This window comes from Lathyrus oleraceus, chromosome 5, assembly GCF_024323335.1.
Source record: "Lathyrus oleraceus cultivar Zhongwan6 chromosome 5, CAAS_Psat_ZW6_1.0, whole genome shotgun sequence".
Lineage (NCBI taxonomy): Eukaryota > Viridiplantae > Streptophyta > Magnoliopsida > Fabales > Fabaceae > Lathyrus > Lathyrus oleraceus.
In genome coordinates, this window is record NC_066583.1 from 289,357,360 (window position 1) to 289,429,448 (window position 72,089).

A 72,089-nucleotide genomic window follows, 5' to 3' on the forward strand; every position below is an offset into this window, starting at 1 on the left:
GGATGAATTAGGTTAAAATAAGTTTAGATTCGTGATGTACGTTGGAAGAGGATTTCAATGATATAAGGTTTGTTAATTTTGGTGATGATTTGTTCATGAGCGTATGAATGATGATGAACAATGTATGAACCCTAATTTTCGCGTCCAGAAAGTGTCTTTGATCCATGTTTTCGCGCTTTGCATGTAATTCCATGTTTCTGGCCATGCAATTGGACCACGTGTCCTGGCCATTAGTGAGCGCGCTTAATTTCAAACGCATACTCCCTTCGAATCCTGGCGTGGACATTCCAAATTGCCTTGTTCCATTTTATTTCATGTTATGCTACCATGTTCATGCATGCCTTTTCATCATTTTTTTTATTTTTTCTTCCATTCAAAATTTCATATCTCATTGATTATTAATCCAAATCACATGAGGTTTTTTGCATGATGATCCTTTTGATGTCTACTATTTAATGATGATTTTTCCAGAATTTGTGCACGGTTGAATTTTTATTTTGGCTAGGGTTTATGTTTGCATGTCATATATTGCACCTTGCTTGCCATTTTGATTGTGAAATAATGATGGTTGATCCAATGAAGCTGAAACTTTACATGCTTAATCTAGACACTTTGATTGATCTTTTGGATTTGAGTTTGTATTTTTAGCATGCTTGGTTGATGAGATATGCTTTGTTGAATATAGGTGTGACAATTTGTGTCACACCATTTCTTGCCTGACTTGAGGAATTTATTTGCCATGCCAATTCTATGCCAATTAACCTGATTTTTTTGCATGATGCTACTTCTAGATGTTAGGTTTGCTTGTGATTTGTTATGGAATTTTTTGATACATTTCCAATTTGTTTGAGATTTTCTTTGCTGTTTGACCATTTGTGGACTTTTTGATAGTCATGATCTTAGATGATTTGTGAAATTCTTGATATGTATCACATGAACTTGAAATTTTGTGGATTGATTCTAGACACTTTAAAGTTTGCCATGGCTTTGGTTTGATTCATTTATCATGTGTGGACTCTGTTTTATGCTTGTGTGAAGTTGATGTATGTAATTGTGCTTCCTTTGAGCTTGTTTTGCCTTGCCTTGACTTATGGAATTTATTTGACATGCTTCCAATTGTCCAAATGACTTAAATTTTAGTATGATGATCATGTAATGGATGCTGTTTAGCCATGATTCTTCTTGAGATTTATTGAGTTATTTTTGAGTTAGTTTGAAGTGATTCATTCTGTTTGGTCCAATAAGCTTTGAACTTGCATGTTTTGCACTATTTGTTTTGTGAAATGAAATTGGTGTGTGATATGAATGTGAGACCACTTGGACATTGTTCTAATTTGATTGAACTTGATTTGTGCCAATTTTCATGTTCTGTTTTGAATTATTTCTCCCTCTTTGACCCTAGGCCTTGTCCTAGGGGTTTGCTTATGTTTGAGTTGTGTTTTCAGGACAAAGAAGCATATGGCATTGAGGGAATTGATTCACTTGCTTGAGTTGACTAATTGGTCAATGTTGAACTAATCTTGAGTTTGTTTTGTAGGTGGCTTCTAAGTCATTTGAGTTGAGCTTGAGCTTTGCCTTGATGCATAGCTTGCTTGTCTGTTTGCTTGTGTACAGTTAACTGTTGACTTTTAGTTTGTCTGTTTGACTGTTTGAGTTGTGTACTGACTGAGCTAGATTGTTTTCAGGTGCATTAGTTGCTATAGTTCATTGTGAACTTGCTTTTGCTGTTGCTTGGTTGCTTAACCAATTGAGGTATAACCCACTAACTCCATGTAGTCTGGAAGACCTGGCCTGTTACTTGGCCAGGCACCTGTCTGAAGTCCTCCTTAAGAGGCAATGCTTGTGTTTGTTTATCTTTGTCCCCAAGCAGGAAAAGACCTTTGATAAGGCAATTGGCAGATACAAGAGATGTGCAGTCCATCTCCTGCTATTCAGTCGAGTCGTCCCTTGGCTCACATTACATGTTGATGCCTTGAGGATATTAACCCAAGATCTCTGTTGAGTCAGTCATAAGTGTAGAAGGGTTCCCACTTTCTGAACCCACACTTCCTTTGTCTAAAAGCTCTCCCAGGCCAGGGATAAGAGCTGTGAGGCACACCCCTCACTTCCTATTTCATCTGCTTCACCCTAACTTTCAATGTTAGGGTTAAGAGCTAACATCACCTGATACAGTTGGCTTGCTTTTGCAGCCTAACCCTTGTGTGAGCCCACTTTGTCTGTATATAGTGTGTGCTATTTGTGATTGTTTGCTTTGTTTGCTTGTGCAGTTTAGGTTTAGCTTGCTGCCTGTGCAAGTTAGATCTAGGCTCGAGTCGTAGTCTCCCTAGTTGTGTCTCCCTTTGTATCTGGTTAGGCTAGTCCTTTTTCCCGTTCAGGGGAACTACGTTGCCCTGATCCTCATACCAGATGAGGTACGTAGGCAGGAGATCGTGCGAGATCTCTCCGGGCACCCTTTTTCTTTTTGTGTGTGTTTGCTTGACAGTTACTAGGCTCGAGTGCCAGACTCCTTAGTAACTTGTTTGTGTGTTATCCTTCTTGTGTGTTAGGATATGGATGTAAGACCAGCGATTGGCAGTCCGTATTCTATTGGTGTTTGTCTGTGTGGAGTCCGACGTAAGCCCAACCATTGGCAGTCGGTTTCCTGCGTGTGTTTTGTTTGGTGTGCGTGAGCCGAACTACGGCAGCTCTGATTCTCATACCAGATGAAGTACGTAGGCAGGAGATCGTGCGAGATCTCTCCTGGCACCCTTTTTCTTTTTGTGTGTGTTTGCTTGACTGTTACTAGGCTCGAGTGCCAGACTCCTTAGTAACTTGTTTGTGTGTTAGGATATGGATGTAAGACCAGCGATTGGCAGTCCGTATTCTATTGGTGTTTGTCTGTGTGGAGTCCGACGTAAGCCCAGCCATTGGCAGTCGGTTTCCTGCGTGTGTTTTGTTTGGCGTGCGTGAGCCGAACTACGGCAGCTCTGATTCTCATACCAGATGAGGTACGTAGGCAGGAGATCGTGCGAGATCTCTCCGGGCACCCTTTTTCTTTTTGTGTGTGTTTGCTTGACAGTTACTAGGCTCGAGTGCTAGACTCCTTAGTAACTTGTTTGTGTGTTATCCTTCTTGTGTGTTAGGATATGGATGTAAGACCAGCGATTGGCAGTCCGTATTCTATTGGTGTTTGTCTGTGTGGAGTCTGACGTAAGCCTAGCCATTGGCAGTCGGTTTCCTGCGTGTGTTTTGTTTGGCGTGCGTGAGCCGAACTACGGCAGCTCTGATTCTCATTCCAGATGAGGTACGTAGGCAGGAGACCGTGCGAGGTCTCTCCGGGCACCCTTTTTTCCTTTTTGTGTGTGTTTGCTTGATAGTTGCTAGGCTCGAGTGCTTGACTCCTTAGTAACTTGTTTGTTTGTTAACCCTCTTGTGTGTTAGGATATGGATGTAAGACCAGCGATTGGCAGTCCGTATCCTATTGGTGTTTGTTGTGTGGAGTCCGACGTAAGTCCAGCGATTGGCAGTTGGTTTCCTGTGTGTGTTTGTTGGTTCGGAATCTGATGTAAGTCCAGCGATTGGGGTTCGGTTTCCATGTTTGCCGTTTTGTGTGGAGTCTGACGTAAGCCCAGCGATTGGCAGTCGGTTTCCTGCGTGTGTTTTGTTTGGCGTGCGTGAGCCGAACTACGGCAGCTCTGATTCTCATTCCAGATGAGATACGTAGGCATAGGATGCGATATCCTAGCGAGCCCTTTCCCCTCTTCTTCCACCTGTGTGTGTGTGTGCATTTGTTTGTGAGCAGTTTTAGCAACCTTTTTCTTTCCTTCTGAGCGTGGATCCCGTCGAGTACGACGGATGCGTAGGGGTGCTAATACCTTTCCTTCGCATAACCGACTCCCGATCCCATCTCTCTCTGGTTGCGAGACCATGTCTTTTCCAGGTTTACTTCGAGCGTTTCCTTTCCCTCTCTTGGGATAAATAACGCACGGTGGCGGCTCTGTGTTGTTTTGTTTTAGCCCGCCGGTTGTTTTTCGCGGATGCGACAATACTGAACAAAAGAATTTTGTGATTTACAACATACTGTATGGATCGATGCATGGGATTATGTGTTGATGCATACTTACACAAAATGGATTTTATGAGTTCTTTTAAGAGATGTATCAATGTAGGTCTTTATGTACAGTCACGCAACAATAGAATGGAATAAAAACACAATAAAAACACAAACGTATCATGTAAGGTAATGCACAACCAACATTTGGATGATGATCACACAATTTGGTATCATTCAAAATTTATTCAAAGTAAAGAATTTTCTCACAAACTCCCCCTTTTTGATGATGGCAAATTTTTGGCAAGATGTGTGATACTCCCCCTGAGTTTGTGCATATCTGCATTTCTCCCCCTTTGTCAACATCAAAAAGAGGAAGAAACAGGTTTATCAAGGCAACATAAAAAAGAGTTTGTAGTAGGACATGGCAAAAAAAATTGATAAAAAAGCTAGCAATCACAAAGAAGGAAGCTTCAAGGTAAAGAATCACTCACAAAGAATGACAAATAAGGGCAATAACAGTAGAAGTAAACAGAAAGTGAAAAGCATTTGAGGATTCAAACGAGTTTAAGAATTACATAAGCTGAACCATATATTGTGCAACAAAATAGGACTTGAGCAATATGAGATGAAATGCAGAGAAATGAAATGATGATGGGTTAATGGGGATTGTGGCTACCACAGGACTCCTCATCATCTCTATCACGATCTCTGTAGCTTGGCGGAGGCGGAGGAGGAGGCATTGTGTCTGGAATTTGGCCCATGAAGGAGTAGTGCCTAAATCGGTCTTGAACTTCAATACTTCTAAATTTGTCCATAATACCAGGATTTTCACGGCAGTCGTCCATAAAGCCAGACATTTCATTGTAGAAAACTTGGTGCCACTTAACCAAGTCTTGGTGCCAAGAGTGTTGATTCTGATACATCCGTGTATGCTCATCATGCCAGTCACGATGCTCCTTATGCCACTCATTTTGTTGGACATGCCAATACCGTGCCTCTTCATGACGTTCCTTGTTAGCAAGTTCCATTTGTTGAAGCATATGAGTGATGTTCGCAGTAGGTATTGAAGATGAAGTACCACCGGAGAACGGAGGAGCAGTAGGTTCAGGCACATAGTTGGTTGGAGACCACCTTCGTGGCACCCAATCACCCCAACCAGCATTGGCCTCAACTAGAGGCACATCTGCTTCAGGCGCATCCTGCATTTCTTCATCAGGCTGATCTTCAACAACATGGATTCGTTCCGAAGGCACATCAAAGTTGTAGATTCTTGTTTTGGATTTTCTTTCAAAGAAGTAGAAGCATTTACGGTCCTTGTCCCACCGATATCCCATGTGCGATAAAGTGGAAGAGTCAAACTCTTGAGCAGCAGATGGAGATAGGAGAGGAACTAGAGGGATTGCAACATTCCAAAACTTAAGAATTTTCATTATTTGAGAGGCATAACCTAGAGCAACATTCTTGGAGCTGTTGCGCGCGAAAAGTAGACGTTTTACAAAGTAATTTGCCCAATTCAAGAGAACCTTATTTTGCAGAATGTAGAGAAGGTGTATGCTTGCTTTGTCCAACCGAGAATGTCCACTGTTTGTTGGACGCAGAATGTGTGAGGTAATCCAATGAAGAATACGCGGAGTTTTCTTAATCATACCAGACGTGACGTGTTCATCCTCACTCAGCGGTCTGTCTATCTTTAAGATAGATGTAGTAAAGTTCTTCATGTCAAATTCAGTATCAAAATGCAGGTCATGCCAGGACTTGAAATTTAGCGACGGAGGCGGAATTTGAAACACCGTTTCCCAATCAGAAGCTTCAAAAGTATATGTTCTGACACCGATAGAACACCTAAACATATAGCCTCTACCAGTTTGTAAACCAGCATAAAAGGCCCGGATGAAATCCTCATGGTAGTCATCCTTTATAGACAAGAATGACCCGAGTCTTTGTGCATCTAGGAGTTCAACCACATCATGGAGATGCAGATGAATAGCAACATTTTTATCAAAGACATGGGGTTTCATAACTAACCTTGTCTTGAAGGAATCCTCAAATTCAGTAGCAATTGCTGGATGAAGCAAGTCTAAGGCATTTGGAGGAATGTCCGGTGGCTGCTGAGAAGTACCAACTAGTTCCTTTCCTTTTCCTTTTCCCTCTGCTCTGGCTGGAATGGTGCGTGGAGGCATGGTGATGAGAGATTTAGGGTTTTAGAGTGAGTGATGATGAGGAAGATTAGGGTTAGCCGCTGGTTTTGGAATTTATGAGTACTGATGATATGAAGTATTGAGATAGGAAGTGATAAGGGTGGCTGATGTGTCGATGCATGAGAGAGAAAAAATATGCATTTAATTCAAATAGCATCAGTATGTGTCGATGCATGTGGCCATGGGTCGATGCATATCAGGCATTTTTGTTTTTAACAGGTCTATGTATCGATACATGCGACGGATGGATCGATGCATCCTGAACTAGTTTTGAAAAATTTGAAATGCAGAAGATATGAATCGATGCATACATGTTTGGATCGATACATACTGATGCCAAAGCAGATTTTAATGAATTTTTTTGCAGTATGGATATGCATTATGAAGTATGTCATGATGGTTATGCCCAAGAATAATTCATAAATCAGATTGTTAATGTGCAAACAGTATAGGCAGACAATATATGCATCCAAATTTACCTCAATGGGAGTAAGAACTTTTGTTCTAACATACACAACCACTTAGTAGTAAAAGAATTGTATAAGGGAGTGATGTTACCTTTGTTGACGTAATCTTGTGATGGATAAATGACATCTAAAACGAATCTCATCAACCAAGGTGAGGCATAATATAATTAAGAACCAACATGCTTAAGACATCAAATGAGACAGATCTAGGATCCCTAATTCACGACGAATGTTGAAGAACGGTTCCGTTGCCAAAGGTTTAGTGAATATATCAGCAAGCTGATTTTTAGAGTCAACATGCTCAAATACAACATCTTCTTTTTCAACATGGTCGCGAAGAAAGTGATGTCTAATCTCTATGTGTTTAGTGCGTGAGTGTAAAACAAGGTTTTTAGTAAGGTTTATGGCACTAGTGTTGTCACATTTTATAGGAATACGTTTGAGTTGAATGTTAAAGTCTTGTAGTTGCTGCTTTAGCCATAAAATCTGAGCGCAACAACTACCGGCTGCAACGTATTCTGCCTCTGCAGTTGACAAAGCCACAGAAACCTTCTTTTTTCTATGCTAACTTACCAAGGAATTTGAAAACAGGTGACATGTACCACTTGTGCTTTTCCTATCTGATTTGCAGCCAGTAAAATCAGAATCGGAGTACCCTACTAAGCTATAATCACTTCCTTTGGAATACCAAAGCCCATATTTAGGTGTTCCGTGAAGATATCTAAATATGTGCTTAACAACTTTTAGGTGTGATTCCTTAGGATTTGATTGATAGCGTGCACACATACAAACACTAAACATGATGTCAGGTCTAGAAGCAGAAAGATACAAGAGAGATCCAATCATACCTCTGAACTTTTTGACATCTACACACTTACCATGCTCATCCTTATCTAGATTTCCGTTGGTAGGCATAGGTGTGTCAATCGATTTTGAGTCATTCATTCCAAAGCGCTTGAGTAGTTCTTTGCAGTATTTTGTTTGACATACTGCTGTACCCTCATCAAGTTGCTTAATTTGCAGTCCTAGGAAGTAATTCAGCTCCCCCATGAGACTCATCTCAAATTCACCCTGCATAACCTCAGAGAATTCTTCGACCAAGTGTATGTTAGTTGAACCAAAGATTATATCGTCTACATAGACTTGGACTAGAAGTATGTGTTTTCCCTTGTGTTTAATAAAGAGAGTATTATCCACCTTACCTCTTGAATATCCATGATCAATTAGAAATTTGCTAAGCCTTTCATACCAAACCCGAGGGGCTTGTTTAAGACCATACAAGGCTCGTTTTAATTTGTAGACATAATCTGGATTTTCAGCATTTTCAAAACCAGGAGGTTGTGAGACATATACCTCTTCATTTATGACACCATTAAGAAAAACACTCTTTACGTCCATTTGGTAAAGCTTAAAATCATTAGAACACGCATAGGCAAGCAAGAGACGTATAGCTTCAAGGCGAGCAACTGGAGCATAAGTTTCCTCATAGTCTATGCCCTCCTCTTGGTTATACCCTTGTGCTACTAAACGTGCCTTGTTCCTAGTTATCACTCCGTTTTCATCAAGCTTATTTCTAAAAACCCATTTAGTACCTATGATATGATGATCTCGCGGACGAGGGACAAGTTCCCAAACGTCATTTCTTTTAAATTGATTAAGCTCTTCTTGCATGGCCATTAGCCAAAATTCATCAATCAAGGCCTCTTTGGCATTTTTAGGCTCTACTTGTGAAACAAAAGCGAAGTGAGAACAAAAATTACTTATCTTAGAACGAGTCATTACTCCCTTTGAAATGTCTCCCAAGATGTGTTCAATAGGATGGTCTTTTGAGGATTTCCAAGCTGTTGGAAGATCATTCACTTCAGCTGTCTTTTCTTCCTCATTTTCTTCATGACTAGTATCTTCCTCCTTCTCATGGGCAGCTGTTTTGGACTGATCAGTTTCCTCAACAGCTTCCTTGAGTATGTCTTCTGTAGATACACCTGCGTCATCAAAAGAAATACCTTTTCCGACATTTTTCGGATAAGACTCATCAAAAGAAACATGAACAGATTCTTCAACAGTAAGTAAACGCTTATTATACACTCTATATGCTTTACTTGACAGTGAGTAACCAAGAAAGATACCTTCATCTGCTTTTGCATCAAACTTCCCAATATTTTCCTTACCGTTATTCAAAACAAAACACTTACAACCGAATACGTGAAGATGTGACAGGTTTGGCTTTCTTCCTTTTAAAAGTTGATAAGGAGTTTTATTTAAAGTAGGGCGAATTAAGATTCTGTTTAAAACATAACAAGCTGTGCTAACAGCATCAACCCAAAAGTATTTTGGTAATCCACCCTCATTTAGCATTGTTCTTGCCAACTCCTCTAAAACACGATTTTTACGCTCCACAACGCCATTTTGTTGTGGAGTTCGAGGAGCTGAAAAGTTATGCTCAATACGATACTTGTCACAGTACTTCTCAAAGTGATAGTTTTGAAATTCACCACCATGATCGCTACGAATTGTAACTATTTTGGAATTCATTTTGTTTTGGGACAGATTTGCAAAATTCTTAAAAGCAGAAAAAGTTTTATCTTTGCTATGAAGGAATATAGTCCAAGTAAATCTAGAGTAGTCATCAACTATTACAAAGCCATAGTAATTTCCACCTAGGCTCTTTGTCCTAGAAGGTCCAAAGAGATCCATATGGAGAAGCTCAAGGGGTCGTGAAGTTGAAATTATATTTTTAGACTTAAAAGAGACCCTCGTTTGCTTTCCCATTTGGCACGCGTCACATAGGTGGTCTTTTGAAAATTTCATTTTTGGAAGACCGACTACTAGATCCTTAGATACAACCTTGTTAAGCAAATCGAAATTAACATGCGCTAGACGTCTATGCCAAAGCCAAGAATCATCATTCAAGGTGACTAGACATTTAGTACTTGTTAAAGATACATCAAAAAGGTCAAGCATATAAATATTGTTTACTCTTATTCCCTTAAACACAACGTTCTATTCAGCATGTTCAATTATGCAGCAAGTTTTTGTGAAAGAAACTTTATAGCCCATGTCACACAATTGACTTATGCTTAACAAATTATGTTTAAGTCCCTCTACTAGGTGGACATTAGAAATAGTAGTGGTGGAGGGATTACCTACACTACCTTTGCCGAGTATAGCTCCTTTGTTATTGTCTCCATAAGTAACATATCCCTTCTTCTTTGCTTTGAAGTCTATGAAAAGCGATATGTCACCGGTCATGTGCCTTGAGCAACCGCTGTCAAGAAACCATCTTCTATCTACGGAAGCAAGACACTCATCCTACAATATCAAAAGAGAGAAGTTGGTACCCAATTTTCATTGGGTCCAAGTGGGTAAGTGCTAACATGGTTGCCTTTTGGCTTCCATTGATAAATACCTTTAGGAACAAGAAATCTCCTAAACTTGCATTTCTCAATGGTATGGCCAGCATGACAACAATAATGACATAAACCATGATGATGTGTTTGTTGTTTCTTGTTCATTAAATCCTTTAGAATAAAAGAGTATTTTGCATATGGTGGATTTAATGACTTCTTAAACAACCTAGAGTCAACGACATAAGTAACTTTAGGTTGTAAGGCTTTTTCCAATTTGACCTTGAGAGTGTTTACCTCTTTTTGCCAAATGTGACAAGCTTCACAGTACCTAACTTTACTACATCTGTCAATGTCAATAACTTTTGAATTTTCTGCAATACTAGCTTTTAACCTTTCTAAATCTGTTTCAGCTTTGTATACTTTACCTTCCAAAAATGAAAAAATCTATTTATCGGAAGATAGTCTTTTAAAAGCATCTACAGCTTCGTTATGCAGTTTTTCAAAAGCTATTTTCAATTCGGAAAAAGACATAGAAGAGAAATTATTATAATAGGCTTGTTTTACCTTTTTGTCATTGATTTTCTTCTTGTGGTAGGACAGATTTTTTGTGTGAGCCATAAGACACAGATTTGCGGCTTCATCACCATCACTTGAGCTTTGTGTACTTGATGAATCACTATCACTTTCCCATGCAATGTACGCTCTTCTTTGTTTGCTGTACCCTTTTGGTGAAGCTTTTCTTTGATCCTTATACTTCATAGGGCAGTCCGTTTTATAATGTCCAGATTTACCACAACTAAAACAAGATCCCCTTCCTCTACTCTTCTTGTTCTCTTCCTGTTTCGAATCTGTAGATTGTCTTCGAAACTTCATGAGGTTTTTGTCGGAATGCTTGACTCCATTCTTTCGAATGAATCTATTATATCTCCTTACAAACAGTCCCATTTCCTCATCATCCGAATCTTTGTCACTACTTGAAGCATTATCGCTTTGCTCTTTTCGTGAGGACTTAGAGCTAGAGGCCACAAGAGCTATTGGCTTCTTCTCTCCCTCTTTGTCTCTCTTCTTCTCCTTTTCTTTCTTACTCTTGTTCTCAAACTTTTCAAGGCTTTCTAATGCTTGCTGATGTTCTTCCAGCTTTCCAAACAGAGTTGTGATTGTAAGTCTCGTTAGATCGTTGGCTTCCTTAATTGCTGTTACTTTAGGTTGCCACTCCCTGCTAAGACACCTCAGAATTTTATTAGTAGCAATTTCATTGGAAACAGGTTTTCCAAGAGCATTCAACCTATTTGTGAGATGAGTGAATCTCTTTTGCATGTCGAAGATAGATTCTCCTTGTTTCATGCGAAAGAGCTCAAACTCTTGATTGAGTGTGTTAATGCGGGACTGTTTTACTTCAGTAGTACCCTCATGGGCAACTTCTAAAGCATCCCACATTTCTTTAGCTGTCGTGCAATGGGATACCCGATAATACTCATCAACACCAAGTGCTGAAATTAGCATGTTTCGAGCTCTCCAATCACACGACCACTTTTTCTCATCTTTCTCATTCCAATCATCTTCTGGTTTAGGAACTATGGCGCCAGCCGCATTTGTCATAGTAATTTGAAAAGGACCATTTTCGATGGCAGCCCATACTAGCCTATCCACAGAATTTATGTGAACTCGCATGCAGTCTTTTTCCAGTAGGCATAATTTTCACCGTTGAAAATAGGCGCTCTATTATACGCCCCCTTTGGTTCAGAATCCATACTGTTACAGGCAGCCACAGAGCACCAGCGAACCGGCGCTCTGATACCACTTGTTAGACGGTGTGGCTAGTGATCGAGAGGGGGGGGGGGGGTGAATAGATCACCTTTTTAAAATTGAACGGATTTAGAATTTTATCAGAGTTTTTAAACTTGGCGGAAAATTTCAGTCCCGAATCGACTTCCGTCTATTCTGAACCGCTACTAGAAAACCGAACACGCGAGTTTAATGCTGGATTTGGATAAGAATGACAGAAATTATTAACACCAGAATCTTAGCTAGTTGAATGCACTTATCATTAAAGTCTATTTCCAAGGAATAAAACCTGGCTAACAATTTTGTCAAACAGTTGGTGTGTATGTGCTTAATGATGAACAATGGTGGACTTTAGTTTGAAAGTTTTCTTGCCACTATTGTATCGCAAAGGGTTCAGCTACAACACACAAACTGATATTGCAAAACTAATGAAAACGTAAAGAAAAGTAAGGAAAGAATACGATACGCAGAGATTTGGTAAGGAAGTTCCCCACGTCGTCCTCGCGTGTGGGTACGTCTCCCTCTCAATTTCAAATGAAATTGAGAACTTTGATTATCAATTATGCCGAATTCGTAGATACAAGGTTACGATACACAGACAGAATTCTAAATTCCAAGAACTTCTTCTTGTATGAAACCTCCACTTGATCTGAGCACGATCAAGAATTTCCTGCACGAAATTGCAAACAATTCACCGGTTCCACGACCTGTTTGCGAAATCCCCCGATCTCTAAACGCAACGCTGCGGCTGAATCTGTTCTGCAAACGTGACTAACAAACCCTCAAGAACACTCCAGTTCTTGAAGGACAAACCAATTGGTTTTTCCTCGAAACCCCCTTCAATCTTCAACTCAGCTAGATCCTCGATCGTTCCACTGAAAAACTCAGCTAGATCCTTGATCGTACCACTGAATGTTATCTCGTTGATCCTTTAATCCAAAGAACAAGAATGATTATGTGTTGATGTTCTTGAAGAAAAGTGATTGAGAAGATGAAGAATATGAAATCTCTTTCAGGTTTCTGATTGCTCCAAAAACAATTGCTGCTACACTCTTTTGATCTTGTGTTCAACTGTTTTTCTTCTCAGAATTCGTGTCTTCCCCTGCTGTCACAACATTTCTTATATATGCAAAAACAGAAGCTGTTAGAACATAAAACAGACTTATGCATTGATACATGAGGGTATGCATCGATGCATACTGTAATATAAATGAGTTTTTGGTGAATTTAAGTGAGCATGGATCGATGCATAATTCGTATGTATTGATGCATATGACATTTCCACTAACATGGATCGATGCATAACTCGCATGCATTGATACATAAGACATTTCAACTAATCATGGATCGATGCAAGGCTCGCATGGATCGATCCATAGGGCATTTTGCCTGTCCATGTATCGATACATGACTCGTATGCATCGATGCATACTGAACAAAAGAATTTTGTGATTTACAACATACTGTATGGATCGATGCATGGGATTATGTGTTGATGCATACTGACACAAAATGGATTTTATGAGTTCTTTTAAGAGATGTATCAATGTAGGTCTTTATGTACAGTCACGCAACAATAGAATGGAATAAAAACACAATAAAAACACAAATGTATCATGTAAGGTAATGCACAACCAACATTTGGATGATGATCACACAATTTGCTATCATTCAAATTTATTCAAAGTAAAGAATTTTCTCACAGTTATCACTATCTAGCATATCAATGCAAAACTGTAATCTAGTTCTCTTATTTTCTTCTGTTAAATAAGGTTTGATAGCATTTGAATGTCTTCTTATTTTTCTCAATTTTAAAGATCTTACCAATGTGCTTGTACTAACTTCTAATGCGTGAGAAAGAGACCGAATTGAGGTTCTTTGCTTTAAAGGAATGTCATGCACTAGATTAAGGTCTATATGGACTCTTTTGCATCCACAATTTCCTACCTTTTTATGAGTCACATCAGCATGCACTCATATGTTCTCAGCAAGTTTCCAAATACGTTGTACTGTGCGTATATTAACTGAAAATAGAGAAGACACTAATTTGGTCACCTTTTTTTAATTTTCCATCAACACTTTTCTCTAATAAAGCCTCATATATAATCCTTCTCTCAGAATTCGATAACATCCTTCTTTGTGTGATTACTTCTGAATCCGTATACATGAGAAAACTAATATATTAATTAAATTGATTAAAAAGAATAAATTTAAAAATATTAAAAGAGAAATTATGATACCAAATTCAGATTCAATGTTGACATGTATGTTGTTTTCCACATCATTTTCTTCATTTTGTACTTGTTGTTTTCCACATCATCATCAACATTTTGTATGTTGTTGTTTTCTATAATAACACAGAGAAAATAGAAAACTCATATACCATTAGAAAAAAATGAAAAGGGTGAAAAAACACACAATACTCACATGATAAGTAAGGAAAAAATAAATCAATTAAATTCTAGAGTTTTTTTTAACGGTCATGAAGAAACAAATAAATAAGGCATAAAGAGCGTGATAATTTTGTTACTTACCAATGGGGTGATGAGTATCTTCTTCCAAAGATATCTGAGATATGTGCAGGTTTGGAATGGTGTTAAGATCAATACTTTCTACAATGTTGATATTTAAATCGGGTAGATTAGGCACTATATTTGCGTTTTGTTGATGAACATATTCTTCCTCTTCCATTGGAATAATATTGAGATCAATGTGATTTAAAGCCATTTTAATATCATAATACATGATGGGTTAGTCTAAATTTATAGAAAATGAATAATAAAAAAAGGAAATACAATGAAATATTCAGAGGGAAATTTGAAGGAAAAAAATTAATGAAGAGCCATAAGAATTTGGAGGGAAAATTTTAACAAAAAAACATTTTTTAATTTTTTTCTCTCGTGTTTTAGCGTATCCTTTTGATGAGAGATAGAAAAATGATGGAATTTAGTTTGGGAGGGAGAAAAATAAGGAACTAGTGTAGGATAGAAAAAAACACGTATAAATTTAATTAATTTAATGTTTTATTCATGGAATACATTGGAATAAATGCAATCTAGATATTCCATCGAGAAAGCATAATGATTAATCTGGTATATTTTGAAAGAAGAGATTTTGAGTGTTTTTAAAAAAAGATAATATTGGAACATCCTTTAATATATTTACAAAATTAGCAAAAGTTAATAACTTCATAAGTATCTGTAAAAAGTCTAAAACGACTTATAAAAAAATAGAGGGACTATTTTATTTTTTGCAGTTGGGAATTATTTTATTGTTGTTGCTATTTCAATTCAAACTTATCGACATTATTTTCAGCATTACTTCTAGCATTTAATTAGGCTTAAGTCTCCGTTTGGAGTATTTATTTTATGCAAGTATTCATTTTTCTATAATTTACCGATTCCTTTATTTCTATTGCTTGTTTGTTTTGCCTTCTTTAATTATATGTTTTAAGTCATTTACTGTTGTTTTTATATGAAAATTTTTATTATGTATGATTTACTTTCTTGCCTTCTAATTATTGCTCGTGTCCGAGTAAATTTATTGGGTCCAGAACATAAAAATTGTCATATCAACGGTACTCGAGTAAATTGTACGGTTTAATAAATTGTAACAGGAATAATTTTTCACTTCTAAAAATTATGTCTTTAAAATAAATATTGTTTGCTACGAAAGTAGAAACATAGACATACCATTTATGCACATATGGGGGCGATATCTGACCTATAAGTTCGACCGATAGATTTCGATGGTCATGCGAAAGCATAAATAAAATCAGAATCTACCAAGAGAATTTAGGTTTTTCAGAATTTTTGTATCAAATTTTCTGCCTATAAAAATAATAGTCTACAACGAAAGTAGAGACATTGAAATACCGTTTACGACTCAAAGAGCAAAAAAGGTATTACACTTAGAAAACTTATTACTTTTAATTACTAAATATGCGAAAGCAATTTTTGATTAATTATGAAACCAATGTTTTCAACTTGTAATTTGTACCACGCGAAAACGGACGAATACGAGTTTAAACCAGGTATCTAACAAGCAAAAGCGAATGATACCTCTAACTAGTTTTTCATGCAAAAATAAAATATTTTTCTCGTTACAATAAAATGCTGCAAATTATGAGATTAACATAGATAGATGGAAACCACGTTCCGGCCTCTCATTATTTTAATCAACTTAAAACCAGACTAATTTTCCTTTAAGCGAACAAACCATAAGAGTAGCCTTAGATAAACAAAGTAATAACACAATACGGTAGTTGTCCATTGATTTACGTGGGATTCAACATCTTTTATACTAATTATCATATCTATTTGCATTATGATATATTAATGAATTGGGAATATAAGACGGGTTTTGTTAATAGTATACCTATATGTTCAAAGATAATCTTCTTCCACTAATCAAAGGGTTGATAGTAAAAATTGGTCTCAATATGCCTAGAGTCTTCATAATAACTGATCATCCGCAAATACTTTTTTGGTATTTTATGAACTCTAGATTACTTCAGATAAATCATGAGATCATCTTCTCTAGTCTAATGAAAAAAAATTAAATAATTGCAGGGAAATTACAAACAATAAAACTAATAAAACCTAACTGAGGTAGAAAATGTATACCTCCAAGATAGATATAAAAAATGTATGGTCATGTCTAATCAAAACCTGAATCTGGTCATCCTAAATCAAATAAAATAAAAAGTATTATAGTTAACACAATCAAATATTCGACTCATTTTGACTACAAATAAAATCAAGGAAATATAGGTAAAATTAATGGAAATATGGAAAACAATAGAACCACTCTACTCTCAGCTCAATCACGCCATGAGTCAAACAAACAAATTTCTAAAAGACACTCTAAAATTAAAATAACAAAATAGTGTAATATTATATATACAGAAACCATTAAAAGCATCTTCCCTTATTTTTTGAGTAGTCTAGATATCTATAATTCAAACATCCATAATTCTAGCAGCAAGAAGTCATGTTTCGTTTGAGTAGTGGTTACTCCCTCCGTTTTTTATTATAAGTCAATTTTTACTTTTCACACGTATTAAGAAATGTAATAATTATGGTATGAAAAAGATAAATTAGGAAGGATTTTACAAAATTATCCTTCATTAATGGTATTGGAAATACAAATTAACATAATTGAAAGGAGAGAGAATAATAAATATTTATGGGTATAATAGAAAAAATAACATTAATGATTCATTGGTATTATAAAACGATTTATATTATGGTACAAAATATTTTTTCAAAACGACATATAATAAAAAACGGAGGTAGTATCTTTTATGCAATTGTTACAAAAATAAAATAAATGGTAAGTATTAAACAAACTAACATCACAACAGATTAAGAAAAAAAAAAACACCCGTATAAATGGAAAATTACCATTAGGGTTATGAAATTAATTCTCTAAAAGGTTTTATTTAACGTAAAGGTAATTTTGGTAATAGTTTAGTTTTATATATTAAAAGTAGATGACACTAAGATGATTCTCAGGCTTATTCATATGGCGTTAAAGTATCAATGCTCTTATTATATATGCATACCAACTATTTAGTTGTTCACACAAATCAATAAATTTAAATGTTTCTGTTATTCTTTAATAAATAATTTAAATCTTGAGTTGATTGAAAATATCTGAGTAAGAATCTTGGCTAGAGTGATTTTTAGCTAAAATTCTCTAGATTACCAATACCCATTTTTCTTAGAAATCAAAAGATTAAGAAAGAAACAAGATTTATCTACAAAGAAATAAAGCTAAAAGACATTAATAAATGAGAAAAACAAAAGCATAACAAAAAGTTTGTATTTGAGGTACTAAATTTGTAAACAAGAAACAAAATTCTAGTGATCTACATGTATAAATGAGGAGTTGATTTGATTCAAGAAGCAGCATTTGAAATCTATGGATGCTCCAGGAACAAATTGACAATACACATTTAAATCTATGGTGTTGAATGATCAGCTAGCTATTCTTAAGACAAACTCAACAAGAGTGTAATAGAAAAAACTTCCAATGATGTTAACTGGGAACTGGGAATCCATGTTGTTGGAACCATTCAGGCATACGGAAGGCATCATGGAGCACATGTCTAACATCTTTCTGGTCAGAGAGGTGTTTGAGAAGTGGAAGAATGACATCTAAAAGCTGGTGAACACACATAATAAAGACACAAGAGAAGTTAATTCAATAAATCATCTTAAATCAGATTGTTGATTACTGATTAGAATTGTTCATTGTCAAGAGCATGAATATATATGCACCTGTGTATCATTTGGTTGCCCTGCAGAGAATGGTACGCATGGAATTCCATTGTCTGGCTGCATTAAAAAGCTGAAAGGATTGTTGTCTACAATAACAATGTGACTTAGATCCGTTGATATGCACGTAAGATCTTTCACATGTTCCCGATTTTCACTGTAAGCATTCAACAATTGTAACATTACATGTGGAACAGAAAAGACAGGAGAAGGTGTATGTTGGTATCAGAGAAACAAACCGTATAGACTGATGAAAAAGAAATGAATAAGTACTTACGTGTTGACCGTTGAGGGCCGATAGAGTCGTAGACTAAATCGATTTTCTGTGTCTATTCTGTCAACAAGTGGTTTAGCATAACCTGTGAGAATTTATAGATCAATATTTATCATGCAAAAATATAGCAAAGAGTTTCCGTAAAACAAAGATACAGCATAGTATTTTGGATCAAACCTTCAAGACCAGCAGTAAACAGAACCAGGTCAGCGAATTCGCTTAGTTGCTTTAGGAATTCTTTCAACCCAGGGCGTTCGAAGACGGTGACATAATTGATTTTTGGTTTTCCATCAGCTTCCTTGAAAACACAACATTCAAATGTGTGAAGATTTAATATTTTATCAAAATACAAGGAAAGGAATCAGATACAAGTAATCAAGTAGCAAACCTTGTTAGCGCATACACATTCGAGTTCAAACCAATTCAAACCAGCTTGAATTGCTTGAGTTTTCAATGTATCTGGCAAACTTGATGTCTCATATGAACATATCAGTGTTTCATCCAAGTCAAGCACTACCTTCAAGTGCATATGTGAGATCAGAGTGTACATTAGGAACATGAAATTTGTGATTAAACTGGAACAGAAGATCTAGGAATGCAAATGAAGGAGCAAACGAATGAAGAATACCTTCTACATTATATTTTTATCACATCAACAAGAGCATTCATATTAGGCATACTGCTGAGTGTGTGTTTGATTTCATGATAGATTGTTTCATAATTGATTTTGTTTCCGGTTAAATGTCATTCTAGCTATATTATACATCTTTTTGGGTTTGCAATTTTCTATTTCTTGCATCCCAAGGCTACTAGCTATAAAGTCTGTAGCATTGACATATCGGAAAAAAATGTGTCTGTGTCACTGTTGGTATCCGAAACAGACACCGATGTTTGTGATTACGTTTAATTTATTCATTTTTTCAAATTAATTACTGATGTCGACGTGTCAGTGTCGGTATCGTATTTCAGGTGTTTGTGCATCATAGGCTACAAGTAGTAGCTTCATATTAGACACACAATAAGGTATGCGAGGACGCGGGGTTGAACACGGGGTCGAACACGTGCTTCATGTGTTTCATGTTTTGTTTCTATATCACATAACCTCAATTTTGACAAGGGCCGAGAACTAGTTCTTTTGAGTTAATTTTTAAAGTGCAAGTAATATAACCAACTTCTAACTAATCATAATTAACAAGTAAAAAACCTTAAACAGTATTGAAGTAATTGTAATTGACATCCAATTATATCTAATCTAACACAGCAGTACTATGAACCCAAAACAAAAATGTCATATTTTATTCTTGTTATTTTCTAATAAAAAAAACGTGTTTTGAAGCATATAGCAGCGAATGATAAAAGAATGGCATAAAAAAAAGGGATGGTATCATACCGTGAGCTTCTGGAGAGGGTGATCGGCGTCGGAGGTGATTGGAAGGGCGGAATCATGGTCAAGATTGGGTAGAGATTTGAATGATTTATGAGAAGAGAAAGAGAGTAAAGGGAAATGCGTGAAGGTTCCAATAATCTGAGAAAAAAACTGGTAGAAAAAACCTAATAGATTCAACAGTGCCCCCCATGCTTGGTGAGTTATCGGCGAGTACATCTCGCTTCCCTGAGTCAACTCGTTCATATTGTTATTGTTATTATTATTGTTATTATTCATTTATGAATTCAACGATCTGGTATGTTATGGCGTTGATTTGTATTGTAGCGTGGGGCACACGCTTCTATTAACGTTAATTTGACCAATCTCAATTTTGTTGTTTTGTGTGAGATTTTGAGAGAGATTATGGAGATGTTGTTGTTGAGGTTTGAAGGAAGAGGAAGAGTTGTTTGTTGTGTATGGAGTGGCGTGCGATTAAATAATGTTTGTATCTTTTAAACAAACTAAATTGGTTGTTACAATAACTATAAAAGGCGATCATACTGTATTAAAGAGTAAGTCAAGTCAATCATTCTAAATTTACATAAATTCAATCTGGAGCTATATAATAGGAACTCTAATAATAATAATAATAATAATAATTATTATTATTATTATTATTATTATACTAAAAAAATATTTGAAAGAATTTAAATTTAAATTTAAATATTTATTGGTAAACACATAGACAAAATTATTTATTAAAATATAAATGACTCTTGAGAGAGAACTTTGTGGTTCATTATAATCATTTATGATTTCAGAGATTAATATCTCTAATAGTGCACAATAGATATTTGATTTAAAACAAATACGTATAAATTACATAATTGACTTCTTTGTTATGAAAAACAAAATTCAATATAATTATGATGTTCCTGAACATAATCTTTGAGTTAATTAGTAAACATTCTTAACCCAAAAATTATAATTTGTAGTGGAATAACTAAGGATTTTGACATGAGTAGTTTGATGTTCTTAGTCTTAATCAAGGCTATGGTTTTTTATTGTTAGGAATAGAGTAATTTAAAGAAGAAAAACATGATTAATGAATTATGTTGAATATTAGAAATATAGTATGAAAACCGTTAAGGTCTGTAGTTGAATAATGTAGTTTGTTAGGGTTTTACTAAGTCTTTAGTTGAATAATTCAGTCTATATTGTAGGAGAACTGAGTAGCAGTTGATTCTTAAATGTTATGATTTTTCAGTTGTACTTAGGCTATTTAAGAGAAGCAAAACATCAATAAAATATTACGTTTTTCATTCTAAATTCATTGTTACAGTTCTGTTCTAACAAATTGGTATCAGAGCTCCAATTAGGGCCTGATCACTGAGAAAGAAAATAGAGAATACAGAAGATTCAGCAATGGCAGGAGAAGGGCACATCATGCTAACCATCCCCAAATTTGATGGGGACTATGAGCACTGGAGCATGCTAATGGAGAATTTGCTGAGATCGAAAGAATTGTGGAATCTGATTGAAACTGGCTATGTTGAGCCAGCTCGAGGAGAAATTCTGACTGGAGCGCAAAGACAAACTTTGGCGGATCTCAAGCTTAAAGATCTTAAAGTAAAAAAATTATTTATTCCAAGCTATAAATAAATCAATTCTAAAAACAATAATTCAGAAGGATACCTCTAAGCAATTGTGGGAGTCACTCAAAACAAAATATCAGGGAAGTAAGCGCGTTCAAAGGGCACAACTTCAACGCCTCAGAAGAGAGTTCGAAATACTGGAGATGAAGAACGAGGAAACTATTGCATATTATTTCTCTAGGGTGTTGCTAGTGGCAACTGATATGAGGAACCTTGGAGAGGATATGCAGGACAATCAAATTGTGGAGAAGATTTTGTGCACACTCTCAGAGAAGTTCACATACATAGTGTGTTCAATTGAAGAGTCAAGCGATATTGACAGTCTCTTGGTGGATGCACTTCAGAGTTCGTTGTTGTCTCATGAGCAAAAGATCATGAGACATCACCCAAAGACAACAACAAAGGAAGAACATGTTTTACAGATCACATCCTCAAGAGAAGGAAGCTTTGGCGGAGTACGAGGAAGGGGCAGAGGAGCATTCAGAGGTCGGGGACGTGGACGTGGAAGATTTGGGTTTGACAAAACTCAAATAGAATGTTATAGATGCCATAAGTTTAGGCATTTTCAATTTGAATGTCCTAGTGCGGAAAATCAAGTTAACTATGTGGAGTTCAATGAAGAGGAGGAACTCTTACTGATGGCACATGTGGAGATACAAGGCGCAAAGATGGAGGATTTGTGGTTTCTTGACAGCGGGTGCAGCAACCATATGTCTGGAATCAAGAAATGGTTCTCAGATATGGATGAAACGTTTAAGCACTCGGTGAAGCTAGGAAACAATGCAAGGATGATGGTTCATGGGAAAGGGAGTATCAAGCTTAAGATAAATGGCCTGGTTCAAGTAATCAAGGACGTGTATTATGTTCCGGATCTAAGCAACAATCTCTTGAGCATCAGACAATTGCAAGAAAGAAAGCTGAAAATTGTAATCGAACCTAATACGTGCAGAATTTATCATCTAAGTAAGGGGGTCATCATGGACACAAAAATGAGTGTGTCATACCCCAAAATTTTCCCGTTAATCTTGTAAGACATTTTTCAAGGCACTCCAACTCATTTTTCAAGACATTGATCTTAAAGGAACAAAGACCCAGCACACAGGTGGCCAAATCCAGAAAATGACTTAAACTGGCTTGCTCGCCAGGCGAGCAAAATCCTTCGCCTAGCGAACTCTTCGCTGCACCACTCGCCTAGCGAAGCTTGCGAATACCAGAAATTTTGGGCTTCATTCTGAGCCCATTAGGTCACAAAAACTATTATAAATACCAAGACCTCATTCAGAAAAAGACGGAGACAGATACGGAGACAGACAGCAAACCCTGGAGGCTAACCAAGAGAATTCAGAGCAACCCTAAAGGAAACCTCGAAGGAAACTCATCTGCCCAAAGGTTACCTCCGCCCAACTCAATCCGGCACCAACCCTAAGAGTGATCTTCCAATTCAACGTTGCAATTCAATTGCAAACAGGTTTGCCTTACCACTACTGCTTTATGCTCCCAATTTACATATGACGTAATGATTGAATTTATAAATATATCTTAGTTTTTGCATGTGGATTTAAGTATGCATGGATGCCTTGAATGTTTAACCATGTAATTTCTGTAATGGATGCCATAGGGTTTGGAGCTTGCTGAAATCGTACTGTTATTAAACTCAAAACCTGCAGCCGTTCGCTAGCACATCGCTAAGCGAACATGTAGCGAGTGTTCGCCAAGCCTTCGCTAGGTGAGGCAGTATCGAACATGACAGTCGCTGTTTTTTTTCTTTTCTGTTCTGTTCTGTGTTTATCTGACATGTCATATCATAGCTGTGTATTATTTTCCTGACATTATTACAGCTGCGATTCCTTTGTTCGGTGCAACTATTGATTGCACCCCATTTGGTATTCTGACCTGTTTGCTGAATTTTGTGAGGGCTCACATACTCCCGGAGAAGGTAGCTTGCTAGGTATTCCACTTTATTTGTGGGATACCCTTGTGGAGATTCATCCTAATTACCTAACTGATTATAAGTTGTTGCTTTTGAATATATGATCTTGGCCCTCTTTTTGTTGCCTTACGGTATTACGGTCATGTCCCGCGAATGTGGGGATACACTTAGCAAAGACCCTTCGGTTAAATCATCATGTCCCTATAAGATAAATCATAGTCCCTCGGATGTCGCCTACGAATATATGATTTTGTCCCTCGATGACCCTTCATTGTAGCCTACGAGTTAATGATGATTGTCCCTTCGAATGCTAAGGTATCCTTACAAATGTTGCCTCCAATGACCAATCGATGACCCTACGATGTCCCTTTACATCCAAAGGATAAGACTACTTATTTCTCAATAGTAAGGACAGTCTTACCCTCCTAAGGATAGGAAACACCTATAAAGACCTTGGTTAGGTACAACTCTTAAATGCTGATTCACAACTTACAATATTTTTCACACTTCCCATTTTGCAAAACATCTATTAGAAAATCACCACTTGGTATACATTCATACTAGAATCATTGCCAAGTTATATTTTTCTAAACAGCTTTCAAAATTAAACGAGATAAATACTTTGTATACATTCGTACAAGAATCATTACAAAGTTAAACTCTCTTTTCAAGATATTTTCTAAACAGTTCTCAAACACTTTTTCAGACAAGAAAAACATAAGTGATTAAGCAATTAAGAGCCCATGGATAACCATGGATACAAAGGGTGCTAACACCTTCCCTTTGTATAATATACCTCCCGAACCCAAAATCTAATCAAGGTCTTTCCTGTTCTTTTCCGCCTTTCCTTATTGGATAAAAGAAAAGTCGGTGGCGACTCTTGCTATCCGCGACATTTGCTTTCCAAAGCAAAAACACACAAAGTCAGTTCACCCTATGACAGAACTGGCGACTCTGCTGGGGACACTTAAAAAGAGAGGTAGCCTTAAAATAAAATAAAAATAAAAAATAAAAAAAAATCACTTATTTGAATTGTCTGATTTACTTTTAAGGGATTGCTTGGGTATTTTATGCTTGAGTGAAAGATCCTACACCCGGATCTAGTGTACCTTAGGTAAGTAGCAAGAGATCATTGCGACTATCCGGCGTATACTGGAATGGTTAAAATGATGGCTACGGTTAATGTGACACTTTAGATGTTCTGATGTTCCTCATGTTTACTTGAGGAGAAATTTGGCGTCTGCGTGGTGTCATCAAAGCATTAACCAGACCTTTAGAACCCTAATTGACTCATCCTAGCCATTAGAAAGTAGTGAGATAACTGACTTCGGTTCCGACTGGGGTTGGTTGAGACTCGATACTACACTCTTTGAGATTGGACTTTTGGGAAGCTTTGGTCAACCACTTGGTGTTGCACTGAAGTGGACTTAAGGGAAGGTCAATGATTGGAGATCCTTTTAGAACCCGATTACTATTCTAGGACAGGTTGAACCAACCAAACTTCAGTGGGGAGGGTACTTACCTATGGAACTCATGCAAGCCTTAAAACTTAGGAATGATTGTTGTGTGACTTGCTTGTGTTTGTTACTTACATAACATCATAACATCATAACATCATGGCATTGTACTAACCATTTCAAGGACTTAGGGATTTAACTTTGCTCTGTTACAGGGCTATGGCTTCCAGGAAGACCATCCGGATCAATCTTGTGGCGATCTCTCCTCAACTCAAGGATTTAGTGTCAGAACTTCCCGATCATGCTCAGTTCATCAAGAAACATGGTTCCCTCCTCAATTTAGTTACCACCGGTTTCAAAGAAGATATGATGAGAGTTCTATTCCAGTTCTTCGATCCTAAACATCATTGCTTCACCTTCCCAGATTATCAGTTGGTACCCACATTAGAAGAATTCTCCAGGCTGCTTGGGGTACCTATCCTTGATCAAACACCTTTCAGTGGTTTAGAAAAGATTCTGAAGTCTGAAGAAGTTGCCGCAGCTTTACACATGACAAAGTCCGACATTGAAACTAATTGGGTAACAAGAAGTGGAGTTAAGGGTTTACTTGCCAAATTTCTGATAAATAAGGCCCGAGAATTCTTAAAGGTTATGAATGTCCATGCTTTCGAGGATGTTCTAGCACTGTTAATCTATGGTTTGGTTCTATTTTCTAATCCGGATCAATTCATAGACATGAATGCTGTTAGGATATTTCTCACTCATAACCCTGTGCCTACCTTGCTTGGAGACATTTTGCATTCCCTTCACACTCGTACTATGAAAAGGCAAGGGACTCTCATGTGCTGCGTACCTTTATTATCCAAGTGGTTTATTTCGCACCTTCCTCCATCAGTCTTGAAGAATGAGCAAAATTTGAAATGGTCTCAAAGGATAATGTCGCTCTCCCATTCAGACATTCGTTGGTGTCCTCATCTCGAAGAAAACGTTATCATCATTGACCGTTGCAGAGAATTCTCTAACGTACCACTCTTGGGGATAAGATGAGGTATTACTTATAACCCAGCTTTAGCCCTACGTCAGTTTGGTTATGCTCGAAGAGATGGTCCACATGAGATAATTATCCAAGGCACTGTGTTTGACTATGACAACGATTCCCAAGGTCTCCGTCAAAGATTTGTACGAGCTTGGAGCATTGTGAAAAGAAGCACTTTAGGACAGAAAAACTCTATTCCTATGGAACCTTATCTCAGATGGGTATGTGCAAGAGCTCGTGAACTTGTCATGCCATATCTTGCAATTGGATCTCTGATTGCCGGACCGGAAGTTGAAGGAGGCGCACCTCAGATCATTCCTTATCCAGATATGCCTACCAATGTTGAAGAATTGAAGAAATCCTGGATCCAGTTGAGAGAGGAAAGGGATACTTTGGAAACTCAGTTCGGTGCAGAAAGGAAGAAGGTGTTAGAGCTCACCAGCCAGCTTAATGAGGAACGAAGACTCAATGCATATCTTCACCCAAAAAGAAGCCGTCCCTGGGAGACTTGAGCTTTCATTGTATTTTTATTATTCTTTTTGTAATGAACATCGATTAAAGAAATTATTAATAAAAGTTTCTCTCTTTTTGGTGGTTTACGCAGAGTTAAATTCCAAAAGTCCTTGAAAACATTTCATACATTGCATAACAGGTATTCTAAAGGATCAATGTTCTCATGGTCTTCCTTCTAAACAGAAAAATGGCTCTCGAACAAACTGTCAAAGATCTCCAAGCTCAAAACGCTCAATTCCAGGAGATGATCTTGAACTTATCTAAGGGGCAGGAGGAGATGAAGGCTCTCTTGCTCGAGAAGAAGAAAGACAAGAAAGCTGTGAGTTACATTAACCCGGGGAGAAGGCTTAAAGGACAGGCCGCAGGAGTCAAGATTAGAATTCCGAAGGATCACGAAGAGGAGACAGAAAATGATTCGGAAGAGGAAAATGTTGATCCCCTCAACCCTGAGGACGACGATGAAGATTATGAAAATGAACAGTACTCTCCAAAAGATGATAAGTATAAGTTGCTGGAAGAACGCATGCTAGCTATGGAGGGTCAGAAGGCGCCCGGTCTGGATTTCGAAAGCTTAGGTCTGGTCTCTGATGTGGTCATTCCCCGCAAATTCAAGGTCCCCGCTTTCACTAAGTATGATGGTGCGTCTTGTCCTCAGATGCATCTGAGAGCTTATGTGAGAAAGATTCAGCCGCATACCACTGATAGGAAGCTATGGATCCATTTCTTCCAAGAGAGTCTGTCTGGCACACAGTTAGAGTGGTATTATCAGCTCGAGAGCTCTAACATCCGCACCTGGACTGATTTAGCGACAACTTTCTACAAGCACAACCAGTATAATTCTGAATTAGCGCCTACCCGGCTACAGCTGCAGAATATGACTATGGGCTCTAAAGAAAGCTTCAAAGAATATGCTCAAAAATGGAGAGACTTGGCTGGCAGAGTCAAACCCCCTATGACTGATCGAGAATTAGTGGACATGTTCATGGGTACACTGACTGGTCCATTCTACAGCCATCTATTGGGAAGTTCCTCATCGGGTTTCACTGAACTTATATTGACGGGTGAACATGTTGAAAGCGGCATTCGAAATGGAAAGATACAGGTGGCTACCTCTGCAAGCACCAAAAAGTCCTACCAGGGGAGGAACGAGTCAAATGCTGTGTACGGTCAAAGGGGTCATAACAAGAAAAATCCTGACCATACTATTGGAGCAGTTACGATTGCAGCACCGCCATCTCAAAACTTCCAACACAGACAAGACAGACCAAGAAGGCAGTTTACCAAGATCAATATGACTTTAGCACAAGTACTGCAGGGTATGCTAAAAGCCAATTTAATTACCCTCAGAGATCCTCCTGCAAATCCCAACACTACTTCTCCTCGTTATAATCCCAATGTCAGGTGTGCATATCACTCCGATAGCCCCGGGCATGATACAAACGATTGTTGGATCCAGGATATGATCGACGCTGGAGAAATTGAATTTGATCCTCCGGAGACTCCTAATGTCATCACTGCTCCTATGCCTAATCATGACAAGACTGTTAATGCCGTGGATGACAATTCTCACATTCCTAATATAGCTGACTTAACATCTCCTCTCCTTATCATCAAGAAGAATTTATTGCAAGCTGGTTTATTTCCCGGTTGTGCTGAAAATTGAGATCTCTGTATACTCCGACCCAATGATTGTTTGAAGTTGAGGAATGGTATTCAACGGCTGATGGATGATTGTACAATTCTCTTTGAAAAGATTCCTAAGGTGGAAAACCCTATTGAAGAAATATCTGTGATTGCTAGGTCCAGAGTGCCTGTGAAGATTACCGCTACTAGAGTGCCTGTGAAGATTACTGCTGAGCCCAAGGTAGCTCCCCTAATTATTACCTCACCTGGCCCAGTACCATATTCCTCAAGCAAAGCCATTCCGTGGAATTATGGAGGTGATGTTTACATCCACGACATAAAGCAAGATGATAATTCTGCTAATCCTAATGACGTTGACATTGTTGGGACTAGTAAAATTACTCGAAGCGGAAGGATCTTTTCTCCAGAGATCTCACCTCCCATCCCCGAAGCTCGAGAAAAGGAACCAGTAATCAATCCTTCTCAGTCAAAGACGCCAGTCAAAGTTACTACCGAAGATGTTGCCAAACAGGAAATGGAAGAAATGCTGAAAATCATCCGCAAGAGTGATTTTGATGTGGTAGAACAGTTGGGGCATACTCCGTCTAAAATTTCGATGTTATCCTTGTTGTTATCTTCTGAATCTCATGCCAATGCATTGATGAAATTCTTGAAGACCGCTCATGTACCTCAGGAGACATCCGTCGATCAGTTCGAAAATTATGTTGCTAACTTGACGGTTGACAATGGCCTAGGCTTTTCCGATGCTGACCTGACACCAACAGGAAAGAATCACAATAAAGCTCTGCATATCTCCATTGAGTGTAAGGGGATCACCTTATCTCATGTGTTGATCGATAATGGCTCTTCTTTGAATGTGCTACCGAAAGTTGTGCTCGATAAACTTGACTGTAAAAGCATTGAACTGAAACCTAGTGACATTGTGCTACGTGCTTACGATGGTGCGAAGAGTGTTGTCCATGGTGAAGTGGTTCTCCCTATCAAGATAGGACCTCAAGTCTTCAACACTACCTTTCACGTAATGAACATTCGTCCTGCCTATTCCTGCTTGCTGGGACGCCCTTGGATTCATGGGGCAAGTGTTGTAGCTTCGTCTCTCCATCAAAAGCTGAGGTATCCAATAGGGGGTAAGATTGTCACTGTGTGTGGAGAAGAAGAGTATATTGTCAGTAGTGTGCATACCTTCAGATACGTTGAGATGGATGGTGAATTCTTTGAGACTCCTTCTCAGTCATTTGAAGTAGTTCCTCCGACCAGTCCCATCCTTAAGCCAACTTCCCGTGTGCCCAAGGTTATTCGTGCTCCTCCTGCCATGACTTCTCTGAAAGACGCTCAAGCCGTGGTCGAAGATGGTGGTCGTACTGGCTGGGGTCAACTGATCGATGTACCGTACAAGTCTGATAGATTTGGCCTGGGATTTCGCTCTGAAAAGATGGTCAATGATCAGATTAATGCTGTAGAAGATGCTGATAGCGATTGCGACTTGGATAACTGGATCTTCCCAACAATTGGTGACGGACTCAAAAATTGGAAGGCTGAAGACACTATCTCGATTTCCTTTAGTCAGGAGTAATTGTTATTGCCTATTTTAGTGTTGCAAATTTTTAATTTTTACAATTGAACTTCTTAAAGCATTGTGTCTATGCCCGGGGCACAAATAGCTGATTTGTTAAGGGTTTTGTCATTTTCATAAGCATATCCACATTCAATAAATCAATGGACTTTTTGCATTCAAATATTGCGCTCTTTATCTTTCCTGTCGTCTTTTAAACAAGCTATGCTTTCTTACACACACTCACGTAACAAATTGCAGATCCATATCCACTCTGGATCCTGTTGATAATAATTCTGCTACTGTTCATTATGACTTTGAAAATTCGATCTACCAGGTCGAGGATGGAAGTGAGGAAGATTGTGAAGTACTTGGAGAGCTTGCCAGACTGTTACTGCAAGAGGAAAAGACTATACAGCTGCATGAGGAATCAATTGAGACTGTAAATCTGGGTACCGAAGTAGACAAGAAAGAAGTCAAAATAGGAGCAGGCTTGGGAAACAGTGTCAAAGAAAGATTGACTCAGATGTTACACGACTATATGAAGATTTTTGCTTGGTCTTATGAAGACATGCCAGGACTGGATACTGATATAGTAGTGCATCGTTTGCCAATGAAGGAAAATTGTCGTCCTGTTAAGCAAAAGGTTCGTCGCATGCATCCTGAAATGTCTGAGAAAATCAAAGCCGAGGTTATGAAACAATTTGAGGCAGGTTTTCTGGCTGTTACTTCTTATCCTCAATGGGTTGCTAATGTGGTCCCGGTGCCAAAGAAGGATGGTAAGGTGCGAATGTTTGTAGATTACAGAGATTCGAATAAAGCGAGTCCCAAAGATGACTTTCCACTTCCGCACATTGATGTTCTGGTAGATAACACCGCTCAACATAAGGTATTCTCATTCATGGATGGATTCTCAGGTTATAACCAGATTAAGATGGCGCCCGAAGACATGGAGAAAACTACGTTTGTGATGCAATGGGGCACTTTCTGTTACAAAGTAATGCCATTCGGTCTAAAGAATGCAGGGGCAACATACCAACGTGCTATGGTGACTTTGTTCCATGAGATGATCCATCATGAAATAGAGGTATATGTGGATGACATGATAGCCAGATCTCATACTGAAGAAGAACATCTCAATCATTTATACAAACTGTTTGAGAGGTTGAAGAGGTACACGTTGAGATTGAACCCGAACAAATGCACCTTTGGAGTAAGATCCGGTAAACTCTTGGGATTTATTGTCAGTGGTAAAGGAATTGAGGTTGACCCGACTAAGGTGAGAGCTATTCAAGAAATGCCAGTTCCCCGTACAGATAAAGAAGTCAGAGGTTTCTTGGGACGCTTGAATTACATTGCCCGATTTATCTCCCATTTGACTGCTACCTGCAAACCCATCTTCAAATTACTGAGGAAAAATCAGGAGATGATATGGAATGATGAATGTCAAGAAGCTTTTGACAAAATCAAGAAGTACCTCCAAGAACCTCCAATTCTGATGCCACCAGTTAAAGGAAGACCTCTAATCATGTATTTGACCGTGTTAGAAAATTCAATGGGGTGTGTGTTGGGGCAACATGACGAGTCTGGTCGAAAAGAGCATGCCATATACTACCTTAGCAAAAAGTTTACCGACTGTGAAACAAGATACTCACTGCTCGAGAAAACTTGTTGTGCTTTGGCTTGGGCTGCTCGCCGACTAAGACAGTATATGTTGAATCATACCACTTTATTGATTTCTAAGATGGATCCTATCAAATACATATTTGAGAAACCTGCCCTCTCCGGAAGAATAGCAAGATGGCAGATGATTTTAACAGAGTATGATATCCAATACACTACTCAGAAAGCAATCAAAGGAAGCGTGTTAGCCGATCATTTGGCTCATCAAGCAGTTGATGATTACCAACCTATGAATTTTGAGTTCCCAGATGAGGATGTCATGCTTGTTACTGATTATGAAGAACCTGGACCGGATGAAGGACACGAACTGGGATCCCGATGGACTATGGTTTTTGATGGATCTTCTAATGCATTGGGCAATGGTGTTGGTGTTGTAATCATTTCCCCCGAGGGTTGCCATACGCATTTCACTGCTAGACTATGTTTTGATTGTACCAATAATATGGCTGAGTATGAAGCATGTATTTTGGGACTCAGAGCTGCTATAGACCTAAGAATCAAGTTTTTGAGTGTGTACGGAGACTCAGCATTAGTAATCAGTCAGATCAAAGGAGAATGGGACACTAAACATCCGAATCTCATCCCTTATCGAGAGCGGGTGTTGACATTAATCCCATACTTTGAAGAGATTACATTCGAACATATCCCACGAGAAGAGAATCAGTTGGCAGACGCATTAGCTACCATGTCATCTATGATCAGAGTCAGATGGGGCAATGAAGCTCCCATGATTACCATTGAACGGTTAGATGAACCAGCATATTGTTGTGAACTTAATGCTGATGAAGTAGAAGAGAAACCTTGGTTCCACGAAGTAAAAAGATATTTAGAAACTCAGGAATACCCTGAAGGAGCATCCATTAATGACAGAAAATTTCTGAGAAAGTTCTCCGCTAAATTCTTTTTGAGTAATGGGGTATTATACAAACGTAATCATGATTCGATTTTGCTTCGCTGTGTGGATAAGAGGGAAGCAGAAAAGATTATGGAAGACATACACGACGGTATTTTTGGGACTCATTCTAGTGGACATACGATGGCCAAGAAGATTCTGAGATCAGGGTATTATTGGTCTACCATGGAAGCTGATTGCCACCATCATTCCAGAACTTGTCACAAGTGCCAGATCTATGCGGATAAAGTACATGTGCCTCCTGCTCCATTGAATGTGTTGACGACACCTTCGCCCTTTGCAATGTGGGGCATTGATATGATTGGAGAGATTAAACCTACTGCTTCTAATGGACATCGTTTCATTCTTGTTGCTATTGATTATTTTACAAAGTGGGTAGAGGCGGCCTCATTTGCTTCTGTCACCAAGAATGTGGTGGCACGGTTCATCAAGAATAGTCTCATTTGTCGATGTGGCATCCCTGAAAGAGTTATCACAGACAATGGCACCAATTTGAACAACAAGATGATTACTGAACTCTACACGCAGTTCAAAATAAAACACCATAACTCTTCTCCGTACCGGCCAAAGATGAACGGCACCGTGGAAGCTGCTAATAAGAATATTAAGAAGATCATACAAAAGATGACAGTAACATACAAAGACTGGCATGAGATGTTACCATTTGCTCTTCATGGTTATCGCACTTCAGTCCGAACCTCGACAGGGGCAACTCCTTTCTCTTTAGTCTACGGAATGGAAGCCGTCTTACCGGTGGAAGTTCAGATTCCCTCCCTAAGAATCATGAAAGAGGCAGGTTTAGACAAGGATGAATGGATTCCGACTCGACTCGATCAGATAAATTTGATTGATGAAAAGAGACTTGCGGCTGTTTGTCATGGGCAGATATATCAGAAGCGCATGACCCAGGCATTTAACAAAAAGGTCAAGATACAGGTGTATCAAATTGGCGACTTGGTAATAAAGCGTATCATTCTACCACAAGGTGATTCTAGAGGCAAATGGACTCCCACATACGAAGGGCCGTTTGTAGTTAAGAAGGTATTCTCTGGTGGAGCCATGATGCTTGCTACAATGGATGGCGAAGACTTCCCACATCCCGTGAACGCAGACATAGTTAAAAAATATACGCATAAAAGAGACCCGCTAGGTCGACGCATCTAGGCAAAAGTAAGGGCATCCCGGCGAACCAAAAGGGTTCGGGCAAAAATTAGGGATTAACATATAAAAATGTACACCCGGCAAGTCGAAAACCTGAAAAGGCGGCTTGGGAAAAAAAAGGGTATCCTGGTGGACTGAAAACCTGAAAAGGCGGTCTAGGCAAAAATTAGGGATTAAAGCGTATGACTATGTCTCGTTCTAGGTCAGCTTCACCCAAGTCAAAGGGACTGAACAAGCCAATCACTTCTATCCGACAGCAGGAGATGAGAGGCTTGAAGACATAATGACAGTAGTGAAATTAAAATCAATAGGACTTTTTCTTCATAGTTTTTTCTTTGTTTTCTTGACAATTTCCTCTTACTAGGATCTCTGTCTCCTTGTACTCAAATTGCCTGTTTATAGGCCCTCTTTCAAAATCAATACAATTTTATTTCCCAAAAAGATGCTTTTGTTTTACTTTCTCTGCTTTGTTTGCATAAACGTCCATTGATTTAATTCGAATTAATATATGCGTTTGAACATGATTGATGTTTACCGAAAATACATGCATAAAATAGGAATAGCAATTACTAAAAGACTTTAGGGTCGAGGATAAAGTCTAACCACGCTTTCCGATGAATCCAGTTGCTAATCCTATTCCCCAGCAAAACCAGACAGACTGGTCATCTCTTTTATCTCCCAGCCGGGTCCTGGTGAATATTTCTACCATCAGACAAGAAATCAAATACCCCCAGCTAAGAAAGGGTCATCAATACAAATATCTCCAACCAGGATATGAGGATTTATTTTCCCCTGGCAAAAATTTTCAGACACGTAATTCATTCATGCATCATTTCGCATCATATACATGCATGCAATGTTCACATTTATTTTCACCAGCATAAAACATCTCATGCATCATGACATGGCATGAGGCTAACCTTTTTTTCAGGTTAATTATCCTCCCGATACAGTCCAAATAAAGGTTCATTCAAATGGACACCCTCATCGGTTACATTTGAGATTCAGATACATCTTTCAGATATAATCCATATGAATGTTCATTCTGATGAGCATTCTGACATCCTCCTAATGATGGCATCTTTAAGCCCATCCCGGACATTTATCGCGAATACAACATATACAAATGTTATCAGATATAGCCTAACGTACGGTTCATTCTGATTCAGCCTAACGTATGGTTCCTTCAACTGTTCCAATACGGTCTAGCGTACGACCCATTTGGATGTTCATTCCTCAGATACTGCCTAGCGTACGATACATTCTGAAGTGTAGTCTAGTGTATGACTACCCCCTTTTATCATCAGATACAACCTAACGAACGGCTCATTCTGCTACTCAGATACGATCTAGCGTATGATCCATTCTGATCTTCATTCCTCAGATACTGCCTAGCGTACGGTACATTCTGAAGTGTAGTCTAGCGTACGACTACCTTTTATCATCAGATACAGCCAAGCGAACGGCTCATTCTGCTACTCAGATACGATCTAGCGTACGATCCATTCTGACCCTTATATCTCAGATACAACCTAATGGACGGCTCATTCTGCTACTCAGATACGATCTAGCGTATGATCCGATCTGTTTTTCCATCCCCAGTGAAGTCACCCGCCTAATGGACGACTCATTTTGCTACTCAGATACGATCTAGCATACGATCCATCCTGATCTTTACCTCTCCAGATGCAGCCTAACGGACGGTTCATTCTGCAATTCAGATACGATCTAGCGTATGATCCATTCTGATCATTTATCCTCAGCAGTGTATGACCCATTCGGATCCTTATCTCATCATGATGACTCATTATACGGTCTAGCGTAAGACCCAGTATGACACCCATGTCTTCAGATATAGTCTAATGTACGACGCACTCTGAAGCCTCCATCCTCGTACTTTCTGGATGGCATCTTTAAGCCCATCTCCATCAAGACTAACTTTCAATTAATGAGTGCAAATTTTTGGGGCATTCTAAGTGTTCAATAATCTTCCACCTCCAGACCACGAATGGCGTACATACCATTCTAACTCTCTCGGTTTAAGAATATTGAACAGGGGCAACTGTCATACCCCAAAATTTGCCCGTTAATCTTGTAAGACATTTTTCAAGGCACTCCAACTCATTTTTCAAGACATTGATCTTAAAGGAACAAAGACCCAGCACACAGGTGGCCAAATCCATAAAATGACTTAAACTGGCTTGCTCGCCAGGCGAGCAAAATCCTTCGCCTAGCGAACTCTTCGCTGCACCACTCGCCTAGCGAAGCTTGCGAATACCAGAAATTTTGGGCTTCATTCTGAGCCCATTAGGTCACAAAAACTATTATAAATACCAAGACCTCATTCAGAAAAAGACGGAGACAGATACGGAGACAGACAGCAAACCCTGGAGGCTAACCAAGAGAATTCAGAGCAACCCTAAAGGAAACCTCGAAGGAAACTCATCTGCCCAAAGGTTACCTCCGCCCAACTCAATCTGGCACCAACCCTAAGAGTGATCTGCCAATTCAACGTTGCAATTCAATTGCAAACAGGTTTGCCTTACCACTACCGCTTTATGCTCCCAATTTACATATGACGTAATGATTGAATTTATAAATATATCTTAGTTTTTGCATGTGGATTTAAGTATGCATGGATGCCTTGAATGTTTAACCATGTAATTTCTGTAATGGATGCCATAGGGTTTGGAGCTTGCTGAAATCGTACTGTTATTAAACTCAAAACCCGCAGCCGTTCGCTAGCACATCGCTAAGAGAACATGTAGCGAGTGTTCGCCAAGCCTTCGCTAGGCGAGGCAGTAGCGAACATGACACTCGCTGTTTTTTTTTTCTTTTCTGTTCTGTTCTGTGTTTATCTGACATGTCATATCATAGCTGTGTATTATTTGCCTGACATTATTACTGCTGTGATTCCTTTGTTCGGTGCAACTATTGATTGCACCCCATTTGGTATTCTGACCTGTTTGCTGAATTTTGTGAGGGCTCACATACTCCCGGAGAAGGTAGCTTGCTAGGTATTCCACTTTATTTGTGGGATACCCTTGTGGAGATTCATCCTAATTACCTAACTGATTATAAGTTGTTGCTTTTGAATATATGATCTTGGCCCTCTTTTTGTTGCCTTACGGTATTGCGGTCATGTCCCGCGAATGTGGGGATACACTTAGCAAAGACCCTTCGGTTAAATCATCATGTCCCTATAAGATAAATCATAGTCCCTCGGATGTCGCCTACAAATATATGATTTTGTCCCTCGATGACCCTTCGTTGTAGCCTACGAGTTAATGATGATTGTCCCTTCGAATGCTAAGGTATCCTTACAAATGTTGCCTCCAATGACCAATCGATGACCCTACGATGTCCCTTTACATCCAAAGGATAAGACTACTTATTTCTCAATAGTAAGGACAGTCTTACCCTCCTAAGGATAGGAAACACCTATAAAGACCTTGGTTAGGTACAACTCTTAAATGCTGATTCACAACTTACAATATTTTTCACACTTCCCATTTTGCAAAACATCTATTAGAAAATCGCCACTTGGTATACATTCATACTAGAATCATTTCCAAGTTATATTTTTCTAAACAGCTTTCAAAATTAAACGAGATAAATACTTTGTATACATTCGTACAAGAATCATTACAAAGTTAAACTCTCTTTTCAATATATTTTCTAAACAGTTCTCAAACACTTTTTCAGACAAGAAAAACATAAGTGATTAAGCAATTAAGAGACCATGGATAACCATGGATACAAAGGGTGCTAACACCTTCCCTTTGTATAATATACCTCCCGAACCCAAAATCTAATCAAGGTTTTTCCTGTTCTTTTCCGCCTTTCCTTATTGGATAAAAGAAAAGTCGGTGGCGACTCTTGCTATCCGCGACATTTGCTTTCCAAAGCAAAAACACATAAAGTCAGTTCACCGTATGACAGAGTGCAAATAGAATGTTCACAATCCTGGGCAGAACAGCCGATGCAGAATCATGTTTCCAAGCCATCACCTCTGAGGATGCACATCGATGGCATTGCCGGTATGCACATTTAAATTTTAAATGTTTGAAAACTTTGTATTCAAAAAATATGGTTATTGGACTGCCACATATAGGAGAGCCAACAAAGCTATATGAAGATTGTCTCATGGGGAAGTAGAAAAGAGAACCATTCCCAAGGAAAAGCAGTTGGAGGGCATCAAGAAATTTGGAACTTGTCCATGCAGATATATGTGGTCCAATTACTCCAATGTCAAACAGTCAAAAGAGGTATCTCCTAAATTTTATTGATGATCATAGTAGGAAAATGTGGAGTTATCCCATTTCAGAAAAATCAGAAGCACTGCCTATCTTTAAGAGTTTCAAAGCCATTATTGAGAAAGAAGCAAGGTCTCTAATATGCTGCCTCAGAACAGACCGAGGCGGAGAATTCACTTCACAAGAATTTAATGAGTTCTGTAAGATTCAAGGCATCAGAAGGAAATTAACAACGGCGTATACTCCTCAACAAAACGGAGTAGTGGAGAGGAGGAACCAAACAATCATGAATATGGTGCGCATCACTTTATCAAACCAAAAGATGCCAAAAGAATTTTGGGCCGAGGGAGCGAAATGGATAACTTATGTATTGAATCGAAGTCCAACAGCAGCACTGCAAGAACAAACGCCAGAAGAAGCATGGAGTGGCCTCAAACCAAATGTAAGTCATTTCAAAACATTTGGGTGCATTGGATATGTTCACATTCCAGAAGCAAGAAGAACCAAGCTTGATAACAAAAGCTGCAAGGCCATTTTTCTTGGTGTCGGTGAGGAGTCCAAGGCATACAGAATGTACAATCCCAACTCAAAAAAAAATTATCAACCGGGATGTTGTGTTTGAAGAAAATGGAGCTTGGGATTGGGGAAGGAACGATGATCATGTGACTACAACTTCTAATGTACTCACATGGGAGAATGATGGGGAGGATATTGAAGGCCATGAGGAGGATTCTTTACCTGAAGTAGTAGACACCACACATGAGCAAGGTCATGAAGAACAAGAGAGCTCCTCATCTAATAGCTCAACTGCAAGAGGGTGTAGAACGAGAAGAGAAGTCAGACAACCTGTATATCTCCAAGATTATGTCTCTGGAGATGGGCTTTCAGAGGAAGAAGAAGAAGCAATGTTCATTGAGACCCAAGCCTTTCAAGTCCTTACTAATGAAGGAGACCCATTAACCTATGAAGAGGCAGCAAAACATGCAGAATGGAGAAAGGCTATGCAAATAGAAATTGAAGCCATTGAACGTAATCATACATGGGAGTTGAGCTCACTGCCAAAAGGTATGAAATCTATTGGTGTAAAATGGGGTTTAAAACTAAACTTAATGAGCATGGACATGTAGATAAATGCAAAGCTAGACTAGTAGCGAAGGGATATGCTCAAAGGTTTGGAGTAGACTATTCTGAAGTTTTCGCACCAGTTGCAAGATGGGATACAATCAGACTCATTATAGCAACTGCGGCACAAAGGAACTGGTACATCTACCAACTTGACGTAAAGAGTGCATTCCTACATGGAGAGCTTAGTGAGCTGGTGTATGTCGAGCAGCCACAAGGGTTTGTTAAGCAAGGAGAAGAAGGGAAGGTATATAGGTTGAAAAAGGCATTGTATGGGCTAAAGCAAGCTCCAAGAGCATGGTTCAGCAAGATTGAAAAATACTTTACTGAAGAGGGATTCGAAAAGTGTGACTTCGAACACACCTTGTTCGTCAAAACTGAAAACAGAGGTAATATTTTGATTGTCAGTCTTTATATAGATGACTTAATATTCACTGGAAACTGTGAAAGAATGTTTCTTTCATTCAAAGAATCAATGAAAAGAAACTTTAATATGACTGATCTTGGGAAAATGAGGTATTTTCTTGGAGTGGAAGTGTTGTAGAAAGAAGAAGGAATTTACATGTGTCAGCGAAAGTTCACAAGAGATATTCTTGACAGATTTGGTATGAAGAACAACAATAGAGTGAACAATCCCATAGTACCAGGTGTGAAACTCTCAAAGAAAGGAGGAGGAGCCGAGGTAGACATCACACTCTACAAACAAATGATAGGCAGCCTAATGTACCTCACTGTTACACGACCTGACTTGATATTTGTTGTATGTCTGGCTAGTCGATACATGTCTGCACCTACTGAAGCACATTTCCAGGTAGTAAAGAGGATTCTTCGATACATTAAAGGTACAATGGAGTTTGGAATGTTATACAGACGAGGAGGAGATGAGAAAGTGTTATCATATATAGATAACGATTATGCCGGTGATCTAGATGATCGCAAAAGTACATCAGGTTTTGTTTTTTTAATGTGTGGAAGAGCCATTGTCTGGAGTTCAAAAAAACAGCCCATTATTGCTCTGTCAACCACAGAGGCCGAATACATAGCAGCAGTATCATGTGCAACTCAAGGAATTTGGATGAAGAGAATACTTGACAAGACTGAAAAGAATCATGATGATTGTATTGTGATTAGATGTGATAACAGTTCTACAATTCAACTTTCAAAGAATCCGGTATTTCATGGTCGAAGCAAGCACATTGAGGTAAGATTTCATTATCTGAGGGATCAAACTAGAGAGGGAAGAGTGAAGCCGATACATTGTGGAACACAAGATCAAGTAGCTGATATTATGACAAAGCCACTTAAGCTCGACACATTCACAAGATTAAGGAAGATGCTAGGAGTGCTGGAGGTTCCTAATTAAACTGCTTTGCTCTCAGCATGCAGTTTAGGGAAGGATTTGTTAAGGTCTGTAGTTGAATAATGTAGTTTGTTAGGGTTTTACCAAGTCTTTAGTTGAATAATTCAGTCCTATTTTGTAGGAGAAATGAGTAGTAGTTGATTCCTAAATGTTAGGATTTTTCAGCTGTACTTAGGCTATTTAAGAGAAGCAAAACATTAATAAAATATTATGTTTTTCATTCTAAATTCATTGTTACAGTTCTGTTCTAACAAAAACCACTTATCACTCGCCTAAGATAGGAGAAAGTGAGGGAATCCAGTCATCTCAACCGTAAAATAATATCGCAATTTAGATTATTTTATTTAATTAAATTACTTGTGAATTACTCGTATTTTATTTAATTAGATGTGGTGTTGATTAGTTTAATTTGGGGTGGTTAAGATGTATGTTCATGAGATGAGGTTTTAAAGAGTAAGTAGAGAGGTTAATAGAATTTGATTAAAAATATTTTAGAATTATTTATTAAACAAAATAATACTATTTAGTGATTTATTTAATTTAATATGAAAAATAGAGTTGTTGAGGCAAAAGTAGGATTGTGAGAAGTAGAGGGAAGGAAAGAGTAAGAGAGGATTAAGGTTGGGTAATAATTATAATTATCCTAAGTATATTATTATTATCTTATTATTTTATTATTATGATTAAAATAATAATAGCAAATAGAATTTGAAGAGAAAGTAGAAAGGGAAAATTTTATGAATAAGCTAGGTAGAAGGGAGAAATCTAATTTAAGGTTTTTGTTATTATAAAAAGGAAGTTGAGAGGTTAGGAAGAGTTTTCTATCAGTAGGTGAAAACAAAGAGGAAAAGACTAAAATAATGGATTGAGAAAGATAAGGCAAAGAGGTTAGAAGAGAAGAACATCAAACAAGAACTGATAGGATAAACGGGTAAGGGAGAGAATTGATTCAATAACGGGTATATGCATAAGGGGTAGAGTTGAGGAGTTCTTAACCTCCTAGTGGATGTTGTTTGAATGCTTTGAATTCTAAAATTGGTGATGATGTGTTGTTATGTTATAAAATATATTATTTCTGGTTTTATTATTGTCTTTAATACTACCTTTATTTTTCTTTATTCTCTATTAAAGAGAAAATAAATTATAATAATTGTATCTTCACTATATAAATCAGCCTAAGGCTGAGGAATAAGATATAACAACTTTTATCTATTTTTTCCAATATGGTATCAAGAACACTTGGTTAGGTGTTACCGTAAAGCTTTCCTCAACCTATTTTTGTTCGACCTGCTTTCTTACCCGACACGATTCACATACTCGTTTAGCCTCCTATGGTGAATAACAACAATAGGTGGTATTCCCCATCACAGGCCTACACCAGATCCAACCATGGCGAACAACTGCAACCTGAGTCGAACGTCGGCCGTAGAAACGACGGTGGACGCGGAAATGGCGTACGAGAGGAACCTCCGGTGGTCATAAACAATGGCAGTAATGACGACAACAATGGAAACAAAAATAACATTGTTTTCGATGACAGTTATTCCAACATAGGCGGTAATGATCAAGAGGGTTCCTCATACTCCTTCAAGGTCAATATCCCTAAAATGAATGGGGAATAACTATAATGGATGGGCTTAAACCGTTCGGTTGGTATTGGATAGCAAAGGGAAACTTGGTTTCTTAACAGGAGTTATAGTTGAACCGGCAACAGGAGACCCTCGTTACAAACAATGGAAGTCGGAAAACTCCTTGATTATTGTGTGGCTGGTAAGCTCTATGAAAACTGGAATATGTAAGCCTTACATGTTTTTACCTTCTACAAAAGTCCTCTGGATGTGTGGGAAACTGTTAAGAAAACATACTTTGATATTCAAAACTCCTCTCAAATTTCTGGTTTAAAATCAAAGTTATGGCATGCGAAACAAGGTGACAGGAGTGTAACTGCTTATTACAATAAGCTATTGACACTGTAGAAAGAGTTAGATCTCTGTTATGATGAAAATTGGAGGTGTACATAAGATAATGTTTTGTTTCTCAAGAGGCAAGAAAATGATCGTGTATTCATGTTTCTTGTTGGGCTCAATAAAGGCCTTGATGAGGTAAGAGGTTGAGTTTTAGGAAAAGTACCATTGTCAACTCTTCGTGAAACTTTCACAAAAATAAGAAGGGAGAAGGCACGATAAGGAATTATGATGGGCAAGACACCACGAAGCTCTGAATATGAAGGCTCGGCTCTGGCTACTAGGAACCTTGACGAGATAAGAAGGTCAGACAAAGTTTCTTGGTGTGATCACCACAAACACGAATGGCATGCATGTGAAACTTGTTGGAAGCTCAAAGAAAAACCTCCTTACTGGAAGAAGAAAAGTGGTTGTGCATTCCAGGCTAGTAATTCTAATCAAGGGCAACAACCCCCCCCCCCCCCCCGTCTCAGTTTCCACTCAATACAGAGTAACTAAACAGACTGTACAAACTCCTCGAGTCTATAACTCCTTCTTGCTCTATAGCAACAAAAGGTAATTCTGCATTTCTCAGTGTCAATCCCAATCATACTTGGATAGTAGATTCAGATGCCTTCGATCACATGACAGGTGAATCTATTTTGTTCGCTTCATATAGTCCGTGCAGGTAATAAAAAAATAAAAATTGATGATGGCTCTTTTCATCCATTGTAGGTAAATGGTCAATTGTGTTGTCTCCAATGTTAACTCTTAAAAATGTCCTTCATGTTCTAAATTTATCTTGTAATTTAATGCCCGTCAGTAAATTAGCCCAAGATATAAATTGTCAATCTATTTTTTTTATCTCATGGTGTCTTTCAGGATTTGAACACGGGGAAGATGATTGACAGTGCCAAGGAGAGTAGAGGACTCTACTACCTTGACATTGGATCTGCATCACAACTACCTTCAAAAACAATAAGTTACTACTTTAAGTCTTTTTCTGTTTTGAATAATAAAGATGACAATATTATGGTATCGCATTTAAGATTAGTTCATCCTAGTTTTTGTTACTTAAAACACTTGTTTCCTAAGATCTTTCACAATAATAACTTTTCTTTGTTTAAATGTGAAGCATGTGAGTTTACAAAGCATTATCGTTCCCAGTTTTCAATACAGGCTTATAAACCATCAAAACCTTTTTCTATTATTCACAGTGATGTTTGGGACCCTAACCGTGCAAGTACATTTCCTCTCTCAAAAAATGGTTTATCACATTTATAGATGACCATACAAGAGTATGTTGGGTGTAATTGTTAAAGGGGACATCAGATGTTTGTCAGGCTGTAAAGAATTTTTTTCAATGGTGCAGAACCAATTTCAAACAAATATCCAAGTTTTTAGAAGTGATAATGGCAAAGAATATTTTAACACTATCCTGGATGATTTTTCTAAAAAATGGGATTGTACATTAAAGTTCATGTCGTAATACTCCTCAACAAAATGGAGCGGCTGAAAGGAAAAATAGACATTTACTAGAGGTTGCTAGAGCTCTCCTTTTTTCGAATAAAGTACCAAATTATTTGTGGGACGAAGCTGTTTTAACAGCTGTGTATTTAATTAACAGAATATCCTCCAAAATTCTCAATTTTCAAATTCCAATTAATGTCTTCATAGAATGTTTTCCTAGTACTCGTGTTTTAACTGGTTTAACTTTAAAAATCTTTGGTTGCACAACCTTTGTTCATGAACATAAAAATGTTGGGAAAATTGAGACATGTGCTATAAAATGTGTCTTTGTTGGATACTCCCCAACCCAAAAAGGATATAAATGTTTTGATCTAAAAAAAAACTGTCACTATGGATATTACATTCTTTGAAAATAAACCTTTTTTGATGACACTCATCTTCAAGGGGGGAGATAAACGAAGACTCGTTTCAAATTGAGGACATGAGTTTTTTAAATAACTTATCTTTTCCAGTATCACAAAATTCTGAGACTTTTACACCTACACCAAAAGAAAATGGCCATGATTCTTTATCTGATCCTACTTCTGTTATAAGTAAGGAACCTTGTGAATCCGAGCCTACATTTTATCTTGTAGAAAACATTGATAATGATGATCTAATTGAAATGCCACAAAATAATGAGTCACTTCAAGAAAACAAATTTGAATTAGAAAACAGGACTTTGAAAGGAAAGGTTTTTGTGAAAAAGCACCATAAAGGAAAGGAGCGGTCCATATCTCAACATTGTCAGGAATCTGAACAGGGGAATGATCAATTTCCTAACAAAAGAAAAGGTAAGTCTATCTCTGTTTCTGAGAGTCGTATTTTGTATCATAATATCGATGATCATGTTGCCATTAGAAAATTTGTCAGATCTTGCACTAAACATCCCATGTCCAATTTTATATCATATTCAAATTTGTCTTCATCTATGTCTGCCTTCACCTCAAAATTGTCTAGTGTAGAAATTCCAAAAAGTGTACATGTTACTCTAGAAATTCCAAAATGGAAGGAAGATGTACTTGAGGAAATGAAAGCTCTTTAAAAGAACAAAACTTGGAGTGTTACGTCACTACCAGATGGCAAGAAGACAGTTGGATGCAAATGGGTGTTTACTATGAAGTATAATTCAGATGGGTCAATTGAAAGGTACAAGGCTCGCTTGGTGGATAAAGGTTTTACTCAAACCTATGGTATAGATTACTCAGAGACATTTACTCCTGCTGCAAAATTAAACACTATTGGAATTCTTTTCTTTCTTGTTGCTAACATGGATTGGCCTTTGCATTAGTTACATGTAAAGAATGTCTTTCTAATGGCAATCTAGAAGAAGAAGTATATATGGACATTCCTCGTAGATTTGAAAATAAATTTGGATCAAATGTGTGCAAACTAAATAAGTCTTTGTATGGATCAAAGTAGTCCCCTAGAGCTTGGTTTGAAAAATTCACTCAATCCATGAAGAAACAAGGGTACATCCAAGGACAGGCTGACCACACCTTGTTCACAAAGTTCACCCATGATGGGAAAGTTGTTGTCCTGCTTGTTTATGTTGATGATATTGTCCTTACTAGAGACGATACATTGGAAATGGCAAGAGTAAAAGAGAAATTGGCAGGAGAATTTGAAATCAAGGAGCTGGGATTCATGAGATATTTTCTAGGTATGGAGGTTGCTCGCTCAAAGAATGGTATTGTGGTTTCATAATAGAAATACATTCTAGACTTGTTGAAAGAAACAGGAATGAGTGGATGTTGTCTTGCAGATACCCCTATGGATCCTAATGATAAACTTTGAGGAGAAGGTAATGTTTTTATTGATACTGGAAGATATCAGAGATTGGTTGAGAAACTGATTTGTTTGTCACACACCTGACCTGATATTACTTTCTCAATTAGTGTAGTGGGTTAGTTTATGCATTATCCTTTCGAGGAACATCTTGAGGCAGTCTATAGGATATTGAGATATTTGAAGGGATCCTTGAAAAGGATTATTTTTTAAGAAGACTAGTGAAAGAAATATGTTTATCTTCACCAATGGCGATTGGGTAGGTTCAGTCACAAATAGAAGATCAACCTCTGGATATTGTACTTATGTTTGGGGTAAACTTGTGACTTGGAGGAGCAAGAAATAAAGAGTTGTAGCAAGGAGTAATGTAGAGGCTGAGTTTAGAGCTATGTATCAAGGTATTTGTGAAGGATTATGGATCCTTAGAGTCTTAGAAGAACCTAAGATGAAAATTGAGCTTCCATTGAAATTGTACTCTGACAATAAAGCTGCTATTAGCATAGTTCATAATTCAGTTCAACATGACAGAACCAAGCATATCGAGATTGATCGAAACTTCATAAATGAGAAGTTAGATTCAGGAATCATATGTCTACCCTTCTTGACTTCAAGTCAGAAAACTGTGGATATCCTGACCAAAAGTTTGGCAAGACCTACTTTTTAGCATTTGATATGCAAGTTGGGCATGATAGATATATATGCACCAACTTGAGAGGAGTGTCGGAAAATATATTATTTCCAGTTTTATTATTGCGTTTAATACTACCTTTATTTTTCTTTATTCTCCATTAAGGAAAAAATCAATTATAATAATTATATCTTCATTATATAAATCAGCCTAAGACTGAGGAATAAGATATAACAACTTTTACCTATTTTTTCCAATATGTTATGTGATGAATTTGATGATCCAGTACGTGTACTAATATGTGATAAATATTCTATTATGATTTGTTTTTGTGATTATGTCATTGTTGTTGATAAAAGAGACAAGTTGGAATCTAAGAAGGGTGGATTGGTGACTTGTCCTGAATCCAAGCATGGTGGATTTGAGGTTCGAGCAAGGTGAACCCAGTTCCTGAGCGAACCAATTGTTGATGATATGATACCACATGCATACGAGTTTAATTGACATTGTGAGTCTCATTGCATAAATTTAAATGATTGATGTGTGATTACGATGCGTATGATGATGAGCTGGATGTGAGAATGTGTTAGTATGTTTGATGGAATATGCATCTAAATGTTTTTTATTTCACCTTGCAGCTTATGGCGTTTATCTTATTGATGTGAATTCTCACCCCTTTATTATTGTTGTCTATGCTCCTCTTCAGGGTACATATAAACAGACAGATGAGTAACTGCTTAGAGCCAAAGGATGGCATTAAGACTATTCTTCTCTTTTCCATTTTTTACACATTTCTATATTTACGTTTCTCTGATCTGTAACACTGGGCGGGCGAATGTTGATTATTTTATCATTATATTTTGTCAATAGAGAGTTGGATGATACTCTCTCAATGTTTTGAGTTTTGTTAATCGTGGAGGCTTATGCCATGATTGTTTTAATTTAAGTAAAGTAAATTTACAATATTTATACTAATGTTATCCATGCTTAGAAATGAAATTCCATTGCGATGATACCATAAGTGAAGGTGGGCATGTGATGATAGGTGTAGGTGAATGTTTTATTTTATTGAATATGTGTTACAAAACGTGTTTTTAATGATGAATAACATGCTAAATGTGAATATGTGATTCCTATATGCTTTATTTTATGATATTAAGCGTGGGGTTTTAGAGTGTTACATTCACCCTGTAACACTGACGAACTTATCATACAAGTCACTGTAAGGTTTTGACTGAGGCTTTATATATTTTCTACCGGGTGGACTTCATAAGGCCACCCAGTCACTTTTTGAACTGATTTTGATACCATAAAAAGAATAAAATACCCTAACAGTAGTAAAGACTCTCAATTATCGACATATAATTTTGAACACGCAAATAATGCCTCAAACGTTGGGCGTAATCTGAGAAGAAACAACATTTGCAATTGCTAGAAACTCGACTTGAAACAGTGTAAAAGATATGAAAATCCAAAAATCATGAATAATAGGGAGGTGAAAGTAGAAGTAGGGATAGTAGAGCCATCCAGGATGGCCATATTGGCATTTCCCCCTCATAACATGGTTCTAAAATCACATCATCCTCATGTCCAGTATTGGAAAGTCTTATTTACTGCTGAAAAGCATAAATCATCTCCTTATTAGAATATAGTGATGCGAAGTCTTAAACATTGAAACATTTAGCATTTTTCTCCGCCATTTATTATTGGTAAGAACAGGAAGAGAAAGGGAATCACTATCAAAACTACCAGGGTTCTCACGGCTCCAGAGGCCTAATTCATGATGTTAGTGCGTAATCACTCCTTAAACATTCTAAAATCTATATAATTATCATTAAGAATATAGACAGAAAAAGGAGAACATAGTCATACCTCAAAATAGACCCAAACAACATATATTAACCATTTCCACAAAGTTTTGAAAAACTATTTGTTACATTTCACCCCTCTTCCTCTTGTTTTTGAAGTCCTCAATAGCATTCACATTTGGTTTCATTTCTTTGGCAAATTCCTTAGAATTTTCTTAATGTGATATGCAGTGGTATAGATCTTGCTTAAGACTTTAAGTCTAAAGACTAAAGTTTGGAATACATAAAAGATGGTCTCAACCCTTTTATCATCTTCCATTTTGACAACTCATACTTATTTATCTAAGCATTAACTTTGGATTATTTCACATGCATGTTTCCTTTATAGTTAAGTTGTAACATCCCAATTTTTATTTTATTTTATTTTATGATGCCTAGTGAATTATTCATATTTTATTATATATTGAAGTTATGTGATTATTGTTGAATATGTGAATTATTGGAATAAATATGGATTTATTGAGTTTATTGGGATCTAGAATAATTCTATTTAATTTAAATAATAGGATAATAATTAAATGATGAGAAAATAGAAAATTTGAAGGAAAATTAAATTTATTATTAGTATGAGTTTAATAATTTTTAGAAGAATAGAATAATGAGAGTTTGGAGTGATAGTGTGAATTAAAAGTGTTAGGAGCTAATGAGGTAATTAAAAGGGATTGTGTAGAAAACCCTAGGTATATATTCTAACAGGTGAGGGAGAGTTAAGTTTCATCAAATTCTCACAGAACATGAGAAAAGGCAAGAGGAGAACCCTAGAGCTAACAGAGGAGACGAAAGCCATTGGAGAAGAGCTTGCTTGCTGGAAAATCTAAGGTAAGGGGGATTACTCATAATATGGTGTATAATGCAAGATTGGGTAAAGGGAAGTCCTTAATACCATTAGGTTTCCCCCCCTAATTTTCCATTTTTTATGAATGATTGATGAACATGATGTAAATTCTATGATAGCATGAATTGTATGATGTGCAATTCGTGTACTATTTTGTTATAGAATTTGTGTGTTGTTGTTGATGATGTTGGTATGCATTGGTGTTTCTATGTTGTTGTGATTTTAATGAACAAAACATGTTAAATCCATGATTAATTGAGGGAATTGCATGTTAATTAATAGAGAAATTATATATTGTTGTTAGATAATGTTTTCCCGATTGTTTCTACTCGATTTGGATTCCAGGAAGGGAAAATCAGAGTTCTGATTTGAACTCCATGGCCAAAAATGCAGGTTTTATTTCTGCTTCAGAGTGACGGGCGTCACCTTAATGACGACCGGGTCGTCATGGCTTTGAAGGTGCTAACGGGCGTCAGCTACCTAACGGGTAGACCGTCATGGTCCCCAAGCATGGATTTCTGGGGAGAGCGTCATGGTGATGACATGTAAGGTGACGTGGGCTGTAACAGGTGTAACCTTAGTAATGGGTAACCTGTCATGCTGCCAGAACGAGCTTCGTTCTCTCAATTGCTTGGAACTGAGTGTCGATTCCAATTTTTGTGATCGTGTTGTGATTAGGTTACTGTTTGGCCATCATTTGCATATGTTTTGGTGTTTTTTACTATTGATTGTTGAATTAATCAATTATTATGATATTGTGCATCATCGTGGTGATTGTATAGTGGCCATTTGGTGATATTGCATGTTATGGTGAATCATGCATCATGGTGTACGGACTTCCGTCCAATTTTAGTGTGCTCTGGTCCAATGGTGTGGATTCAAGAGGGAGTAGCTGGTTTTAGATGGGAATCAGTGGTGTTACTTATGGTGATAATAGCGATTTGGTGTACTCATGTCCTATGGTGGGGATTCGGGAGCGAGATAAACATATGTTATCTATAATGGTACCACATGTATTATAGAGTCAGACTGTTTGGTACATTGCATCCGTTGCTTGCGTATATATTGAATGATTATATTGATATTTCTGATTGAGAATACTTTGGTGGTGTATTTGAATGAATTATGTAGAATAATTGTTGATGTTTGTTTAGGATGCCCTTGCATACTTTTGCACCATTATATATTATGAGTGTATTCTCATCCTTATGTTGTTTGTTTGGTTATGTGCTCCTTCTTGGGATACAGACAAGCAGATAAATGGGTAGCTGTTTAGAAATTGAAGGATGGCATTGATGATGTTCTTCTTTTTCTCGTTTTATGCGATATTTAGATTACGTTGCTATGATCTGTATCATTGGGCAGGTGAATAATTTTTTTTATTAATTGTTATTATTTGCGATGTTGAAGGCATTTTCCCTTAACCATGTTTATGTTATGGAACTTATTTGGTTGTTTAATTATTTCAATTAATTTATTTTTGCTGTGATGAGCCTATGTAAAGGTGAGCATGTGATGACAGGTGTTTAAATTATGGCATGTTTTATTTAAACCGTGTAAAGGAGTTGGTTTATGTTGTATTTGAGTGACAACTTATGTGTGTAGTTATTTTATTTTTGTATTATATCACGTTTCGGGGTTTAGAGTGTTACATAGTGGTATCAGAGCATGTTGGTGAATCCGACCAGGTTTTTGTAATGTTGTTTGTTCCCTAGTACGCAACATATGTGTGAAACACTATCTGTACTCATTTATTTTTCTAACCGCTTGCCTTTAGGAGTGAGATTAAAACAAGTGAGGGAGAAGTTTATGCTTATCTAAGAGGTTTCTAGTGTGGAGGATTGGTTCAACATGCGGTTGATTGCAAGAGTGCATGTTGTTGGATGAGTCAGTGTTGTTCCCTGAGTTTATTGAATAGGAAGATTCGAAGTTCATATTTGTTAATTGTGTGTCAAGATTTAATTTGGAAGTGTCTGCTATGAACAGTAGAGGTTTTGGAGTTGACTTAGTTTGTTTTCCTCTAAGTCAACTAGATTTTATCCTTGGAATGAATTGGTTGGAGTTCAACCATGTTCATATCAACTATTTCGACAAGTCAATGTCATTTCCAGAGTTTAATGCAAGTGAGTTGTTCATGTCCGCCGAGCAAGTGGATGAATTCATGAAGGATGATACTGAGGTGTTCATGATATTGGCTTATATGAAGACTGAGAGCAAAGCGGTGATTGGTGAATTACCGATGGTGTGCGACTTTCCCAAAAGTGTTTCCAGATGATATAAGTGATTTATCACCGAAGCGTGAGGTGGAGTTTGATATAGACTTAGTACCTGGTACTAGTATGATGTCGATAGCTCCTTATAGGATGCATGCTTTAGAGTTGAGTGAGTTGAAAAAGTAGTTGGAAGAGTTGCTTGAGAAAAAGTTTGTTTGATCGAGTGTTTCATCCTAGGGAGTGTCAATGTTGTTGGTCAAGAAGAAAGATGGTAGCATAAGGTTGTGTGTCAATTATTGACAACTAACTAAACTGACTATCAAGAATAAGTATCCACTTACGAGGATTGATAATTTGATGGATCAGTTGGTTGGTGCTTATGTGTTTAGTAAGATTGATTTGTGATGGGGTTATCATCAGATTCGTGTGAAACTAGAAGATATTTTAAAGACTGCGTTCAGAATGAGATATGGTCACTATGAGTATTATGTGATTCCCTTTGGTGTGTCTAATGCACCCGGAATAATCATGGAGTACATGAATGGAATATTACTTCCGTACTTAGACTAGTTTATGGTGGTGTTCATCAATGACATCCTGATATATTCTAAGTTTGATGAAGAGTATACGAAGCATCTGAGGGTTGTTTTACAGACTTTGATAGAGGAGCAGTTGTATGCGAAGTTATCCAAGTGTAAGTCTGGTTGCGAGAAGTGAGTTTTCTTGGGCATATGATTTCTAGTGGTGGTATTTTTGTTGATCCGTCGATGACAGATGCAATGTAGCATTGGGAGAAACTGAAGTATGTTACAGAGATAAGAAGTTTTCTTGGTTTGGCTAGGTACTACAGGAAGTTTATTGAAGGATTTTCAAAGTTAGCATTGCCTTTGACTCAGTTGACTCAAAAGGGTCGGGCTTATGTTTGGGATGTGCATTGCGAAGAGAGTTATTAAGAACTCAAGAGGAAGCTGGCGTCTGCTCCAATTTTGATTTTGTCGAATCCAAATGAGTCCTTTGTTGTGTATTGTGAAGCTTCTAAGATAGGTCTAGGAGGTATGCTAATGCAGAACGGTTAAGTTATGGCTTACGCTTCTAGACAATTGAGGGTACATGAAAGGAATTATCCCACGCATGACCTAGAGTTGGCAACCGTAGTGTTTGTGCTGAAAATTTGGAGGCATTATTTGTTTGGTTATAGATTTAAAATGTTCAGTGACCACAAGAGTTTGAAGTGTCTATTGATCAGAGGGAGTTGAATATGAGATAGAGGAGATGACTCGAATTTCTGAAGGATTATGACTTTCGGTTGAATTACCATCCGGTTAAAGTCAATGTTGTAGTTGATACATTGAGTAAGAAGTCGTTGCATATGCCAATGTTGATGGTTCGAGAATTGTAATTGATTAAGCAATTCATAGATCTCAGTTTGGTGTGTGAAGAGACTCCAAATAGTATGAAGTTGGGTATGTTGAAGCTGATTAGTGGTTTTCTGGAAGAGATCAGAGAAGGTCATAAAGTTGATTTGGGATCAGTTGACCGGCTAGTGTAAATCAATCAAGGTAAATGAGGTGATTTCAGAGGTGAAGAGAATGGTGTAATAAGATTCAGAGACATGGTTTATGTAGCAGATGTGCCAGAGATTAAGAAAAGTATTCTTGAGGAAGGTCATAGGAGTGGTCTGACTATTCATCCCAGTGTCACTAAAATGTATCAAGACCCGAAGAAAATGTTTGTAGCCAAGAATGAAGAAGGAAGTAACTGAGTTTGTCTATACTTGTTTAACTTGTCAGAAGTCGAAGATTGAACATCACAAGTCATTGGGTTTGATGCAACCGTTGAGTGTTCCTGGGTGGAAGTGGGACAACATTTATATGGATTTTGTGTTGAGTTTGCCGAAGAGGACGAATGGATTTGATTACATTTGGGTTATTATTGATAGACTAACTAAATCGGCTTATTTCATTCTGATTAAGATCGTTTATCTTTTGCAGAAGTTGGTTGTGTTGTATATTGAGAAGGTTGTTAGCCTGCATGGTATTCTGTCGAGAATTGTGTCTGATAGAGATCCAAGATTTACATCGAGGTTTTGGTAGAGTTTGCAAAATCCTTGGGTACTAAGCTGAAGTTGAGTTCCACTTACCATCCGCAGACAGGTGGTCAGACAGAGAGAACCATCCAATAATTGGAGGGTCTATTAAGGACTTGTGTGCTAGAACAAGTAGGTGTTTGGGATATATATTGTCATTGATTGAGTTCACCTACAATAACAATTTCCATTCTAGTATTCGAATGCCATCGTTCAAGGTTTTGTATGGTCGAAGGTGTAAGACACATTTGTTTTTGTATGAATCAGATGAGAGTGTTGTGCTTGGACCTGAGATTTTAAAACAAACCTCTGAGAATATCTAGATGATCCAAGACAAGATGAAGGCTTCACAAATTCTTTAGAAGAGTTATTACGATAAGAGGAGGAAAACACTTGAGTTCCAAGAGGGAGATCATGTATTTTTGCGAGTTATGTCGGTAACTAGTGTTGGTCGAGCTTTGAAGTCTCGAACGCTCACGCCACGTTTTGTTGGTCCATATCAGATCCTGCAGAGGATATCAGAGGTGGCTTATTGGATTGTCTTGCCACCACCACTTTCTAATATTCATAATGTGTTTCATGTGTCTCAATTAAGGAGATATATTCTAGATCCGTCTCATGTGATCTAAGTGGACGATGTATAGGTGAGAGAGAATCTGACTGTTGAGGCATCACCCGTGCAGATAGAGGATCAGAAAGTGAAGCAGTTGCGTGGTAAAGAGATTTCCTTGGTGAAGTTTATGTGGGTAGGATCAGCTGATGGAAGCTAATATAGGGGCTGAAGAGTCAGATGAGAGAGTCGTATTCGACTCTGTTTTCTTAAGGTAATTTTTTAGGGCGAAAATTCTTTAAGTGGGGTAACACCCCAATTTTTTGTTTATTTTATTTTATGATACCCATTGAATTATTCATGTTTTATTATACATTAAAATTATGTGATTATTGATGAATATGTGAATTATTTGAATAAATGTAGAACTATTGAGTTTATCGGATTTAGAATAATCCTATTTGATTTAAATAATAGGATAATAATTAAATGATGAGAAAATAGGAGATTGAGTGGAAAATTAAATTTATTATTAGTATGAGTTTAATAATTTAATTAGAAAAATATAATAATGAGAGTTTGGGGTGATAGTGTGAATTAAAAGTGTTGGGAGCTAATGAGGTAATTGAAAGGGATTGTGTAGAAAATCGTAGGTATATATTCTAAAAGGTGAGGGAGAGTTAGGTTTCATCCAGTTATAGAGAACTTGAGAAAGAGGCAAAAAGAGAACCCTAAAGCTAGCAAAGGAGAGGAAAACCATTGGAGAAGAGCTTGGTTGCTGGAAAATCTATGGTAAAGGGAGATTACTCCTAATATGATGAAGAATGCATGATTGGATAGATAGAAGTCCTTAATCCCATTAGATTTTCCCCTAATTTTTCCTTTTTGGTGAATGACGAACATGATGTAAATTCTATGATAACATGAATTGTGTGATGTATGATCTGAAATTTGTGTACTATTTTGCTATGGAATTTATGTATTGTTGTTGATGATGTTGGTCTGTGTTGGTGTTTCCATGTTATTTTAATTTTGATGAACAAAACATGTTAAATCCATGATTAATTAAGGGAATTGCATGTTAATTGATAGATAAATGATTTATTATTATTAGATAATATTTTTTTGATTGTTGCTGCTCGATTTGGGTGTCTGGGAAGGGAAAATCGGAGTTCTAATTGGAACCTCGTGACAAAAAACACAGGTTCTGTTTTTGCTTTAGGGTAACGGGTGTCACCCTAATGACAACCAGGTCGTCATAGCTTTGAAGGCGCCGACGAATGATGGTTATCTGACAGGTAGACCGTCATAATCCCTAAGCATGACTTTTTGGGGAGAACGTTATGGTGATGATGTGTAAGGTGACATGGACGGTGATGGGTGTCACGTTGGTGGCGAGTAACTCGTCACGCTGCCAAAACGAGCATTGTTCGCTAAGTTGCTTGGAATTGAGTGTCAATTCCAATTTTTATGACCGTGTTGTGATCAGGCTACTGTTTGGATATGTTTTGGTGTTGTTTATTATCGATTGTTGAATTAATCGATTATTATGATGTTGTGCATTATCCTGATGATTGTATGGTGATCATTTGGTGATATTGTATGTTATGGTGAATCATGCATCATGGTGTACGGGCTTCGGTCCAGTTTTGGTGTGCTCTGGTCTGATGGTGTAGATTCATGAGCGAGTAGCTGTTTCCATATGGGAATCAGTGAAACGTTACTTATGGTGATAATAATGATTTGGTGTGCTCTGGTCCTATGGAGGGGATTCAGGAGCGAGATGGACATGGATTTTCCATAATGGTACCACATGCATTGTAGAAGAATTATGTTGAGTATATTGCATTCATTTTTTGCATATGTATTGAATGATTATGTTTATATTTGTGATTGAGAATACTTTGGTGGTTTATGCGAATGAATTGTGTCAAATGATTGTTGTTGTTTGTTTAGGTCACCCTTGCATACTTTTGCATCATTATATATAATATGAGTGCATTCTCACTCATTTGTTGTTTGTGTGATTTTGTGTTCCTTCTTGGGGTACAGACGAATAGGTAAATGGATAGCTGCTTAGAAGTTGAAGGGTGACGTTGAGGTTGTTCTTCTTTCTTCCGTTTTATGCGATATTTAGATTTCGTTGCTCTTATTTGTAACACTAGACAGGTGAACGATTTGTTTTTATTAATTGTTATTATTTGCGATTGTCATACCCCAAAATTTGTCTGTTAATTTTTATGATAAATTGATTCATGCATGGCATTCATTTCACATTTGCATTCATTCATTAGCATTCATTAGCATACATTCTCATATAAATTATAAATTTTAATTTATTTATTATGTGATACAGATATAAAAAATAATAATGATTTTGGTTATCTGTATGATATAAATAAATTTTATACATATAAATAAAATAGTTTTAATTTAATGATAAATAAAAATAGATTTGAATTTTAATTGTATAATTAAAATTTTAAATTAATTTTATTTGTTAAAGCTCATTAAATTATAATAACTATTTTTTATAATTTAGTGACTCATGTTCCATTTATTCATTATTTATAAATAGTATTTATTTAGTAATTCACGTTTTTTACTTAATAAAATTTATTTATAAGAGTAACATTTTTTTAAAAAGCCCATAAATTATAAAATAATTTTGGTTGATATAAGTAAGAATAACTTTGATTTTTTTAAATGATGAAAGTAAAAATAGAAATAGGTTTAAATTTTAATTCAATTATGTAACTAAAATTTAAATTAATTTTTATTTGTTAAAAGTCATTTAAATTATTTATTATTTATAATAATATGTGTATTTAATAAATATTTATTTATAATAATAGATATTTAAGACCAAATCCAAACCAAAAATATATAAATAATCATAGTATTATTTATCATATGATGGTTTTGTTTTATAAAAATAATTTTGGCTCTAATTTAATAACAAAAATTTAAATTTTAATTGTGCAATTAAAGCTTTAAATTAATTTTATTTTTGGTTTATTATTAAATTGCATTTTATTATAATTTAGAAAAGTGAAGTTTGAATGAGTATTCCATGCCTCACGTGGAATTTGAACTTTTGAAATACCAACCCATGCAAAATGTTAGAGCTAACTCTCCTAAATTATATGGTGAGATCCTAAAATATAGGAAGGGATCCAAATATTTAGCAATGTTAAATCCTAATCCAAACCATTATAAATACTTCATATGGCTGCAGCGAGAAAAAGGGGAAAAAGAGGAGAGATGCAGAAGAAGAAGATACACAAGGCAAGGCAGAAGCAAGAAGATTCACGGGCAGGGAAAAGAGAAGCAATCATAAAGCACTCATAGCATGAATAAGAACAACACACATATAGTGAGCAAGGTAGAAGAATCAAATCCCCAGTAAGTGTTCATTATGGAATTTGCATCCAGCATGATTACCTTGCAATACTCCTTAATTCATGCATGAATAATATTGGTTTAATATATATATTGAGATGATGTATTCATGGTTTGGTGGATGTTGATATTGCTTTATTCAAGTATGCATCTGTTCTTGATATGTCATAGCATGTTGGAGAAATTCTGTTTGCATGATTAAAGAATTATATCTGTCATTTAATTATTATTATATGAATGTTGTTTCTAGCATGATTATGTTTATTTCACATGTTGTTATTACATAATAATGATGATGATGATATAATGGTGATAATATAAATCCTTGGTTGTCTTTAACATGTATGTGTAAGGTTTGTTTTATCATTATCACTAGCAATAAAGAGAACTAATACATGAGTAAAATAATATAAGCTTCTTGATTTGTGCATGGCTATTTTTATTATTGCATGATGATTACATATGATCTTATTTTATGTGTGTGGTTTAATATAAGATGAAGTTACAGGTTTGTTGTATTCACATGAAAGAAACAGCATGAGAAAAAATAAAGTAGTTTGCCGTAAGAGAGAAAGCTGTAACATGCATGGTGGTGTTTTGCCAAAATGGAAAAATCCATGTAGAATTAATATATATTTTAATGAAGACGAATAAATAACGAATGGACCAACATGGCTCGTTGGTAGCTCCCCTCTCACTGCAATGTAGAGGTCCTGGGTTTTTAGCTTTTCAGTGTTTTTACTATGTTTACTCCCTTTCCACTATAATTAATTCACCACTATTTTTCTATTATTTTCCCAGGACCTATTTTTTAGCTTTTCAGTGTTTTTACTATGTTTACTCCCTTTCCACTATAATTAACTCACCACTATTTTTCTATTATTAAAATAAGACCCATTAATTAATTTTCTAATTAATATATTATATTAGTTATTTAAACTAGGATATAATTTAATCTAGTTTATTAATTAAATTTTCATATATCACTAAATTAATTAAAATGGGCTATTTTGAATAATAAAAATCTAATTATATATTTTTTTTATTTCTTTCTTTTTAGTTTAATTGGGTTTTATTATTTTGTATGCCCTTTTAATTTTGTACTCGTTAATTAAGATTTAGATATTTTATATCCCCTTTTAAATTATGTACCCCCATCCCGAAGCCATGTAATAGCGTAGTCTTATTTTTCGCACTTTAATTTTTCCATACTGTGAATATAACTGTCTAGATGTATGCTAATAAGATTGCATGAAAAGATAAATAATCGAATTTAGATAAATTAATTCAAGATAATATATCCGAATCCAATCATTTCCACACTTGCACCTCTAGGGTAACCCTCTCTTTGTTGCCTTACGATATTACGGTCATGTCCCGCGAATATGGGGATACCCTTAGCAAAGACCCTTTCGATTAAATCATCATCATCCCTAAACAGATAAGTCATAGTCCCTTCGATTAAAAGGTCAATGTCCCTACAAAATAAATCATAGTCCCTCGAACGTTGCCTTCGAATATATGACCTTGTCCCTCGAACGTTGCCTTCGAATATATGACTTTGTCCCTCGATGACCCTTCGTTGTAGCCTACGATTAAATGATGATCGTCCCTTCGAATGCTAAGGTATCCTTACAAATCTTGCCTTCAATGACCAATCGACGACCCCACGATGTCCCTTTACATCCAAAGGATAAGACTACTTACTTCTCAATAGTAAGGACAGTTTTACCCTCCTAAGGATAGGAAATACCTATAAAGACCTTGGTTAGGTATAACTCTTAAATGCTTGCTCACAGCTTAAAATACTTTTCACATCTCACACTTTTCATAACATCTTTTAGAAAATCACCACTTGGTATACATTCGCACCAGAATCATCGCCGAGTTATATTTTTCTAAACATCTTTCAAAATCAAACGAGATAAACACTTTGTATACATTCGTACAAGAATCATTACAAAGTTAAACTCTCCTTTCAAAATATTTTCTAAACACACCACATTTCTCAAACACTTTCTCAAACAAGGAAAACATAAGTGAGTTAAGCAATTAAGAGCCCATGGATAACCATGGATACAAAGGGTGCTAACACCTTCCCTTTGTATAATGTACCTCCCGAACTCAAAATCTAATCAAGATCTTTCCTGTTCTTTTCCGCCTTTCCTTATTGGATAAAAGAAAAGTCGGTGGCGACTCTTGCTATCCGCAACATTGCTTTTCAAAGCAAAAACACAAAGTCAGTTCACCGTATCACAGAACTGGTGACTCTGCTGGGGAATCTTAAAAAGAGAGGTTACCTTAAAGATAAGATCACTTATGTTTTCGAATTGTTTCTTTGTCTGATTTACTTTTAAGGGATTGTTTGGGTATTCTATGCTTGAGTGAAAGATCCTACACCCGGATCTAGTGTACCTTAGGTAAGTAGCAAGAGATCATCGCGACTGTCCGGCGTATACTGGAATGGTTAAAATGATGGCTATGGTTAATGTGACACTTTGGATGTCCTGATGTTCCTCATGTTTACTTGAGGAAAAATTTGGCGTTTGCGTGGTGTCATCAAAGCATTAACCAGACCTTTAGAACCCTAATTGACTCATCCTAGCCATTAGAAAGTAGTGAGATAACTGACTTCGATTCCGACTGGGGTTGGTTGATACTCGATACTACACTCTTTAAGATTGGACTTTAGGGAAATTTTGGTCAACCGCTTGGTGTTGCACTGAAGTGGACTTAAGGAAAGGTCAGTGATTTGAGATCCTTCTAGAACCCGGTAACTATTCTAGGACAGGTTGAACCAACCAAACTTCAGTGGGGAGGGTACTTACCTATGGAACTCATGCAAGCCTTAAAACCTAGGAATGATTATGGTGTGACTTGTTTGTGCTTGTTACTTACTTGACATCATAACATCATAACATCATGACATCATGGCATTGTACTAACCATTTCGAGGACTTAGGGATTTAACTTTGCTCTGTTTTGTAGGGCTATGGCTTCCAGGAAGACCATCCGGATCAATTTTGTAGCGACCTCTCCTCAACTCAAGGATTTAGTGTTAGAACTTCCCGATCATGCTTAGTTCATCAAGAAACATGGTTATCTCTTCAATTTAGTTACCACCGGTTTCAAGGAAGATATGATGAGAGTTCTATTCCAGTTATTCGATTCTAAACATCATTGCTTCACCTTCCCAGATTATCAGTTGGTACCCACATTAGAAGAATTTTCCAGGTTGCTTGGGATACCTATCCTTGATCAAACACCTTTCAGTGGTTTAGAAAAGATTCCGAGGTCTGAAGAGGTTGTCGCGGCTTTACACATGGCAAAGTCCGACATTAAAACTAATTGGGTAACAAGAAGTGAAGTTAAGGGTTTACTTGCCAAATTTCTGATAAATAAGGCCCGAGAATTCCTAAAAGCTATGAGTGTCCACGCTTTCGAAGATGTTCTAGCATTACTAATCTATGGTTTGGTGCTATTTCCTAATCCGGGTCAATTCATAGATATGAATGTTGTTAAGATATTTCTCACTCATAACCCTATGCCCACCTTGCTTGGAGACATTTTGCATTCCCTTCACACTCGTACTATGAAAAGGCAAGGGACTTTCATGTGTTGCGTACCTTTATTATCTAGGTGGTTTATTTTGCACCTTTCTCAATCAGTCTTGAAGAATGAGCAAAATTTGAAATGGTCTCAAAGGATAATGTCGCTCTCCCTGTCGCATCCGCGAAAAACAACCGGCGGGCTAAAACAAAAACACAACACAGAGCCGCCACTGCGCGTTATTTATCCCAAGGTAGGGAAAGGAAACGCTCAGAGAAACCTAGAAAAATCATGGTCTCGCGACCAAAGAGAAAGGGTAAGGGAGTCGGTTACGCAAGGGGAAGGTATTAGCACCCCTCACGTCCGTCGTACTCGACGGGATCCACGCTCTAAGAAAAGAAAAGGTTGCTAAAACACCACACACACACGCACCGAAGACAACACAGGTGGGGTTAAAAGGAAGGGAGCTCGATAGGACGTCACATCCTATGCCTACGTATCTCGCCTGGAACGAGAATTAGAGCTGTCGTAGTTCGGCTCACGCACGCCAAACAAGACACACACATCCACAAGCAAACTTGGAACCCGAATGCCAATCGCTGGACTTACATCGGCTTCCGAACCAAACAAACACAATCAGGATACGTACAGCCAATCGCTGGGCTTACGTCCATATCCTGACACACAAGCAGAGTAACAAGCAAACACACACAAAAAAGAAAAAAAAGTGCCCGGAGAGACCTCGCACGGTCTCCTGCCTACATACCTCGTCTGGAACGAGGATCAGGGCGATGTAGTTCCCCTGAAAGGGAAAGAAACTCTAGCCAGAAACCAAGGGAAGACACACTACCAGGGAGCTGTACTTGAGCCTAGTGTTATCATGCATCATTGCCCTATGTTGTGGTTTCTACCTACTTGCACAACAGCAAGCTAATCCTATCCAGGAAGAAAGCAAGCATCAATCACAATAAAACAAACATTTCAAACAAATATTCACAAAGCACACACTATATCCAGTCAAGTGAGGCTCAAACAAGGGTGGACTGCCGAGGCAAGTCATCTGTACAGAGGTAGTATTAGCTCTTAACCTTGCCATTGAGAGGCTAAGGTGAAGCTGATGAGAGGTGAGTGAAGATTAGACTTCACAGCTCTTATCCCTGATCAGGGAGAGCTTCAGACAAAGGAGCGTGGGTCCAGAATGGAGGGACCCTTCTACGCTCAAGACTCTGACACAACTGTACAAAGTACAAGATCTTGGGTTTGTGTCCCAATGCGTCAACACAGTGGTGTGAGCAGAGGGACGACTCAACAGAATAGCGGGGGATAGATTGCATATCCCTTGGGTTCCGCCAATTGCCTCATAGAGGTCTTCACCTGCTTGGCACAAAAGTAAACAATCACAGACATCGCCTCTTAAGGAGGACTTCAGACAGTTGCCTGGCCAAGTAACAGGCCAGGTCTTCCAGACTACATGAAGTATAGAGATTCTACCTCAACTGGTTTAAAAACCAAGCAACAGCAAGCAAGTTCTTAAAGAACTGTAAGCGACTAAATGTACCTGAAATCAATCAAGTATCATCAGTACTCAGACAAACCAACAATAAACAGCAAAAGTCAATCTATACAGACAACACAAGTTAATGCACATAAGTGCAAGCCATGAGCTCAAGCTCAAGCATCAAACCTACAACACAAAGCCAATGTTAGTTCACAATATCAACCAAAACTCAATTTAATCAACTTGCACTTTTTCTTTAAGCCTTTTTGCATTTCAACCTGAAAATCCAAACCAAATGTGAGAAACTAGACCACTAGGCCAAGCCTAGGGTCCAAAGGGGATAAAAAAAATCAAAACAGCAAGTGCAAACCAACCAAAATCACATTCAAACAAATCCAAAGCAAATGCAATTGGTCCCATGCTCATATCAATCACCATTATCATTTCATGCACAATTTAACATCAATCATGCAATTTGCAACTCCAAATGACCAAACAGAACTATCTCAATCAAAAGCATACCAAAACAATTCAATTAACTTCACAAAAATTCACACCTAAACAGGACACATTCAATGTATAGCATGTCAATTTTCAGCTCAATTGGACAAAAGAAAGTAGGTCAATGAAAATCAAGAAGTCCAGACACAATTATACAAGCCAATTCAAGGCATCAACACAAGCACCCACTTCAATAAATCATAAAACAGTGACAACCATTAAGAAATGAATGGGATCAAAACCATGATGTCCTATAATGTGTCTAGAATGCTCATGTCAAATTTCATCTTCATCCAATACCATATGAGAATTTCACAAACAAAATGCCAACATGTGTCACACAAATTCACAAAATGAGCCAACAGAGAAGAAAATTATCAATCAATTAGAAAACTCCATCAACAATTCCAGCAAAAATCACATGTAATCTTGACATATCAATGATCATTCACACAAAATTTCAGCTCAAATCAACATCTCTAAGCATTTTAAATAAAATCAGAAAGTTGACCTAGCTTGGTGTGACACAAATTGTCACACCTCTAATCAAAAAATCATATCTCCATCACCAAGTATCCAAAAATCACAAACTACATATGAAAATCACCATCAAGATGTCCAGAATAAGCACAAAAATTTTCATTCATTTCTTTAAAGGTATGAGTATTTCATGAAGGTTTTGGCAAAACATACATAAATGTGACACATTCAACAAACCCTAGGTCAATTAATTTTCTACACATGCAAAAAATCCACAAAAATAACCATTAAATTCTACACATCATCATGAGAACAATGCAAAAAATTTCACAAAATTTGGATGAGTTATAAAGTCTCTAGGAATTTTTGAATATCATGTAATCAAATGAAAATGAAATGAAAAAGATAATGCAATAATAAATAATTAAAATGGAGCAGTGGCAAAAGCGTAATACTTAACACATTGAGCTAAACGACGTAGTTTTGATTAGTGGCAATGGCGCATTTCTATTGGCTAAGCTTTGGCGGTAAACAAGATTCAAATGGCAAGGCAAACAAATATGGATCGAACAGCATATTATTTCCAGAAAATTCGTGTTCATCATCGTGTTCTTATTCATCCATTTCCAAAATCGGTTTCGCTCAAATCTCAACCAAAATGCACAAACTTATAACCGTTGGAACCGTCTCTCAACAAGGAGTAAGAATATGTGATCAATTTCTACTAACTCTCACTATAGCGACGGGATCGAGCGATTCAAATTATGCACATAAAACCTAAAATCGCGATAACTTTCTCAATAGTTAATCATTTCAAAAACCAAGAGTATCATGTTGATCTACATTGAATGAACTTCAAAAAGCATATCTCAATTCAAAGAATAGTGAGATTCGATTTTTGGTACCTTGGAGATGGCAGCAACGATTCTTGATGATTCTGGATGTATTTTGCCAAAACAGATGAACATCAAGGTTGAGGAAGATGATTGGAGAAGTTAGGCTAGCTCGAGGTCGATCCAAGTGGAAGAAATCTCAAAACTCCATTGTTGAGCCTCCTTTGAAAAGTCACGAATTTGAAGCTTTCTTGCATGGATTCACCAAAACAGTTGGAGTTTATGCTTGTAGAAGATCAACCAAAGAAAAATCGTGCTAAATGATGAAGAATTGATGAAGTTTTGATGAATTTTGTTTGATGAAGTTCTTGATGAGTTTGGGAGAAAATGGAGGGAAAGTTAATTAGATTCTTGTGAATTGTGATTGTGATTTGCAATTTTGTTACAATTAGAACTTTATACTTCAGCTTAATCATTCTCTTAATCACCAATTAGCCAAAATGAAATAATTAGCATAATGTCAAATTTCAATGAAAGCTCCAAAATGCCCTTGCCAAATATTGAACCATGACAGCTCATGACAGCTCAAACCACTTCTATTTGGCATTTGTGATGTGTTGCAAAAACCCCCATTACAAAATTCCAATTATTTTGCAAGTTGGACCATTTTGCCCTTGGATTTAATTAGTACACTTGAAAATTGACCTTTTGTATTGACCATTTTTGATGAATTTTGATTATGCACCATGAAAGTACATGTGAAATGGAGTTTGCTCATAAAAAGATCACTCATTTTGGACACTCCATGTGAAAGTTATGCCACTTTGATTATAGGCCTTTTTGGAAAATGAATGGACCATAACTTGTCAACCATGCATGAGAATTTCAAGTTCTTGGACTTTTTGGAAAGGTGAGAACAAGATCTACAACTTTCATGTTGAACAAATTTTCATTTGAAGCTTTTTTGGACATGTAATTTTGAGATGAAAATCTTTCCATTTTTGGAAACTTCCATTACAAGTCACTTTCTATTTTTGGCAATTTTTGTTCTGACTTTATTTTCTTCATCCTTGAGCTTTGACATGTCAAATGAAACTTGTTTCAACATGAATGAAGTGTATCCAACTCTCTCCCACCTCCAAATCCATAAAATCAAGCACAGTTGACCACAGTTGACTTTTTCAACTGATAGATGAATTTGGCAATGCACTGATTAATCTGAGCCCCAATTCTCTGATGAAATGGCTCAATGATGAAACCCTAGCCTCCATAAGCTCAATACAAACATGAAATGATCCCCATATCTATCATAGACCCCATCTCCTTGCTATGCCCTGACTGGCCCAATGCAACTGATTAGGGTTGACCAGTGGTCAAAACCCTAATCTCAAGGTATATGATCAATCACTTGAACCTCTTGGATGATATCAAGACCATGATGATGATGATGTATTATTGCAACCAAGATGACCAATCTCCTTGAGAATCATGAAACCCTAATTTGGACCTCCACATCCTCAGATGATTAATGACCAGTCCAATGAAACCCTAGCTTGCATCATGACCTCTCCATCTCCTGATCAAGACTTAAGAGGATGACTTCCACAATGTAATCACATGATATGCAACATGCAATGCCTAATGACCTAAAAATGCAATGTAATATGTTATGCTAGTCCCAAGAGAGGAGGGCAAATTTTGAGGTGTTACAGCTGCCTCTATTCAATCCACTGGTACGGAGAAACAACGCCTGTCAGAATCGGCGGAGAAACACAATCTTGAAACCAAAATCCATCTGGTACGGAGAAAGTCGGCCTGATCACCGAAACAGCAACGTCGACCTGGATACCAAAATAAATGGTAACACAGGGATAACTGTGGTCTGAATACCACATCCGCTCGGGATTATTATCTCTTTCTTTTTATGCTTTTCTTGAACCCCGAAATTTTCTTCGCACAAATGATCCCGGATCATTGCATTTGAACCCCGACATCTTGTTTCCTTGTGATAATTCCGCTGGCAACGTCGAAAATAACACCAATCATCACTCTGAGAGCGACATACCAGAGGGTAAACCTTCCACCAGACACTGACTGATGACTGGGAAGAGACTCGACGTTTACGTGACATCGAACGATGATGTTTACTGACACCAAAGAAAACTCGACCAGACACTTACTGATGACTGGGAGAAAACGCGACGTTTACTGGACATCGAACGATGATGTTTACAGGCATCAAACAATGATGTTTACAGGCATCAAACAATGATGTTGACAGGCATCAAACAAGGATGTTGACAGGACATCGAACAATGATGTTGACAGGCATCAAGCAATGATGTTTACAGGCATCAAACAATGATGTTTACAGGACATCGAATCAATGATGTTGACAGGCATCAAACAATGATGTTGACAGGACATCAAACAATAATGTTTACAGGCATCAAACAATGATGTTTACAGGCATCAAATAATGATGTTTACAGGACATCGAATCAATGATGTTGACAGGCATCAAACAATGATGTTTACAGGCATCAAACAATGATGTTTACAGGACATCGAATCAATGATGTTGACAGGCATCAAGCAATGATGTTTACAGGACATCGAATCAATGATGTTGACAGGCATCAAACAAAGATGTTGACAGGACATCGAACAAAGATGTTGACAGGCATCAAGCAATGATGTTTACAGGACATCGAATCAATGATGTTGACAGGCATCAAACAAAGATGTTGACAGGACATCGAACAAAGATGTTGACAGGACATCGAACAATGATCGACCAGACATTAAACAATGACTGGGAAATAACTCGACGTTTACTGGACATCGAATGATGATGTTTACTGACACCAAACAAAGCTTGACCAGACACTTACTGATGACTGGGAAATACTGCTGCTCCAAAATCCCGATGCTGAACTCCTCAGAGTAACACCTTCCAACTTCTGTCGAAACCAAACCCCAAGCGGTAACCACGGCTCGAGTCACGTTGATCGCGTAACATTTCCATCTTCGTCTGACGGAAAAGTGTCCTCCAGTATTGCACTACTGGGGAATATTGCTGATCTGACATCATGATGCTAAACCCATCAGAGTAACATCTTCCTTCCAAATTCGGGCGAAACCACCTCTCAAACGGTATCCACGGCTTGAGACTAGCCTATGCTTGCAATGATGCATGACTTTTTCTGCGTAATGCTCCATAATTATGGAAATGCTACGCGATTTATTTTTTCTTTTATGCAATATGCTATGCTTATTCTACATGATGAATGCATAAAAAGTATCCCCCTCAAGGGACTCCTCTGGGGAGCACAAGGCACTCTGCCGAAAGGAACTCGACAATACTCCGATCACCACCCTGCTGGGGAATAGCACTGCTGCTGGGAAAAGGTAACCCTTGCTGGGGAAGAACCTCCTTTGCACCCAATCCGCTCGGGAAGCTGCTGGGGATAAGCACCACCAACTTTGTGGGGATACAACAATCTTCGACTTACCGAGGATACAAATCTCGACTCTGCTTCGAGAAACCCTCACAGATACCTGACGACTTCACTGGGGAAATGCTCACAGATACTCTGCTGGGAAACAGCCACCTCCAGGCCTGGCAACTGGGGAAGCACCGATCTGACACCTGCTGGGGATAACCATCCTGACCCTGCTAGGGAAGCGAATGCTACTCCGCTGGGGACAACCCATGCAATCCATAGGTAGAATCGACTCAGCTGGGGATGCAAATATCAGTCTGCTACGGAAACTCATCCAATCCACTGGTAGGATGAACACTGCTGGAGATATATTTCATTGAAACCCGCTCCACTCGGGGAATAGCAACCTTCAGGCCTGGCTACTGAGGAAACACCGTTTTCAACCTGCCGGGGATAACCATCCTGACTCAGCTAGGGGAACCATAGACCTTGGATCTGCTGGGGAGTTGGTCCTCTAATCCTACTTGGGGACCTCGTTGGGAAAATGAGAAAAGTTGGTACAGAACACCCGTCGACTCGTCGAACCATGGTATCCACCTCCCAATCTCGTACCGACTTCCCACCTTTGAGAATTCCCAGTCTCGTCTGGACCTTTTTTGCTCCATCATCTTGTATTCCCAATCGCTCCGCGCTCGACGGAAAGCGTACTCCTGGGATTATACAGACTTTTCAATCTTCCGACTTTGAAGAGTCTTCTTGATTAATTCCAAAGGTCGTCGCACGTCTCAACGTCTCTCCGTCATCCCTTCACATTCATTCGTCCTTGACTGGACCCTGCGGGGAATTTCTACAGACTTTCCAATCTTCCGATTTTGAAGAGTCTTCTTGATTAATTCAAGGATCGTCGTACGTCTCAACGTCTCTCCGTCATCCCTTCACCTTCATTCGTCCCTGATTGGACCCCATGGGGATTTGCTTCGTCAAAAGCTTCCACATCACGACCTGCAAGCGAGTGAAAATACCTAACAGTTCCTGCAAAACAGATCGTTAGATAAAACCGTGCCCCAGGCGTGTCAAGATTTCAACACTTGGGTCACTCAACCTCCCGAATAAGACTTCAAGCTCTCAATCTTATAAACATGCATTGGAAGGGACCTGTATGCCTTAAAATGCAAAGATTCTTTATCAAAATAATCGGATGTTTTCGCAATCAAAGCGGTAATGAAAGACAAAAACAACATTATTTGACTGAATATGCATTTATTGATTGAAAAAAGTGTGGCTCAAATGAGCAATACAAAGGAAGCAATTCCTGAAAAGAGGTAATCGCACACAAAAAGGAAAAAATCTATCCTAATGGCAATGTGAAACCCGTGATCCCATCGAGTTCCAACTCGGTTACACCCCATATGTCCTCAGACTCTCCATGCTTTCTGCCTTCTGAACAAGACGCTTCTGATTGATCCCTACCGGGTATTATCCATGATGCTTTAACCAAAGCGCAAACGATCATGCGGGACGCAATTGTTCGTTTCAATCCCTCTTTTGCCTGGACCGCCCTTTCGGGTTTTCGGTCCACCGGGATACCCCTTTTTGCCCAAGTCGCCTTTTCAGGTTTTCGACTTGCCGGGTGTACATTTTTTCATTCTATCCCTAATTTTTGCCCGAACCTTTTCTTTCTGTTTTTTGGTCCGCCGGGATGCCCATTTTTGCCTGGACTATTTTATTCTTTTCGTCCAGCGGGTCTCTTTACACGAAGTATTTTTTAACTGCGTCAGCATCTGCAGGGAATGGAAAATCCTCGCCATCCATGGTCATCAGCAACAAGGCTCTATCAGAGAAAACCTTCTTGACCACGAATGGACCTTCATAATTAGGTGTCCATTTGCCCCTTCGATCGTTTTGAGGAGGAAGGATCCTTTTCAGCACCATATCACCCACGTGATACACCCAAGGCCGTACCTTCCGGTCGAAAGCACGCTTCATCCTCTGCTGGTATAACTGCCCATGACAGATGGCCGCCAGCCTCTTTTCCTCAATCAAGCTTAACTCTTCGTACCGGGTTCTTACCCATTCAGCCTCTTGCAATTTCACGTCCATCAGGACTCTCAAAGAGGGAATCTGAACCTCAACAGGTAATACAGCCTCCATTCCATATACCAATGAGAAAGGAGTTGCCCCAGTAGACGCACCAAGGTTCGATACCCATGCAATGCAAACGGCAACATCTCATGTCAGTCTCTGTAGGTTACCACCATTTTCTGCACAATCACACTGTCGGTGCATTCCAACGTTATCCGGGCAACGAAAGCTTATCCGCCTTAACCTCCCCATCAGACATCAGAATCCGTTCGGATTCAGGGTCAGGCCCCTCCTCCGGGATCGGTCCCTCATAATCTTTCGATTAGAGCACCTCGAGATGTCCTCATCAGGGAACTCAAACTTCATCGGTTGATAATCCTCAACGGGTTGCGGGGCGATGTAATCAGACAATACACTCCCCTTGATTGCTTTCTGAGAGATATACTGGATATTGTATTTAATCAAAATCATTCGCCCTCTTGCAACCCGTCCGGTCATTGCTGGCTCTTCAAAAATCTACCTGATCAGATCCATCTCGAAATCCAAAAAGTGGTATGAACCAGCATATACTGTCTCAGTCGGCGAGCAGCCTATGCCAAAGTACATCAAGTTCCCCGAGCAGTGAATGTATTGTTTCACAGTCGGTAAACTTTTTGCTAAGGTAAATTGCATGCTCTTTTCGACAAGACTCGTCATGCTGGCCCAATACACCTCGTAGACCCCTCGAAGGCCGTCAAGTACCAGATTAACAATTTCTCCCTCCACATAAGGCATCAGAATCAGAGGTTCCTGCGACTTATTCTTTTATTCTTTCCATGCCCCTTGGCAATCATTATTTCACCTGACCGTTTGATCTTTTTTCTTGAATGGGTTCCCACGTGGATGTTAGAGGAGATGTGAACCATGACATGTAGTTCAATCTACCTAATAAACCACGAACCACTATTTCCATTCTCGGTTCAGGCATTTCTTATTTATTTATTTTTTCTTTTCTTTTTTTTTTATTTTATTTTATTTTTTTTTAGCAGGATCAACCTCGATTCCTCTTTTACAATGAACCCCAGCAGCTTACCGGCCCGCACTCTGATAGTGCACTTCTTTGAATTCAACCTTAGTCTGAATTATCTCAACTTGTCAAACGACTTGCCCCGGTCTACCAGATGCCCCTCTTCTGTTTTGGGACTTTGCTATCATGTCATCAACATAGCATTGGATTCCAGATGAATCATATCATGAAACAAAGTCACTCTGATACGTGGCATCGACGTTCTGCTTCTCTAGAGGACAGTCTTCTCTCCATGGTAGCCTGTTCATAACGACACCGGTTTCCGATCCTGGCATATTCCGACATGACCAGGCGAAGGTATCCACAGGCTCTTTCAACAGGGCTACCATTCTGCTCTCGACTTGCCTCTGAAGCGGCCTCAATTTTTTTCCTTCCTGACCTCGGCGGTGCTTGGAATAACAACCTCAACCCGCTCCTCGTGCGGCTGAATCACCTTCTCCTCTTGTTTTGACAACCTGACTAATTCCAGCAGATCACAATCTTCTTCGCCTTCTTCTTCGGCATGATAGATCGGTTTGTCGAAGTCATATGAGGTGTAACCAAATTGTTATCAACGAGATCCGGAGAATTATTTTTGAATTCGGAACGAGACAAATCAAAAAAAGAGAAAAATGAAAATAAACATTGCCATTTTTATTTGTTTTTAAACTGCAAAAATAAATGAAAAACAGGGAACACCGCTTTTTGACTGAAAAACATCCATTTATTAATGATGCAGAATGTTGCAAAATGAAACATGAGGTGGCCCTTACAATGAACCATTACGTGTCGGGCAACACGTATGGCTTTCATGCAAATAAAATTGAAAAATAAGAAACATTACTCTTCCGGATGAGTGACAGTGCGGATCTTTTTAAAGCCTTCCAGCTCCCTGGTACGCACGACTTTATCCAACCATCAAACTTGCAGTTACCATCAGTCTTTTCACCCACTGTATAGGCGTGACCCGAATCTTCAACAATTGCACTCACCATTGCCTGACCATGCGCCGGCATGGGATTAGCATTAACATTCGGTGATGGCGCAAAATTGATAGCCTTGGAGTCTACCAGATCCTGGACAACATTCTTGAATGCTCTACAGCCCTCAATGTTATGCCCCGGTGTTCCAAAATGAAATTCGCACTGGGCGTTCTCATCATAGTTAGGAGGCCTCTGATCTGATCTCATCGGAACCATCGCCCTCGGCTGCACCAACCCAAGATCCATCAGCTTTTTGAACAGAACAGCATATGTCACGGGCGGCTTATCAAAATGACGATCAATCCCTTTACCCCTCACTTGGTACCCGATTCTCTGTTGAGGTGGCTGACGTTGCTGTCGTACTGACTGATTACCAGCAGGGATGGTTACCGCAGCGGTGTGCTGGTAGTAACGATCCCTACCGTGTCCTCTCTGGGCATACACAGCACTTGATTCACCCTCATTCTTGCGCTGACCATTCCCGAATGGCTTCTTCGATCCTGATGACGAAGCATTACCTTGTATTTCCCCATTTTCAGCCAACTTTCAATTCTCTCACCAGCCACCACGATGTCTGCAAAGTTGGTGACGGGACAACCCACCATTCTCTCAGCAAAAACCCCCTGCAGGGTACCCATGAAGAGATCAGACATCTCTCTGTCCACCAGTGGAGGTTGAACTCTGGCAGCCAACTCCCTCCACCTCTGAGCGTATTCTTTAAACCCCTCGTTACTTTTCTAAGACATACCCTGCAGCTGGGTACGACTAGGAGCCATGTCAGCATTGAATTGGTACTGTTTAAAGAATGCATCTCCCA

The 72,089-nt window shown here is 38.0% G+C and overlaps 2 protein-coding genes across 2 annotated transcripts; one reads left to right on the forward strand and one right to left on the reverse strand.

Annotated features, from left to right (window-relative positions):
- Positions 1–17,602: 17,602 nt before the first annotated feature.
- Positions 17,603–20,249, reverse strand: LOC127083974 (uncharacterized). The gene is made up of 6 exons (XM_051024339.1): positions 19,776–20,249; positions 18,774–18,902; positions 18,563–18,683; positions 18,389–18,470; positions 18,115–18,268; positions 17,603–17,998 (listed from the first exon to the last, which is right to left on the reverse strand). The coding sequence occupies exons 1-6, from the start codon at positions 20,046–20,048 to the stop codon at positions 17,873–17,875; spliced, it is 885 nt and encodes a 294-aa protein (XP_050880296.1). The 5' UTR covers positions 20,049–20,249; the 3' UTR covers positions 17,603–17,872.
- A 927-nt stretch (positions 20,250–21,176) lies between these two features.
- LOC127080243 (uncharacterized) lies at positions 21,177–22,373 on the forward strand. Its single transcript, XM_051020572.1, has 3 exons — positions 21,177–21,380; positions 21,487–22,248; positions 22,356–22,373. Exons 1-3 carry the CDS (start codon positions 21,177–21,179, stop codon positions 22,371–22,373), a joined length of 984 nt encoding a protein of 327 aa, XP_050876529.1.
- Positions 22,374–72,089: the final 49,716 nt, after the last annotated feature.

Excerpts from the sequence above, each read along its gene's own strand:
- LOC127083974 (XM_051024339.1), bottom strand. The coding sequence starts at position 20,048 with ATGAATAATAACAATAATAATAACAATAACAATATGAACGAGTTGACT. Across the intron at positions 18,903-19,775 it reads ACCCTCTCCAGAAGCTCACG|GTAGTGCTTGACTTGGATGA; the intron begins GTATGATACCAT and ends ATGCACTTGAAG. Across the intron at positions 17,999-18,114 it reads GGCAACCAAATGATACACAG|CTTTTAGATGTCATTCTTCC; the intron begins GTGCATATATAT and ends TGTGTTCACCAG.
- LOC127080243 (XM_051020572.1), top strand. The coding sequence starts at position 21,177 with ATGGCAGGAGAAGGGCACATCATGCTAACCATCCCCAAATTTGATGGG. Across the intron at positions 21,381-21,486 it reads TCAAGCTTAAAGATCTTAAA|GGAAGTAAGCGCGTTCAAAG; the intron begins GTAAAAAAATTA and ends ACAAAATATCAG.